The sequence below is a fragment of the Furipterus horrens genome, unplaced genomic scaffold (genome assembly GCF_987537825.1).
Source record: "Furipterus horrens unplaced genomic scaffold, mFurHor1.1.pri manual_scaffold_8, whole genome shotgun sequence".
Lineage (NCBI taxonomy): Eukaryota > Metazoa > Chordata > Mammalia > Chiroptera > Furipteridae > Furipterus > Furipterus horrens.
In genome coordinates, this window is record NW_028327178.1 from 13,858,161 (window position 1) to 13,919,108 (window position 60,948).

At 37.1% G+C, this 60,948-nt stretch overlaps 2 protein-coding genes across 2 annotated transcripts; both read right to left on the bottom strand.

Moving 5' to 3' along the window:
• Positions 1-4,334: 4,334 nt before the first annotated feature.
• On the bottom strand, positions 4,335-24,235 carry CUNH18orf54 (chromosome unknown C18orf54 homolog). The gene is made up of 7 exons (XM_090285085.1): positions 23,935-24,235; positions 20,641-21,408; positions 20,223-20,373; positions 16,946-17,048; positions 12,088-12,219; positions 9,833-9,903; positions 4,335-6,850 (listed from the first exon to the last, which is right to left on the bottom strand). Exons 1-7 carry the CDS (start codon positions 24,215-24,217, stop codon positions 6,778-6,780), a joined length of 1,581 nt encoding a protein of 526 aa, XP_090141211.1. The 5' UTR covers positions 24,218-24,235; the 3' UTR covers positions 4,335-6,777.
• Positions 24,236-40,872: 16,637 nt separating this feature from the next.
• Positions 40,873-60,599, bottom strand: POLI (DNA polymerase iota). The gene is made up of 10 exons (XM_090285087.1): positions 60,491-60,599; positions 59,122-59,244; positions 58,329-58,493; positions 55,590-55,742; positions 53,606-53,842; positions 51,916-52,094; positions 50,878-50,969; positions 48,284-48,414; positions 43,587-43,792; positions 40,873-41,974 (listed from the first exon to the last, which is right to left on the bottom strand). The coding sequence occupies exons 1-10, from the start codon at positions 60,597-60,599 to the stop codon at positions 41,135-41,137; spliced, it is 2,235 nt and encodes a 744-aa protein (XP_090141213.1). The 3' UTR covers positions 40,873-41,134.
• Positions 60,600-60,948: the final 349 nt, after the last annotated feature.

The window sequence follows — 60,948 nt, forward strand, 5'->3', positions numbered from 1 at the left end:
GGTCAGCAAATGCTGAACAAGACGGCTTACTGAGTCTGCGACATGGCAGGCTGGGGTCAGGACAGACTCCAGCAGCGACGGGCAGGGCGGAGTGCACCTTTAAGGAGCTCTGACACTTGGAAGACGTAAGCAGCACAGGATGGGCTGGTTGCCCCCTTGCACAGCCAGCAGGTTGGCAGTTGGACAGTTGCCTTCTCCTGATGGTCATATGAGTCTAGGGCAGCTAGGGGCAGCAGATTTATAGGGAGTGAGGCAGTCCCAGACACCAGCAGTTACTGTGGGGGCTTGCTAAAACCAGGCCTGGATTCCCAGAATCAGGGAATTTACTGAGATGCGAAGCCACTGGAGACTTTGAGATGTAACGTCATGAGACGGGTTTTGAGAGGATATTCTTGCTATCGTGTGGAGATCTGAATGGGGAGGCAAAAGGGAAGCAGCAGCCCTCTTATTGCTAGTGCCTCCCCCACCTATGTGTATTATCACATTAGTAGTTAGTATTTACTTAAGTTATATGTGCCACACTTAACATATCATTTAATCCTCAAAACAAAACTACAAAGTAGCTATTCCAAATGGGAAGGAAAAAAAAAAGACTCGGGCAAGCTCAAGCAGCTTGTTCACAATAGAGCTACCAAGTGGTGGAATCATAAAATCTGCCAGATGCTATAGAGTAGGTTTCTTCCACAACACACAGAACACCCTCGCAGGTCAGTATGTTCTGTATCAAACCGTTTCCTGCCACTCAGTCTTTGTTCATAGTATCCTCTGCCTAGAATAATCTCGTTGATGGCATACTTCATTTTTCTAGTTCAACTCAAATGTTTCCCAGAGTGAAATCGTCCCTGATTTTTTCCAGGCCACTTGGCTCCATTCTCTGTGCCTTTCAGCAGCTGCTCCATCTTCATTTCTCTGAAAAAACATACCTGGTTGCAGGGTAACTATCCATTCATGCATTTCCACCATTGAGTGCATGACAGTCATGTTTTCTTAGTCCTCCTCCCCTCCCCCACCCCGCACTCCCCTCTCCTCCAGCCACCTCCACGCACACCTAGCACAGTGCCAGGGGCCAACTCATTGCTGGCCAAAAAGAGTAATAAATTACTAAAGCAAACGTAGAAACTCAGTATATGCTATGCATCTTGGACATCTGGTGCCACATTTAAAAAAAACAACTCACAAAAAAGAAGATAAATGAGGTGATGGACATATTAATGGGAAAATATTTTCACAATGTGCATGTATATCAAATCATCACAATGTATACTTTAAATATCTTATAAGTTTGTATATTATATCCCAACAAAGCTGAGAAAATAGCTACAGGTAGCAATGTAAAAAAATAAAGTGGGTTGGTGTTAACTAGACTTATTTGACTGTTTCGCAACACATAAAAATATGAAATCATCATGTTGTACACCTGCATCTTCATTATATCTCAATTTTAAAACCAGAAAAGTGTATACTCCAGTTATGCTGTTAAGTAGGACTCTGGATTGTTGTAAAATATTGACATTTATGCAACAAAACACTGAAAGATACAGTGAGTCCAAAAAAGAAAAACAATGAAGAAACATAAAACTTTGTCCAAATAATTTAGAAGCTAGAAACATGTAACTTGAAGGATGGAAAGCACCTCCCTTTTGCTGGTTTTAATATTAGGAAGACTGAAATGTGCATGTAAGATTGTCTTTTTTTTTTTTTTTAATCGATTGATTTTAGAGAGCAAGAGGAAGGGCGGGGAGAAAGAAACACCAACTTGTCGTCCCATTTCCTTATGCACTCATTGGTTGATTCTTGTATGTGCCCTGATTGGGGATCGAAACCACAGCCTTGGCGTATCAGGACAACACTCTAACCAGCTGAGCTACTGGCCTCTTCAAAGGCAAAATTAAGAGCACTATGTGGAAGACTAGAAAAACAAACTTGGCTTAATCGAAGCAATAATTAACCATACAAGCAAAGCATTCCAATTACAGGGAACGTTCCTATAAAAGCAAATGGCCACCTTGATGAAAAGTACTGGAAACAATTGCACTCTATTTCTGATATTTTGATTATCAGTCATATAATTCCAGAACACTTATAATAATAGTCCCAGGTTCCTCGTTCAGAACTATTTTTTGCAAAGTTATCCAATTCCTTAGATTGTGAAACCAGTGCCTGAAGGTTTCTCACTTTGGCTGTTTTTAAGATTTAGATTTTTTTAGAGTGGACAAGAAGGGGAATATCAACATATGAAAGAAACATGCATTGCTTGCCTCTCACACACCCTCAGCCAGGGACCTGGCCCACAACTCAGGCGTGTGTCCTGACCGGGACTCGAACCAGTGAACTTCAGGTTTGCAGGAGGACACCCAACTTACTGAGCCGCACCAGTCAGGGCTGTGCCTGTTTTCTAAATGACCTGACATTTTGCTATCTTACCTTTATGTCCACTTCGTGGTTGGACAGGCTATGTAATATGCTGCAAAACAGACAGGGTAGAGGTAGACAGGTATGGCATTTTGTATTTCCCTTCTGATGTCCTCTCCCACCAAAACCTTTCTAGAACCTGATCGGTTTCTCTGCCAGTTGTCCTTTCCGTCTCTCAGCACCATCAGTAACAAGGCGGGCCTGAAGACATCCAGCACAGGATCAAGTCAGAATCCCAGAATGTATGATTCTCCTTGGCGACTGCCCAGACCTGGCCCAGACCGGCGACCCCTTTCCTTCCACCCTTCCAAGACTAATACCTCTTGGTGCAGGTGTCCTGCCAGCACTGGGACTGCCAGCCTCCTCTGCACACCCAGACGCAGTCACCAGCTCCGGCTTCTCTGAACCTTGGACGTGGCTTTCTGCCTGCTGACTGAAGACAAACCCGGGCCTGGCAGAGCAGTACACTTCCCTGCCACCCAGTCCAACCAGGCCCGAACCCACACCTTGGGACCTCTTGCAAGTGTGTCCTCCTTTCCGTGCTCTCCCTCAGCTCTGGGTATCACACCACGTTCTCCTGTATCTCTTCCATCTTTTCCATCAGTCTGAAACTTTTTAATACATTTCTTTGCTGAAAATTACTGTGTGGTTTCGGTGTCAGACTGAGCCCAGAGCGATGGTTTCCCATCAAACCAGGCTCAAAGAAGCAACACAATGAAAACCATCCACTGAGAGTTTTCCTAGACTTAGTTCCAGGTCTGCAAAACAGTTTATACCTGATGGAATGCAAAACATACACAAATTCAAAACCTTAAAGTTCTGAGGGCTCAAAGGGGTTAGAAAGCTTACAGCTAAGCCATCCAAAATACCGAAAGGTCGATCTTATTTGATAAACAGCAGCAGCGACATAAAAAAAAATAACTCTTCCAATCATAGGTATGGGGATCATTCAAGGGTTATCAGCTGGGAGGGGGAAGGGGGAGAAATGGGGAAATGGTGCAGGGACTAAGAAGCATAATCGGTTGGTACAAAATAGACAGGGGGAAGTTAAGAATAATATGGGAAAGGGTGAAGCCAAAGAACGTATATGCACGACCCATGGACATGAACTAAGAGGGGTGGGATTGCTGGGGGAAGCAGGTACTGGGCAGAGGGGAGCAAAGGGGAAAAACTGGGACTATTGTAACAACATAATTAATAAAATATACTTAAAAAATTTCCAAAATAAAACAAGAACTGTAATAGCTAAATAAGTGAGGGGGGAAGGAAAAAAAGCCAACCTACCAGTTTGGAAGGTGAGAATATTTGAAACAGGAAATACAAGACTTGGTCAGAGCTTTAAAGAAATAGCAGAGGAAGCTTTAGATAATCTAAATGAAAGAAAACTGAGTGTTTCAAGTATAGGAAATAATACGCACAAAGGTGAGAATATGACGTGAGAAGCTGAGCCCAGCACTTCGCTGCAGCAAACCTGCTGGAACAAACCATACGGTTACAGCGCTGGTCTGCAGTGTAAGAGGTGCAAGTGAGAGGAGGAAAGCTCAAGGTTGCCATGGGCGCACAAGCGTTACATTGTGGTAAAAGTTGTTGTGAGAAAAGGTGTCAACACAGACAAGTCCGGTCTCAGGTAAGGACAGTGAAGAATAAACTGGGAGCGTAAAAAGCTAAGACGTTTTTGGTTCAAAAAAAGAAAAAAGCTCTTAGCCACAGACTATAAAGAAGGAAAGAAAGGAAGCAGAGAAGCAGGAAAGGAGTAACTTCAAATATCACAGGGAAAATACCTAACAAGTAAAACGTTCCGGTGTGGGCCTAGGCTTGTCCCAATCACTGTGACAGGCCCTGCAGCCCAAACCACCTGGAAGCATGCATGAGGCGTCCGAGTGACAGATGCAACAGAACGACAGTCTCACATTTGAAGAGAATTCAGTTTTTCAGAAATTATAAATTTTATTGGCCTATTACTTCTTCTGTCTCCTTTCATACCACTTGCCTTTTGGCAAATAAACTTCTTCGCAATAGCACTTCCACCAAATAGCTTCTGAGACACAACGAAAAGTGTGACTGCAAGATGAAACAGAAACCCAAACCTAGGAGTGATTGCGTGTACATCCAAAACGCAGGTGGGAAAGGCATTTCCTCATGACTTCTCTTCAGGCGACGTTTGGGTATAAGGATATGTAACTTCAAGATATTATCATAAACATTGAATACAGAATACCAAAATATCCACATTTATAAGTTTCAACAAGAAATAACATAAAAAGACATATAACTCAAGCAAACCCAAGACAGAGTTCCTCAATTTGGTCAGAAATCTCCATGAAGCTGAAATGAATTATCACAGAAAAGGCTAAAAATAGAGTTGCTATTGATAATAAGGAAAATACAGCTGAGTTTTGTCTTCATATATGCATCACACTTTTATCCCTTGACCTCAAATAACTTTTGGAATTAGGTTAAATAGTTTTCCTACTCAATTGAAAAATTTAATATCTTATTTAATATTTTTCAGTATACCTAAAAGGGAGAAAAAGATTGCTATAATGTTATATTTGGATTGCAATTTAAAAATCTAATTGTCCTCATTATCTGCTTTAAACTGCTACCTTGACAGTCTTAATACTGTAGCCCTCCCCCTTGTTTTCCCAGGAAATCTCAAAATAAAAAATACTGAAATATTTAACATGTAATAAATGAATTCTTTAATTTCTTGAACACTTATCATTTAGATTTTTTCTTAGTTGACTCTCCCACGTAGTTTTTAAAAGATTGTAATTAATCATTTCAATAACTTTGTTCTTTTTAGGTAAAAAACTAAACTTCCATATTTAACAAGAGGAAAATAATTTTTTGCTAAATATAATCAAGTTTCTTAAAACATTAGCTGTAACTTAAAATTTTAGAACGGGCTTATCTTATTGAGTATTGGAGATACGTTCTTGCAAACGGAAGCACTAACCAAACCAGTGCTATTCAGTCATTACAGCATGAACCCTTCATTGATGCTTGCTAAACATACTATAGATTCTGTCTGATCATCATATACTAAGTTTATTACATGATAGCTTTATCTTCTCTGCCTTCCTCAGAATTGGTCTAATGGTGGATTTCACTAAGCCTAGAGCATAAGCACCCCAGATCCACCTGATGCTGCTTAAATTCTGCAACAGCTAAGCCACGTTTTTAATCATCAAAGTAATGCCTTGTTTGATCGGAAGCAAACTACTACTAGCTGTGAAGCAGAAGACCATGATCAGAAAGCAGAATGTCACCAGCAGGAACTCCCGAAATGGGCAGAAAGGGCAGCATGGTGACTCTGGCTAACTGGCCAAGAACAGACAGACAGGGTTCACTCTGCATTTTTGACATTTACGTAAATTCTAAAATAAAAGTTTTATATAGTGCATTAAATTTGAAGAAAATAAAAAGCAAATTATCTGACCTAATGTACTTAGAATTTCCTATTTGACAATAAAAAGACTTAACAAAAATGCTGCCATTTGGGTCAAGTGTTAAGAGTACTGCTTTATAATTTCCCGTATTTGTTTTAAGTTTAGTTATAAAATTTCATAAAGCAATTGGTCACTAATCTCACATTTTTTACTAATTTGAGGTAATCCTAAAACTAAAATCTAAAAAATAATATAATATCAAAATATTAAATTCTCACCCCCCCCAATAATGTTTTGTAAACTCTCAGGTATTATCAAGATTATCTTACAGAGAATCAAAATCAAAGCATTAATTAAAAATAAAGCTCTCTTGGATTTCACAACATAAAACAATATTCCTTTTAGCACTGAACCACCTCATTATGAATGTTATTTGTAAATACAACATTTCTTAAATATTTGATTTACAAAACTTAAAAGTAACATACTTCCATATGGATAAGATACACAATTTTGATATTCTTCTAAGCTCATTAGAAGCAGATACTAATTGTATCAAAAAGTCTATTCCACTTAAGAGAGTTTAACTAGAAACCAGGAAGAGTTTCTTAATAATCCGGAAACAAATGATAAAATGATGAGGATGCTGAAGAAGGTTAAGTCCATGTGAGCTTCAAGAACGGAAATCATCCATCTTTGAATATCAGACATTTGCTGGCCTGAAGACCAAAGTCAGGCTATAGCACATAGCGTGGGTCCTTCCAGTTCACATTCTGGTATTTTGGCACAAAGTGAGGATAGGTCACAAAACCTATAGACAGACATATTCAACTTCGTTTGTTTTTTAAATACTGTATGTCATAATTGAACCAATCTGAAGAGTCTATAATTACTTTGCCAGTTTAAGCAATAAGAAAAAAGAACATTTTTGTTTTGTGGCGACTATTTATTTGTTAGACTTTTATTTTCCTCTTCACGTTTTCGGTGAATGTTTCCCATCGGTATCATCAACCAGGTCTCTCAGGCGAGATAAATGGTGCAAAGCCCTTCATCAGAAAGTATAAAACACATTATAAACCAATATTAAAGACTGAACAGGAATGCAGACAGCAAGAAATGGGGACTGGATTGTTTATTAACTTCAAAATTAGTATGAGGAATGAATTTATAGGATAACAAATATCAAACTTTGATAAAGTTTCCTTATAAAACTTTGATATCTGAATAATTAAGGGTTAAAACAATTCATCTAAAATTATATAACAACACTTACTTTTTAAAAATTTTATTTTTGATGTTCAAGGTATTTTTTTCTTCCAGTTTGCCGATTAAGTTTAGTATGAAACAACAAAGGGTATCATTTGTCATCACACTTAAAACATTTTTCTTCATGTAATTTTCACAACAGGTCTGTGAAATAATAACTTTTCTTTTGGTATACTGTGTATATGATTTCAGAAACAATTCATTTATTTTTAATGTACACTCAAGATAACTAAAATTAAAAAAAAAAAACACTAAAGGATCAGTTACAGTTCTGAGAAAAACTCATTTTTATTCAGTATGGAGGAAACAAGTGACAATTATGTTCAATAAACTTGGAAGACAGAGGCCCTTAACTTTCCAATCTTCCTCTAAAAGTGCTGTTCCAGTTTTTCCACCCCTATCCTTCAGACCCAAGGGCCACTCAGAAAATGTCAACCATACTAATCAATCATATTTCAGATCTCTGATAAATAAGAGACCAAGAAAAACAGAAGTAACATAGGTGTGCAGTAATCCCTAGTGGTTAACTACTAACGTGAGCTAAAGGTGGTAATTATAACACCCTATTTTACAGTCTCTACACAGGTTCAATAAATGTATATTAAATAAAATACATATACTTTACTCAAGATAAAGAGGTAGAGGAAACTAGCAGTGTTAATTACTATATTTATGTATTTCCCATTTCTCTTTCTTGGACATGTACTCAAATATAACTAATTAAAGAGAAGAATCTGGATTCTGCTACCCTTTCAGCAACTTCAGTTAATTTTCAAGATTCTCATCTTCTTTAATTAAATGACAATAACACACCCAAAGTTACTAAGCAATTAGGTGAAGTTAACTAGACCCTATCATTTCTATATCTTATAGTAATACCTCTCTAAAGAATTATTTTCTTCATAGAGACGTACAGTTATGAGAAAAAAGATAATTTGTAAATATACTTGAGACTTATCTTCCTTTCTCTTTTCAGGCTTGTTATGTAACTACCTGTGATTCAAGTGAAAGAAAGATGCAAATGACTAGTCTTGTCTTTCTTACTGTTTACAACCCCAATGGCCACAGATCCCTTGGGTTTAAAGGGTCTATGAAACAGGATTGGGAAAAAAATCCTCATCTTTATTTTCACTAAATACTATCTGTAAATTAGAATCTTTCCATTATGCACGTAAGCAACAGACCAAAACCTATCACCTCATATGCCACAGAAATCAGAGATATTTTCATATTACATTATAGTCATTGCAGGAACCACAGAATTTTTGCAACTTATCACTAGTTCAACATTATAATAGTTCTATGATAGTTACAAAACTACAGTAGGTATCAAAGCCACTGCCAGAACACGTTATCCAAGTCTTTGTTTACAGTTCAGAAGTTTATATGACATAATTGGCCCAACTATTAGACAGCTTTAAGCCTAGTTGTTGATCCACTGAATAGTAAGGTCTCACTGGTAATCCAGAAATTAATGCTTTCCAAAATTCCCTTTCTCTAATTGTTCGCTGATCAACACGTGAAAGGTAGGTAAAAAGCACACCACGATCTAATGCTTTTATTCAAGCTATGCAAAACGTCTTCAAATTATGTTTTTACAAAATGAATTTTAACTCGCCTATATTTTTAAATGTAGTTTTATTTTAAATCCATTAATTAATAATCACATATCACTAAATGGATAATTAATATTTCCATAACTATAATTCAATCTCATTAGTTTCCTTTCTAATCCTATGTAGTTTATTTTATGCCTTTAAAATAATGTCAGGGAGAAAGGAAGAGAGGGGAGTAGAGAGGAGGGGTGTGTTGTGATGGGAAGGAATAATAAAAGCTAAGTAGAAATGGAATCTTCAGTTTCCCTAGCTCAGTTATACAATCAGCTGGCAGCTTCTTTCATTTAACTTGTATCTGCCCTGCTGAGAACAAACAATCTACTTAGAGAAGAGGCTATCAAGTGTGCTATTCCAAGGTATGTGTAGGGAGAAGTGGGGGATAAAATTGTAGAATATTACTCTTGATTTTTTCTAAAAAAGTGAAAATACACACTCATAGGGAAAACATCAATTTAAGGGTTATGCTACAACACTGAGTAGAGCTGAGTGAAATGATGTTACGGAAGTAAAAAATTTTAATCTTAACATTTCCTAAACTCAGTACACCACCTTCTGAGGACACTTCATATTCACAATCAAAGCCATAAATAAATACTTTTCCCTTCTGCCCATAAAAAGACTTGTGTTCTTCTCCACTTTTAAATTTAAAGTAATGTAACTAAGAAAATAGGTGCATTAACAACAGCAGGGCATTTCAACCTTTTTATCCAGGACATTGTATCTACTTTAGGTTTCTGTGGATATAGGTCAAATAATAATACAGTTATTATTACATATTTATTCTAGTGAGAACATACGAAAATGCATGCCATGAACAAGTTGTTCCTCCAGGATATCCACACCAATACTAATCTCAAATTGTTACTATTATTCAGAAATGAAAGAGTATCAATTTAAGCCATTCACATTCCTTATATTTTAGGTGTCTAAGGTTATCTCATTAGGTTCTAAGAACATTTTAAATAGGAAATAGCACAGGATTAAGAGAAAACTTCAGTATGAAACACTATGTCCCGAGAAGCTTAACTATACCTACTATATCCTTAGAACTACTTAATTCCATTCTGTAACCTGATTTCAATCCAAGAGATGGCTAAAATGGATCTGTATCCATAACATATTCATAAATTAGTAGAGAATACTTACTTTTGAAGTGACCTGGTAACAGGAAACATATTTTCCTTCCATTGTAATTTAGAGAAATCATCTTCTGAAACCTATTATTAAAAACATCAAATGTGACAAAATAATGAGAATATTATGTAATTATAACCTTCAATGTTATTTAATGTGATTAAAAAGAACAGTAAAAAATATTGTCATTTACAAAGAAATAATTCTAGCAAATAATTTTCAATAAAGCATTAAATATTTTTATTTTCTCTTTATTCTAAAAATACAACTGCTACTTAAGAGTCATCTTTCAATTGTCCTAAAGTATGTTTCTAAATGTGTGCCCAATAAAAATCAAATCTCGGCTTGAAATTATGACTTCTATGAACTGGGCTCTGTCTAAATAATGTTTAAAAGGGGAGGGGAAGGACAGATTAAAAATCTCACTAGAGGACATTTTTTAATTGCTTTTAGAGACAGGGAGGGAGGAGAAAAATTGATGGGAGAAACATTGATCAGCTGCCTCCCATATGCATCCAGTCCCGCGATCACCTGTTCCCAGAGAGGGGATCATAAGCACCCAGAGTGTGGATTGTACACCCTTGGACCAGGGACCAAACCCACAACCTAGGTATGTGCCCTCACCAGGATTGAACCCACAACCATTCAGTTACGGAACAGTGCTCTGACCGAGCTACATAGGCCAGGGCATTCTTTAAGTTTTTAATCTTTTATTATTAGGGTATTTTATTAGTAAGGTATTTATTAAGTCCTTAATGTGGTGTCAAGCACTATAATGAATACTATATATAATCTGTCTTAATTTCTCAACAACTTTATTTTACAAAAGAAAAAACTAAAACTAAAGAGGTACAAATACTGCAGTTGCTAGTAAGTGGCAGAATTAGAATTTACACTCAGACTTGGGATTATGTAAACATTTTCCCAAGTTATAAATAACAATATATTCACAAACTCTATACTACTATGAAGAAAATTCAACTCCTACAGAATACTAGCCTAAAGCAGAAACAGATTTCCGAATTCCTAGGAAATACATAAACATTCAACGGTTTTAACATAAAACTTTAGCCCAGGCCGGTGTGGCTCACTTGGTGAGAGCGTCATCCTGTAAACCGAAAGGTCACGAGTTTGATTCCCAGTCAGGGGACATCCCTGAATTGTGAGTTCAGTCAAGGTCAGGGCATGTACAAGAGGCAACTGATCAATGTTTCTCTCTCACATTGATGTTTCTCTTCCTCCCTTGCTTCCCCTCTCTCAAAAATCGAAAAGCATGTGTTTTTGGTAAGGCTAGAAAAATAAAACTTTACATAACTTAACTCAGAAGTCAATAAATACATGGCACCAACATTAAATTTCAGGTAACAAAGGTATGTGGAGAAGTCCAATGTTGAAAGGGTTTTCTAGACCTCCCCAATTTATAAATATATGTCAGATATACAGAATAATTTTTAGAGCATTAAAAAACAACTCTTACAATCCTTTCATACTATAGTTGTGACACCATCATATATAAATAAGGTATTGTATTTATAACCATAAACTAAATAAAACAATCCATTCAGGAATACAGTAGTCCCTCTCTATATCACGGTTCACTTATCATGACCTCACTGTATCGCGGGATTTTTAAAAATATTATATTTAATTATCGTAGATTTTTCGCTATATCGCAGGATTTTGCGGTACTGTATACGTATGTTGTTAAAGTTACGTAGGTTTAAGAGTGTAGAATAAATGTAAGGTTCCTACTTCGCGGGGGCCTGGGGGGTGTCTAGAACGTAATACCCATGACAAGTGAGAGAATACTGTTTTCAACTGCAGAAATTTAACAATATTCAATTCGAGTAAGTCACTTTCATATATATATATAATTTTTATTGGTTATGTTATTACAGTTGTCCCACTTTTTCCCCCTTCCCCCACTCCACAAAGCCTGCCCCACTTCCATAATCATTCCCCTAACCATTGTCCATGTCCATGAGTCCTTCATGTATGTTTTCTGACTAATCCCTTCACCTTCTTTCAATCAGTCCCCGCCTCCCCAGTCCCCTCTTACAGCTGTCAGTCTAGTCCGGGATTCCACGCCTCTGGTTTTATTTTGCTCATTAGTTAGTCACTTTCTGAAAAAAAGAATAATGCAACTCTACAACATATGTTATGTGGCGTGCTTATTAACATAAAACTAGAGGTCAAACTAAAAAAAGATCTAGAAAGATATCTTATCTCTTTATGGATCCCAATTCATAAATCAAGTTTGTGCTTACTTGCTTAACTTCTCCTTTCCACTCTGTAGTTTTATTGTGGTTAAAACTTTCTTGTACAGCCTGAAGGTTAAATAACATTTGTTTCAGGGCTTCAACAGGACCATGATGTTTCCCTCCAGAAAGGGTACAGCTCTAGAAGTTAAAACAGATAAACAATTAACTATCCAAATTCAGGGGCAAAAAGTTGTATTTTGTATTATTCTTCCCCAATACAAAATTAATGCAGAAACCCAAACAATACACATCAATAAAGTTTTGAAATTTGTACGTAACTTATCACCTCTCCTTACCCAGTTCCCAGATGAAGTTACTTAGTGACAATCATCATTAATAGTTTGGCATATCCTTTCTAGTCTTTGCTCTTTTAAAATGAATACGACTTGTTTACATTTGCAATGCATTCATTTACTACATTTAAAATCATAGATTTTTAGAACTAAAAGTTCCCCAGAGAGCAGGTAAGCCAACCTGCTCTTTTCAGGTATGTAAATAGAGCTGGTTATCAGCTGATCAAGGACTAGAATTTTAAATACAGTATTCTCCACACACAGAATACTGGTTTTCACCTCTTTATGGGCCACATATTCCTTGCTACCCAAAAAACACTCATAAATCAATTAACATTGGTCTTACCTGCATCTGAAGAAGGCAATAGCACTTAGCCACATAAGGGGTCAGGATTCTTTTAAGAGAATCTGTAAGGGATATTTTTGAACTTCTTTTTAAAACTCTTTACATTATTCACATGAGTTGCTGTGTCCTGAAAACTACCCACAAAGTGCCAAACTGGCTTCTTAAGATGCCTGTAATTTTACATCATTTCAACATAGATAGTATATGTACAATAACTTCATGTCTAAAGGAAATTGTTGACTAGCTTAAGAATATTAGAAGTCGGCTCTCACCAATGAAGAGATTCAAAGTTAAGCATAATAGCTAAAAATATTTTAAAGACCTCTCCACAGTTATGCGAACAGGATTTAAGAAACCACTATGTTGTACATCTGAAACTATTAATACAGAATAATACTGAATGTGAACTGTAACTGAAAAAATTAAAAAATAAAACATGATGTGAGAAGGTAAAATGATGAAGCTGCGTGTAAAATGGTATAGCAATTCCTCAAAAAAATCAGCATAGAATTACATACGATCTGCACTTCCACTTCTGGTTATATACTCAAAGAAGTGAAAGCAGAGATTTAAACAGATACTTGTACATCCATGTCGTAGGAGTGTTATTCACTTAAGAAAAAGCTGAAACCACATAACATGAAAGGGGGCAGGGGAAAAATATTAACCAAAGTGACTTTGGAAACCAGTATTTGACTGGATATTGTAAGGCTAAAGACGGGGGGAAAAAACAGACCTATACACAAATAATGTTATCTAATTAGTAAATTTGTTTCCTACAGAGTTATGGGTTAGCAATTCTGAAACTATCTGCATACTAAGACTGAACAAATAAGTAAAGCTATTATAGGTCATTAAGAGTCAGGATTCTCACCAGCGGAGAAAGAAGTTACAAATAAGGAACAAGAAAGACTAAAACAAACACTGTGGTATTGGACTACAATCAAAGGTATAAGTAGAAACTCACAACTTTATACATACATATAAATATAGAATGATAGAAGTGTATGTGTGGGTTAGTAAACATACATATTTTCTAGGCCTGTTGAGAAAGTTTAGAATGAATAACAACCCAGTAGCAATAAGCACACCTAATACCTAGGTCTTATCATTTCTAAACACCATTTTCTAATCAAAAGAACCATGGGTCCTCAAAGAAGTGCTCAAAAAAGGAATAGGGACATGTCAAAAAGACACAAAAGCCAACCTGAAGGAACTCCTTATGGCCTAAACTAGAACAATGTGAGCAACAAAATAAATAATATTGCACTGTAAACCTAGAATAAAATAAGTATCTATGAGCCCCTGCTGATATAATTTAATAAACAAATAAATGGAGGAGAAGGAACAGTTCTTCATTATACAAGAATTTCAATTAATAATGTAGAAGAAAAGACAAGTCCATCAACGGATACTAAAATTAGTGGATCAAAGTTTGTGACTATTTGCATAGTCTCAAAGTATCTCCTCTAAGATACTCAGTCATTACAAAGGCAAATTGTAATTTTACTAAAGAGGAAGCCAGTAGACACCAAATTTTCAAAACATACTTCTATAATTACATATATATATAATATTATTGTATTAACACATTGCTATAAACTGAATGTTTGTTCCCCTAGAATTTGTATGTTAAAGCCTAACCCCAATGCGATAGCATTTGGAGAAGTGTGTGTGGAGCCCTCAGGAATGGAATTTGTGTCCTTATAAGAGACACAAGGGAAGCTTCCTCTCTGCTTTCTGCCATGTAAATACACGGAGAAGATGGCCACCTGCAAACTAAGAAACAGAACCTCACCAGACACCCTGACCTTAGACCAGAACTGTGAGAAATAACTGTTGGCTACTGAAGCCACCCGGGCTATGGCTTATTTCAGCGGCGCAAACCAGGACGCAGATATCTGTATCAACGGAGTCGACCGTATCATTAACTCTGATACGATGCACTTAGAAGGGCACAAAGCACAACTGTTTGCATTCTTGCCGAAAATGCATGAGCACATTCTAATCATGAGAAAACGGGAGACTAACCCTAAATGAGGAACGACCTACAAAACTGCCAACTGACCCATACTCTTCAAGTGCCAAGGTCATGACAGACAAGGAAAAATCGAGGAACTGTAACAGACTGGAGCAGATTAAGGAGACACGGCAACTAAATGCAACACTGAATCCTGGTCTGGGTCCTGAAACAAGACTTTGGTAGAAAAAGTGGTGAAACTGCAGTAAGGTCTGCAGTGAGGTAACAGCACTGTGCCCATGTTAATTCCCCGTTTGTGATCACTGTACTACGGTGCAATACAAACATGAGGGACGCTGGGAGAAGGATGACAGGAACTATCTATATTATTTTTGCAACTTTCTGCACGCATAAAATTATTAAAAACAAACAAACAAAACCACCTTGGTAGTGAGGTTATTCGCGTATGGTCAGGAGGAAAGGAATTAGTTGGATAGTATTTAACACTCATCCATCTCAAACTTACAAATACTTCTGCAAATGAGTTCCTCTACCAGTGCTCCTTACCTAAGTAAACGGCACAGTCCAATCCTTTACTTGCTTGGCTCAAACTCCTTGGATTCATTCTTTAGATTCTCTCTATTTCCATCCTACCAGGTCTACCTTCAAAATACACCCCAAGTCTAACCATTTCCAACCACCTCCCATGTACCCAGTCTATCCAAGCCTCTACAATCCCTATCCTTAATAGCTGCAAAAGCCTCCTACCTCTTCTGCTCCTTCTCCAGCTCCTCTTAAGCCTATGCTCATACAGCCCCCACTTTATATTTTTAAATGTAAATCTATTTCGTTCCTCCACCCAAAACTCTCCAGTGACTTCTCCTCAGGTAAAATGTAAAATCTTCATTCCATAGCTCAAGAGTCCATACAAGGTCTGGCTCCTCATTACTTCTTCGTCTTACCTCTTAGCGATCCTTCCCTTGTTCCTGCTGATTGAGCGACACTGACTGGACTCTGATTGCCATTCCTAGAATGTGCCAAACCCATTTTTGCCTTGGGGTCTCAGCACTTATAACCTCTACACGCAAAAAGTCATTTCCCCATGGGCATTTGGGTTATTCACTATTAGGCTTTTGTTCATTAGAGGTCATCCCTGACTACCCTACTTAAAACTGTAGTCTCATTTCTCTTTCCCAATTAATTTTTCTTCATAACAGTTACAGTACTCATATATTACATATTAAATTTTTGTTTCGTTTGTCTCTTCAACTAGAATTAAAAATATAAGAGGCAAGGATTTCCTCTCTTATTCATTACTAGGAATATGTTCCCCAAAAAGTGCTTGGTACTCAAATATTTGTCAAATAAATACTTGATAATTAAGCTTCACTTACCCAGCTCTCTATTTTATAGAGAGCACTAAGGTCAGACATATTCTGACAACCTCTACTTTCTGTAGTAAATATCACTGGAGGAAAAAAGACATTTTATTAAAATTTTTAGCTAATTTTTATTTTGAGTGTTCAACTTCTCAAATCTTCTAGATGTTAAGAAACCAAAAATATTATTTTAATATTTAACACCATGTCTTACATTTCTAAATCAAATTGTACATTATTACTTATGTGCGCATATGCACATTTATACTTTATTTTGGGGTTACCTGCAAGATGAACATATGCTGATTTACTAAATTAGATAATAATTTTCCTATTTTAAAAATTATAGAGATTTAGCCCTGGCTGGTGTGGCTCAGTGGATTAAGTGCTGACCTGCAAACCAAAGGGTTGCCAGTTCAATTCTCAGTCAGGGCACATGCCTGGGTTGTGGGCCAGGTCCCCAGTTGGGGGCATACAAAAAGCAACCACACATTGATGTTTCTCTTCCTCCCTTTCTCTCTCCTTTCCCCCCTCTCTAAAAATAAATACAATTCTTTTTTTAATTATAGAGATTTGCAATGTTACCTTAGAAACACAAACCTCAATCATCAGCTACCCTATGGGAAAATATAATGGTCTGTTTTATATGTTTTCCAGAAAACAAAATTGTGATGACAATTTAGGCTCTCTGGAAGAGTTCAATCTCATGTCCCTTTACTTTAGAATATTTAAATTATCAATAATTCTAGGAGTGATGGTTTCATGGATATGTGTCCGGGAAGAGGAGATATGGGTCATTTTTGTTTTACAACATCTAAATAACTTAGAAATTAATATCTACATATTAGTAAGCTTTTAATAGTTAAAAAGATTTATCTTCACCCACCTGATTATCATTATTTAAAAAGTCTTCGAGGAACCCTTTATCACACTTTGTCCTGGAAGCCTGTCGAGGACTATCATCAGAGTTAACAGGAACAGGAGATTTGCTAAATAGAATTTAAAATACAAGATAGCAATTAAGTTCCCAATTTATAAAAATTAGTATATAATTGAATGGTTATCATTTACATATTTGCCCTGGCTGGTTTAGCTCAGTGGATTGAGCGTCGGCCTGCGAGCTAAGTGTCGCTGGTTCGATCTTCCAGTCAGGGCACATCAGAGAAGGAAAACTCTGACTCCAAAAAACCTCCGCTGCCTTGCGGCAGACCTCTTCAGGGGAAAGGCTAAGGGAGTAAACCCCGACAGAAAATCCGGAGCCGGAGTCCCTAAGGCGGTTCGACGTTGTAGTCAACACCGGCAACTCCTGCGGCGCACCTGAAGCCAAGCTGTATTGACTCCGTCTTTCCCTTGGACCCTTCAGCTGCGAAGAGAGGGGGCGTCTGCTGCATGGGCAACAGCAGACCCTCCATATCACCCTGCCCAGGCTCTGTAGCTTCAGCTTCACTGGAGAGGACACTCCAGCGTCATCGCAAGATGTCGATTCAACACGGGAGGAAACAGATACCGTGTCACTCCCGAGTCGGACTGCACAGCCATTCTCGGCGGTGCAGATAGACTCTTAAGAAGCTACACCATCGTCTCTCGAGACAGACGGCTGCCGACTATATCATTTACATATAAATGGTCACCAAGAAATAACCATTATAGATATGATTCATATTGATTTTGGTTGGTAATTCTCTCATCTATTTCCTTAACTGATACCAGAATCTAACCTTCCCTATCTCCTTGCTTCTCCTTTAAAGCTAAAAGAAAAAACTACAAAAAAAAACCAAAAAACTGAAGATGTTAGTTTTCAACTAAACAAATAAGCCTTCCATTATAGGCTATGCTCTAAAAGCTCACTTATTTGAAATAAGCAATAAGTTTTTCCAGTAAAACATTGTTAGTTACCCAATGATAGATAATACACAAAACTACCCAAAATTTACAGGATTTTCTATGGGGATGGCAGTTACATGCTCTAACACATCAAAGCAATAGGACGGACGTCCCCCTCCAGAAATGGCATGAACACGGAAAACATAATAGAAGAGGAAGAGGCTCAATTTTGAAGTTATAATTCCTGAGTTCAAATTCCAATCCCACTCAATATATGACCTTACATAATTTATCTGAACTTCGATCTCTACATTTATAGTCCTATTTATCTCACAGAAATACTGCGTAGATTAACTCTATGTAACCAGCACATTAATCTAAGAGATAGAAGAAAAAAGGGCATCCCCAGCCAAAAGCAAACTCTATTAGTCACAGAGAATAAGCTCATTCTTTCTTTTATTTAAATAGCAGTATGAGATATGCTTCTAACTCAAGTACTCAGGTATCTAAGTCTTTTTATAACATGTAAATGTCACAACTCTAGTTTTTCTTAATAAGCAGCATTCTATTATTGATTCATTTGATTTGTAATTCTCTCTGAGCTTTTTATTGCACTCAAGTAGTCTTTCTCCCATTCTTTATCAAAAGAATTTGTACATCCATCCACCATTATCAAAAGCATTTACCTGATTACTGAAGATGGGTGCTAGGTTGCTAGGTACATAAGGATGAATTATACTATTCTTCCACTTTTGTATTTGTTTGAAATTTTCCATTGTAAAAACTTAAACAAAAAAAGCAATTATCTGGTTGTAGGTGTAGTCAATTTTTTACATATTACTTTGAGTACATAGTCAATTTTGTTTTTATGATAGACTAGTAACAATTTGTCAATGTCAATTGAGGTCAGGTCTATCCTTTCTTCTCACAATCCATCAGTAATGTTATATACAAACATACCCATCACTATAAGGATTCAATCTTCTCAACATCAACTACTGTATGCAAAATACTGGGCTAAACCACTGATGATGATAATTATACTAGTCAGAAGTTATATTATCTAATTACAAAATACATTAATAATTTTTACTCTTAAATATCTGGGGTATTATCTGCTCACCTATTTTGGTTCCAAATGAAAGCAAAGTATTGCAGCTATAGTACTTTTTAAATTCAGAAGAAAATAACTGATAATAAGAAGTTAAGAAATAAAAAAGATAAACTTAAAAATTAAATGGTACAATTATTAACCCATTTTAAAAAAGATATTATTGAACCAACAATTGAGAAACAAAACTAAGTAAAAAATATTTTGAATAATAACTACCACAATTATAATTTAGAGGTAATCATGATATCCTAACTTAAGTATCTTTATTTATTTTTTAATCAATTGGATCCTCACAAAAACACCAAAGTAAAATAACTTGTACAAGATCTTGTACAAAGTCAAGTTGTACAAAATAAACATAATTTGTACAATGTCTCTGTGAGGAAGTGACAGAACTGGAATTCCAAACCAGTATCATAATCAATATCCACATTAAAAAAAAAAAAAAAAAAAAGACATTCAACTGAAAAGTAATTTTTTAAAAACCCAGGAACCAATAAACTCCATCTATGACAAAGTAAAAGCTTAGATAACAAATATAATAAATATCAGAACCTAAGGCAGGATATAGGCTTACCAAGAATGCATTTCTGTTAAGTCTAGATACAATATCATCACTAGAAAAAGCTTTCCTACCTAACCTCCCAATCCTTATTTCAAGCTCACATTCACGGTTACCTAGTTGAACACTTTTTATTCTGAAAAACTATGTCACTGAAAGGTTAAACACACTAATGAAAACAATCTCAGGAATTATAAAAATTTATACAATAGACAATATAAAAAATGGACTATCATTTAAGGGAGATAACGACTGAAAGAGAAAGTAAAATGTAAATGAAAAGAAATGGATAACTAATATACAGAAATATATAAAGGGAGAAAAAGTAAAATTAAAAGTAAAATTAAAGTAACAAGAATTTCATAGCCCTCCCACTTCTGCAAAATAGTTGCTTTTGGTTATAATTTCCCATATTAAAAATATATCAATGTTTTATAGTGCAACAAAAGGAACATGTAACAAAGGCAAAAGTTATATAATGTATCCAAGTTATGAAACATTGCACCATCTTGTGGTAACAAATGAAAAATGCAATATAAAGCAAAGCATCTCTGAACACATTGCTAATTATCATTATTTTAAAATAAACAGATGTTCGTTCACATATTTTTCATTTGGAAAAACTAATGACCTTATATGACTTTTCCATTATAACATACTTACAAAGTAACAGGAATATTTTCCCATGATCTTTCTGCTTCAAGTTTATCTAATGAACAAGGACTGTCATCCTGGTTCATAGACTTCGGTAATTCTTCAGTACAATGTTCTAGATTTCTCTTGGCTTTCAGGATAAGCAATTCAATTTTGTCACCTATTTAAAAAACTACATTAATTCTTTTATAAAATGCAAAGCACAGCAAAAATCTCACAAAAGCATCAAGAATTCAGATAGCTTGGAATATATACATATCTATAACAGCAAATTATGTCAAAATGTGACATTTTAAACAAAAGAGAGAAAAGAGATTTTCTAGTTACTAATTGTTACATAAATGAAAACCGTAAAAACTTTTAAAAGATAATCATTTTCTTTGGTTCTTAAAAACAAACAAACAAACAAACAACAAAAAACAATTACCACTGAATGGCTTTTTGGATTCTTCTGGAAATGGATTTTCACATTGACATTGGCTATGTTCAGAATCACATTTATATTTATTAACTAATCCTTTATCACCACTCAAGAAACCTGAAATGTTTGAGGGTTCAAAAGAATATTCAAAGCCATCTGATTTATTCATAAGTCGAGAAGTTCTTTGTGCCTGATAACTATGCCTTGGGGAACATTGCTCTTCTTTAAATATTTCATAACTCCTTTGGTTATTTGTGTCAGGTAACAAGTCTTGATTGTGGAGCCAGACAGGGTATTTGAAGTCAGGTATACTAGTTATCCCTGAAACATTGAGGTCAGATTTCTGGCCAGTGAGCCATCTTGGGTAGTTCTTTTCAAGACTGTGTTCTGAACGGTCCTGGAAAGATGATTTCTTGGAAAAAGATAAAGATGGTTCAGAAATGCATTTATTAGTCTTATTGACATGCTTAAAAGTTTTTAACCTATGAGACTGCTTTCCATTTATATTTGTGTATGTTAAGTTATCCTTGTTCATGACAGTGGAGGGTTCTTGAAAATTTTTAGTCTTTTCAGTGTCTGATGAACTCACTCTTCCCGTGCCTTTCTTGGTTTTCTTGCTAATTCTGTGACCTTGCCCAACACAAGTAAAAGAAAATGATCCATCTGCTGGAAGTTTTAATAGATCATCAGTTGTTAGGCTAATGGAGTCTATGTCATTAATAGTCCGTCTTCCAGAAGATAAGGAACTTTTTTTGTGATCGGAATTTTCAAAAGCTAAAAAACAAAGCATAGTTCTGTTTATCTTCCCATATCACATATAAAAATACTTCAAAATATTCAAAAGTAAGTGAGAATTAAGAATTTAAGAACCATTTTTGCCACTTTCCTTTTACCTTCATTAAAGCTTTGACTAAAAGTATAAAAGATATAGGTTGATTAAATAGGACATGTTTTCCTTCACATATCAATTTGTTTTGACTAATTTCTACCCTTTTCTCCCCAACCTCCTGAATTTTCCTATGTTCTTTAATTTATTGTTTCTTCAACTTTTTTCATCTAGACATACCCAACACACTAATGTTTTCACATTAATACTGGTCACTCAATACTGGCTGCAACACAGGAAAATAATATGCGATTAGGTGGAAAAAAAAATTTGCCTTCTTGCCTACTAACTCTGTAATAGCATGAACACACAGTAAACAGCTGTTCCAATTCTTCTCTTTTAAGAGTTGAATGCAAACTTTTTCCATACTAGGGCTATTTCATAAGCGCTCAGTAATTCGGTTATCGACAGATGCATTTTCCAAACTTGTCTTCGTAAAAGCCTTACCAAGTAAAAACTCAACCTATTACGAATATTATTATCCCATAGAATACAGATCATGAAGACTAATACAACACTATGCCATCCATTGGAATTGATCAAGTATAAACTAAGAAAGGCTGAGATTCATTTAAAATCATCAGGTAGTAAATGAAAGCTATAACCACCAAGTCAATGCTCTTTCCATTATGCTATCAGGTTGGTGCAAAAGTAATGTCTAACTTTTTTAAAAGAAAGTTTTAGATAGTATTTATTAAATGTGTGCCTCTTCTTATAATTTTTTGATGTCACAGTACTAATGTATGCCTTATTTTTTCAGATTATCAAAGTATTGTTCATAATCGTCCACAATACTTGCACCCATGTTTGTCCCATCTAAAGACCACATTAGAAATGTTTTACTCTATGAGTTTCATAAAGGTGCCAATGCAAGTACAGCAGCAAAGTCTACTCAGAGCGCTTATGGGGACGATGCAGTGACTGAAAGAAGTTGCAGGAGGTGGTTTTCCCATTTCCAAAGCAGGGATTTCAGTTTGAAAAACGAGCCAAAAGAGGGTTGTCCAAAAAAACTTGATTCCAAAGTGTTGGAAGCTGTTGTCACAGAAAACCCCACCATTGCCTCTAGAGAACGTGCAGAACAATTTAACGTAGCCCATACAGCCGTGCTACACCAACTGAAAAGGATCAGAAAGGTTTTAGTGGTTGGAAAATGGGTCGCTCATGAACTGTCTCCAGAGAATCTGCAACAGGGTGTTGCTTGTTGTGAATCATTGCTTTCGAGACACCTTCAGGCACCATTTTTAGGTAGGGTCGTTAAAGGTGCTGAGAAGTGGATCCTTTACCCTAACATTAAACGCCACTGATCGTGGATCAGTCAAGGAGGAAAATGAGTTCAACAACCAAGAGGAGGACTTCATCCAAAGAAGATCACGTTGAGTATATTGTGGAATATGGAAGGAATTGTCCATTACGAACTGTTAGAGAACAACCAAACAACCACTGCTAATCTTTACTGTGAACAACTTCATCATTTGAAAGCAGCTTTAAATCAAAAGCGACCCTGGCTGGTGTGGCTCAATGGACTGAGCATCGGCCTGCAAACCAAGTGTCACTGGTTCAATTCCCAGTCAGGGCACATAACTAGGTTGCACGCCAGGTCCCCAGTTGGGGGCGCGACTGAGAGGCAACCACACAGTGATGTTTCTCTCCCTCTCTTTCTCCTTTCCCCTCTCTCTAAAAATAAATAAATGAACAAATAATTTTTTAAAAAAAACAAAAATGACCCTCCTTAGTCAACAGAAAGGGTGTCATCTTCCATCACAATAATGCTTGTCCTCACACAGCTCGATTCACCAAAAATTTCTTGAAAGAGCTTGGTTGGGAAATATTGCTTCATCCTCCATATTCTCCTGACCATTCATGCTCCTTCTGATTATCATGTTTCGGGGACTACAGAACCATTTTGACGGTCTTAGGTTGACATCAAGAGAAGAGGTTGAAAACAAGTTGGATTCATATTTTGCTTCAAAACCTAAAGAATTTTACAAGCGTGGCATTTATAAGCTAGTTGACAAATGGAATGAGGTTCTAGAAAGCAAAGGAGGTTAACAAATGAATAGTTTCATAATCATGAGTTTTTTCATTTTTAAAATAGACCTCAAAATCAGACATTATTTTTGCACCAATCTTATATAATAAAAGAGTTTAAAGATTTAGGATCAGCCACCTGCTGTAATTCATTAGCTTCCCCTCTAAGGTCACAAGGAGATCTTCGCTGAAAATTCTTGAAAACAAAACAATTACAGAATCTTTTAAGAAAAATATCCAGATCTCAACATTATAAATGTCATTTTTACACCAAAAGAACAAAAAAAGAAGCATCTAGTTTTCAAAGACTACAACACATCTCTCAAATGCTTTAAATCGGTAGACGAAGACAAAAAAGAAGAGGAGGAGGAGGAGGAGCAGCATACCGTTGTTTGGTTCATAAATATAGTTGGAGGATTCTGGCATATTAATAGGACATTTGTTAATGTTAATCTTTCCAGTGGTTATACCAGGATACATCCGGCTTAGATCAAAATCATCAATATAGGCCTGTAGAGCCTGAGATGCAGAACTGTACAGTTTATCCTTGTACTGAAAAGACCTATCATAGTTGGAAGAATTACGATCACTGAGGCTGCAGCTTGCTAACAGAGAAGATACTGAAGATTCCCGAGAACAAACTCTGTGTTTTGTATTGGATTTTGCCATGCCTTCTTCAAAATCGGTTATATCTGTTCACTTCTCTTAGAAATAACTGTAACACAAAAACAAAAGGTTAAAAGTAAAAGGAATAACAGCCATATGCAGAGAAATTACTAAATATGTAAAAATTGTATGATTTTCTTTTAAGAATAAAATGCATTATATACAATCCTTTATAGGTAATATACATTATAGATTTCCTATTATTTTAACTGTTGTGAATGCCTTCATCATTTATTTGAAAACATCTATTGAGTACCTACTATACGCCTGGAATTATGTATACTAAAATTATCTGAGAACATGCATGGAAAGTACCAAGAAAAGAGTACTCACTTTTTTTTTTCCTAAAGATTACTGAGGTACATACAGTCTTTTCTTATGTTGATATATTTTATGACATCACAATACCTAACATTCCCCTATACATAATATTTTCAATTCATAAGTCTACCGCCATGCACTACAGATAGTAGGTGCTCAATAGTTCTTTAAGTTTTTTTTTATTGATTTTAGAGAGAGAAAGAGGGAGAGAAAAGGAAGAGAGAAAGAGAAGGGGGGAGAAACACTGATTTGTTGTTCCACTTATTTACACATTTATTGGTTAATTCTTATGAGATTCTTGTACATTCCCTGGCTGGGGATAGTAGCTGCAATCTTGGTGTATCAGGACGACACTCCCATCAACCTACCTACCCAGCCAGGGCTTGCTCAATAATATTTTAAAGGCATCAAATGAGGTATTAGAAACAAGAAAAAATGGGGGAGAAGAATGTTATAAATACCAATATGTAACTTTATCAAACCCCTTCACCTAAAAAGAGTTGAGAGAACAAAACATAAAGAAATAAACTACAAGTCATATCATAAGATGAACACCCAAAATGATTTTTCCTAAAACAATATTAATACTAATTTCCTGACCTTCATTTTTCATACTACCCTCATTATTTTTTTATTATTACATTAAACATATTCAGCCCACCTCTCTTTAATAGGAAACTTAAATAATTAGAAAACTGACAATGTACTCACCTTACTGTTTTTTCACTATTAAAAGTGAGGGAATTCCTTTCTATCCTAGTATAGCAATAATAGGATCTATATTTGAAAACTTAATAACAGATTGAACAGGCACTACTTCAGTACCTGATACGGCATTCTTTTAAAGTTAAACCAATGGACTTTCTGTACTAAAAATAAGATTAATGCCTAGGACTTAACACATGCTATGATGTTATAAAGTGAATATGTTTACCTTTTCACTGTGTTTTGGAATATTTAAGTTATAACACCTTTTAGTGTACTCTTAACTGTCAAAACTGACTTTAAAATACTGCGGTTTTCCATTTAGGAAAGAAAAGACAGAGTAAAACGTCATCCTGCCTCTCAGCCTTACCACATGCCACTGCCTTCGCAAGGGAGCTGACAGTGGACGGAAGCAGCACCAGAACATCAACGGTTCTCTGCTCTGACCTCCCTGAGTGCTGGGAGAGTGGGAGGCCAGGAGAGAATGGCTAGACTATCATTCACAGTGGCCAAGGCAGGGAAACAACCAAAGCATCTGTCAGTGGGTGTCACGATACAGGTGTGGTACATGGATGCAATGGAACACTGCTCAGCCATTCGAGAGATGGAATGTGGCCGTCTGTAATAACATGGATGGCTCTCAAGAGTATCATGCCAAGTGGAATAAGTCAGACAGAAAAGGATTCCACTCACATGTGGACTATAAAACAGAAAGCAACACAAACAAAACAAACTCACAGACACAGAAAACAGTATGGGGCCAAATACATGACGATGGAAGGAGACTAGACTTCAGGGGGAGATCACAGAACGCAGTATACAGATCATGTATCACAGAACTGTACGCCTGAAACTTACATGTCATTAACCATTACCCCAATAAATTCAATAATCTATATATTTTTAAAATGGCTAACTAAGCCAGTTTTGCTCTTTCTTTACCCTACTCACTGATAGTAAATTTTCTCGATTGAATACTGATCGGATATTAAGCTTAATCAAACGTTCTCTCCCTTATTTGAACACAGCACAAGTTACTGGTTTTAACTTTACAAACCTCAAAAACAAAAACAAAACCCTAAAAAGGCAAAGCTTATGGGTTCTAGTTCTCACTAAGTGGGTAGTAAATTTATTTTAATTCACAGGAGGCAAAACAAACAAAAGAATCCACAACTGAACTTTCATTGTGCAGTCTCCAAAAGTATACAAAATTTTTTAAAAATTAATAAACCCCTATGCAGCTATCACCCTTCTTCAAACAATTACCCACACACCCAAACTTTTTACAGTATCTACCCACTTCTCCCACAGGAATTGAACGCAAACCCCAAATATCTTACTTACCATTTCTTCCATAAACACTCATTCGTATCTGCATCAGGAAATCCATCATTCCGAACAGAACGTTACGCGAAGGACAACAAATTTCAACTACCTTTGATTCAAAAGCAGAATGTCCTGTGTTAAATAACCAATGGGAACAGCTCACAAGAATTAACAGTTCTTAGAAGTAACAGCGCTGTGATTTATGTGATGAAACTGAACACGTGTTCATAGTCTACAGCAAAAAGCAGCAAGAAACCGGCAAAGCCAGGCCTGCGAGCGCCCCCGCACCCGAGCGTCCGGTCCCCGCCCGGCCCTGGGTTCAAACCCGCCCCCCGCATCTAGGACACGCGCTCCCTGCGGGATTCTAGCCATCGCAGACACAGGCCCCTCAGAAACCATCAGGGGTCTGCGACAGTGAGCGCCAGGGGTGCGGGCTGCGCTTCTCGAGGCGACGGCCCCAAACGCCCCAACCCCCAACCAAGCTTCAATCGACGCTTCCAGTCCCCGAAGGCGCACGTAAGGTCCCCTCGGTCCAATTCCGCGACCCTCCCCCGCCCGGGGGCCCTGCCCCTAAAGTTGTCCCCTTCCCAGGGACTCTCAACAGACTCCCTCCCGCAGGAGAAGTCGTCCCCTTCCCTCCCCGCCACTGTCTTTGAGCCTTTCCCATGGGTTGTCAAAGGATGGGACGCCCCTAGAAAACGCACCCTCTTTTCGGGCCGAACTCGCAGAATAAGTTCCAAAAAGAAATAAAAACGCACGCTTCCACGACTCCCAGCCGAAAGCGCAGGCCTGTAATCGGAGGGGAGACGCCACAAAGCCTCTCCGACACAGATAGAGACGCGCCTCGGGAACCGCTAGCTCGCAGCATCCTCCGCCGTCACAGCTGAGCGCTACGCCCGCGCAGGCTTTCAAACTGATCCAACATGGCGCCGGCTGGCCATGCGCATGCGTAGTGCTCGGGAGCCGGAGCGGGAGGGGTGGGGGCTGCGAGCAAGCCGAGGGGCGGGGGTCTGAGGGCAGGGGACGCTGCGGGGCTTTAGGCCGCACTGCCTTCTGGGAAGTGTAGTTTCTCCCTCCTCACCTCGCGGGGGCGGGAGTTCTGGACTACGTCTGTCCACGATTCACGGTCACACTGCCCAGCTGACAGGCCGAGACTCCTTCGCCGGGCTCCCGGAGCTAAGTGAGGGGACTCGGCAGGGGACACTTGGGCACTTGCGGCTGTTTCAGTCTCCGAGAATCAGCTCCACTTCCCTAGTCCGTCCAAATGAGCTTGGTTCCCCGCTTTCAGAGCACCCCTTTACAAGATAAGACCCTCACGTCTGCAGTGGTCAGCTCCCGAGACCACTGTCTTCCCTCCCTCCTCAGTGCCTTCCCCATTTTATTTATCTCTCAGCGCTGCCCTCCTGGGCTTCCAGCCAACCCCTGGCACTCAAAGCAGATGCGGGACAGGAGGAGGGTGTTTGGCCAGGAATGGGATTTAACGGACTCCTTGGGGCACCTCGGACTGGGGACCCCGCCAGGTAGTCCATTATACAAACAGATGTGAAGACCCACTCGACAGCTTGTGTGCACTTGTCTGCAAAGCTGGCTCTGCATGTGAGGTGCGAAGAGTCCAGTTTCAACCAAGTGGTGTATCGAGAAAGGATGCCCTCTCAATATTGGTTGATGTTCATTTCCCACTGACCCTGTGGGCGAAGGTATCCTTGATTAATTCACCTGAATATGTTGCAGCTCATCCGATGGTACATCACCCGGTAATACAACGGGGGTCTTCATGGTTTGCTCTTTCTTGTTTTCACTCTCCAGCCCACTGAACTTAATCTTCCCTTTTTTCTTAGCAAATGAAAAAAAAAAAAAATCCGGAAGCTATAAAATTCAGTTGAGTGGGTCAAATAAATATGTTTATCGTGGCAGTAAGTGCTAGGTGATTTGACAATGAATAAGACAGAGTTCCTGCACGAGTTTACGCTCTATTGGTGTGTTCCAATACTCTGTGCAATTCCTGTATCAGTCAATATCAGGTATGTTGCTGATAGGAAATAAAGAACTGTGATACATATCCCAGGTCAGAGACCAGCCAAGGATTGCTAATGGCATGAGCTTAAAGAGTTAGATGTTTAAAATCCACACTCCACCAAAATGTCTTTTTGTCCTTCTTTAAAATAATTTCTTCACGGTTCTTTTCATAGACAGTATCTTTAACATTTCTCTTATTACCTTTTTCCTCCATCTTGGGGCATATGCAATGTGCAAGTGTTTTCTGATGAGGACATAAAATGTAAGTCACACAGAAAATATAAAGGCACTTATTAAATAAATTGATGTAATTCGTGGATCAAAATAATTCTACTTACGCTTTGCTCCTCCCCATGTTAAGAGATATGGAGGGCTCCAGGAGGATTTGGAGAAGAGTTTTAATCGTTATTAAAATTCTGGACTAGGTCATTTAGGAAAGGTAAAGAAACCAAGAATGTTGTAGGAAAGGAGTTTACAGAAACTTTTCAAATAGAGATGTCAACTAAGTGTCATGCCTTGCTGGAGAACTAAACAAGTGGAAATAGATTCACTCATTTTCCAACCTAAAGAGCTTTAGGGGAGAGCTAAGGAAGATACGTTCTGATAATTAAACTTTATGAAGGTTTACTGAGGCAGCTCTTTGGAGGGTTTTTTTTTTTTTTTTTCAGCTAGCTTTAGACCTGTCCATTTTAAGAACAGAAGCTAATGTTTTTGGTCACCAAAAAGGGGCCCTACATTGTTTCAATCACTTTTAGATATTATTAACTCAATCCTTATGATGATTTCATGAGACAGGCATTATTCCTAACTTATAGATATGGAAAAGGACATAAATATGAAAACTAAGGTTCAAAAGTTAAGCAGTTTATCCAGAATAATGTAGCTGGTGCGAGTGGCAAAGGCGGATTTGAATCCAACTCTGTGTTGTCACGCTTTCCACCGTACCAGCCAGTTTCTCCCACAGAAAAGTAGATGATGGGCCAAAGGACCAATGAGACACCAGCTCCTGAACTCATTCACTGCAGAAGCAAAATTTGCCACACCTACCACGGTACCTAACTCCTACTGAATTGATTTGAACTTGATATTCTGTCTGAAGAGGTGACATTTAAACAAAGACACCAATGAAGAGGAGTCAGTCATTCGTATTGGGCAAGAATGTTACAAGCAGAGGGAGGAGCAAGTACAAAGAGGCAGGAAGATGCTTGGTTTTATCTGAGGAACAGCCAGGAGGTCCATGTGATTGCAGCAAAGTGGGAGAGCTGAAAACAGGAGTTGCCTTTGGAGAGGAAGCCAGGGGTCAGATCACCGAGTACCACTGCCACCCACTTTAAAAAGGTTAATTCCCAGGGACACCTGATGAGCAGATTATGATGCTTTACCAGAGAAAGCATGGTTAAGCTGTTAGAAATAATAATGATTTATCGAATAACTATTATGTGCCAGGCAATGGGGTAGGGCACTTAAGTGCATTATCTCATTTAATCCTCACATTCATTCTACAGGGTTAGGTATTATCTCAGTTCTAAAACTTGAGTAAATGGGGAAACAGAAATATTAAATAACATGGTTCACAGTTAGTCAAAGGCAAAGACAGGAATTGACCAAGGGTCTCTGAATCCAAAGCCTATTCTGTATACTACACCACATTTTCTCATTGTGAATAGGGAGAAAGGGATTCATACACACAAGCACTCAACAAGTAATTACCCTTCCTGTGTGATCACATTCTTACCAATCATTTGTTTTTATAACTTTGCAGGTAGATGGACCATAAGGCACTTGCCCAACAAACTGCTCAAGATATTTTATGTTACAGTCAAGATGCATCAGGCTGGAAAATGGTTAAAACCTCACTAAGAAAACAAACTAAATATGTTCAAGACTTTGTTTCTTAATGAGAAGCAACTGACTGTAAATACATTTTTTTAAAAATTTTACAAACAAAAATATATGTTTACTTTTGCTTTATTTCATCTTTTGCTTTTCATTTTTTTCTGTACTTGACATCTAACCTATTTGTGGATTTTGACTTCCCTTTGAGAAAAAAATAACTGTGACTAGCAAAGTTTCTAAAAAATTCCACAGGAATCTGTAAGTACAACATCTTATCTACAATAATTGTTTTGAATACAGTGGCATTAATGTATCTAGAATTTAATGGTGCTTCATTAATGGTAACATTATTTTGATAATAATGAGTAAATAGAAATTAATAAAGGGACTAGGTTGTAGTGTGATATTAATAAAATGCAGCAATTGTGTACCATCTAATCATTTTCAAACCTGAAGACAATCAGAAAAACAAATTCTTTCTAGTGGGTAATTTCCTGAGCTAGGAAATTTGCACCTCAAGAAGTAATAACTATAAAAGCAGGTTGATATTTTCTTTCCTCTGCTTGTGGTCTTTTAAACACTTCACCTATCCATTAAATGAACCACTAAAAATAGTTTATTTCCTCAATTTATTTCTTTGTCTGATACATGCAATTTTTTCGGTAAGATGTTTTAAGGGTATTTTTGAGGATCCAGTTATTTCAAATACAGGTATACTAAAGGAAATTGTGCTGACATTTTTAACCTTATTTTTAAGAGTTGTTCATTTATTTACTGCTCATGATAGCACATTAATGCCGTAAAATCATCATGTTATTGAGAAATTCAAATTTCATTCATTTTTTCACAATCCATCTCTTTCAACTACTTCATTTTGTGCTTCTTGCTCTTTTTAAAAATGTACCCCTTTGTTTCAATCAAATTTTTACTATAGGGCAAAGCTGGTATGCTTTCTCCTATTCATTTTAATAATTTTCAGGAAGATCATCCCTACCTTTGTTTTCTAAATAATTAATGGTTCTAATAGTGGCACTAATTATATATGATAGTTCCATTAGTACATCAGGCCTTTCTGCTGTTGCTGCAACTCAGCTGTAATAATGGAACGAATTCTAGACTTGGCGTCAAGAAACTTGAAAATAGAGTCAGAGAACCTGGATGACTTACTCAATGTCAGCACAGCCAGTACATAGTAGAACCAGGATTTATACCTGATCTCCTGACTCCAAATTTCAGGCCCTTCCCAGTATACCACAGTATCTCTGAATAGCATTACCCTGTAAGAAGGATTACTTTGCCTTCCTATGAGATGAACAGTGGTTTATTAATACTTAATCACAACCCAGGGGAAGACTATTACCAATGGTTAAGATTTAAGTGGAGCATAGGGTGCTGGATGGTGAGCCATGTTTCAACAAAAGACCACAAGAGAAATTGAAATAGAGAAGTTCATTACTCACAGGTCCTGGAGAAGGTACACAGCAAGCCTCAAGAGGCCCCCCGGGGAGGTTAAGGCAGCATACAGGCTGAGACAGAAGCAAGACCCGAGGCACGTGTCTTTATTAGGCTCTGTGGGTGGAGTGCGTTATTGGGGTTCCCAGGCTAGGGCCTGATTGCTCAATTCAAACCAAAAAGAGCAGGCTTTGGGTAAGCTCCACAGGGGGTTTTATCTAAAGGACTCAAGGGGAAGGCCCTGGAAGGCTGGGGAGTCTATTGGGACAGTCCTATCAGGAACTTGGGTTCACTTGTGAATATGGGCTGTGTCCCTAGCGCATGCACTTGCATGAGGGGGCGGGTGTCAGGTTAAGGCCCCTGCGGGCTTCTTGGCCAAACAAAGTGGATGCTGAGGCAATACCATGGAGTAGCTTGGCTCAGCTCTCAAGGACACATCGCGCCACGCAGTGGGACGTGGGAGTTGTACTCAGGAACAGAGTGAATAACCAGGAGGCAGGCTTTGTAGTAGCAGGAGGTTGAGGTGACTCCTGATTCCTGCGGGAGGATGTGATTGGTTGTTGGAATAATTCTGCAGGCCAGCAGGGAACTGAAGCCCACCACTCAGGGATAAGAAGGAACTGTGCCTGATCCTGTTAAAGGGAGGGTCCTTACCTGTGGGAACAGTCAGGAGAGGAGTTTGCAGTCAGGCCATTCAAGACCCTATTTTCACCAGAGGTTTTGTCAGCACATAACATTGGTCATTTAATTTTAGGCCTTACCCCACAGGCGCTAAGTCAATATATTTTTCATGATGTATTACCAAGCCAAGGTGGAGTAGGAGAAATAGCACCGTACTGGAAATCAGGAACTCTGGGCTCTAGTTCTGCACTTACCTCTAGTTGAACATGTGACTTAATCTGTTAGGCTTTAAAATTTGAAAGAGTAGATGAAGATTACTTTGTGAATCTTATGCATTAATAATTATATTAATAGATATATGAGTTACAAATATTTTCTTCCATCCTGTTCGCTGCCTTTTCATTTTGTTGATGGTTTCCTTTGCTGCACAGAAGCTTTTTAGTTTGTAGTCTCACTTGTTTGTTTTCGCTTTTGTTGCCTTGCACTTATAATAATACCTAATAATGTTCCTTTAACACAGAAAACGCAAGCTGATTTGGTGGTTAGTTCTTAAACTTCAAAGCTCTGCTTTTTCCAAACAGAAGCCAATCTTATGCAGTGACACTCTTCTGGGAACAATACAAAGAACAGATCTTAAATAATGGTTGCAATCTTTGTGGTTTGATTTGTTTCAGGACACGTTCCTATGTCATACATGCCATTACATGACGTTTTGCCATGGGACCCATTTCCCCCAAGGCTTTATCGATGGAGTGTGCTTCAAGCGCTGCTAAGGGAAGGTGAATGTTATCAGTTACAAGTTGAAATATTTTGCCCACATTTTAGAATTACTAAGTTATTAATATTTTTCCCTTTAACTCATGTTTTGGAAGAGATATATTTTTCAATTCTTTATTTTTCATTTACTTGGTGACAGTAATAAATACATATCTACTGTAGATAAGCCTGATGTTTGTTTTTACCCAACTCTGGAGCTGACATTTACATCCTAGTCAATGATTATGGCGTCCCCTGGCCTTTTTGCAGCTTATAACATGCAGCACTGAGTACAGGTAGATACCTCTAGGCTGAAACTTCACAGCATACATTTTAATACTAAGAAACAAAATTAATTTTTAGATAGTTGAGTTGTGTAGAATTGGCATCTTCAGAAACACTAGCATGAAAATGTTTGAAAGGACGGTAGTGCTCATACTGGTGTTCCCTCAGTTTTGGCCTGTGTACACATTCACATGTAAAAACATACATGCACATGTATAAAACTAATACCAGTGCCGATAATAACTAAGTTAAATTAAACACTGTATTATATTTTTAAAAATATGCTACTTATAACAAAGGAACAGGGCAACCACAACAAACAGTCCCACTGGAAGGGGGAAGAATGGGAAGCATATGGTTACTGGTTCATAACAAGTCTGCTATCCCACAGGGCCTCCCATTCTGGCAATGGGGAAATAAATGGTCCCAAATTAGACCTGATCCTGGAGTCACCCCCTGACTCACGGTTCTCCACAGCATCTCATGACCCTATTGGAGATGTCCTCCTTTCCCATCCCCTTCCTCTGTTCTTTCTGAAGAAATTGTCCTTGTTTATAGCTGATGAGCTTTTCCAGGCTGCTCTCTACCCCCAAGCAGTCAACAGCCAAGAGGCATTTTCATAGCTTCATCCATCTTTAGACAGGCAGTTGGTGTTCTTGCTAACACTCTGAGCTGTCTGTGTCTGGTTATGGTCCATTAAGAAGTGGTATCAACATATGCTTTTCTACATTCCCTTACTGCCCCCTTGGGACCAGGCTTCTGTGAGAGCTCACCCTTAGGCTTTCGTCCTCATGAAGAGATCTGCTCAACACCACCTTAACTCTCTCAGAAGTCTTGTCAAAATGTCCGATAGTCACAGCCTTGATTTGATGTTGGACATGTGTTCATGTCTTACTTTGAGACTTTGCTATCTGGGTGGCTAGAGGTAAGACACCGGTTTTAGTTTCCAGTTCAGTAGCTCTGGCTCTCTATAAAATCTTTAACTTCTGCTTGCAACCTAACCAGGTTGTTTGTGTTTGTTTGCTTTTGTTTTTCTTTTAAAGCTCAATTCTTTCTTGTAGTACTTCAACCTATGCAGCTACAAACCACCAGGTGGCACTTTCTCCATTTACCTGGAGACAATACTAGCCAAAAACCAAATTCATTAGGTATATTTTCTGTTTCCCAAGGTACACAGGCAACTGTTTTATCAAATGTTTCACAACAGCTTCTTAATAAAGCAGTTTCCTCACCATGATTCCATCCTCTGCTAACAATTTTCAAAACTCCCTACTGCTCAAAAGCCAAGACCATATATTGTAGGTTTTTGTTGTATAGCTCTCCACTTTCAGGTACCAACTTTTGTAGGAGCTATCTATCACCAAAATAATGCCACAAAAGAAATAAAACATTTATGACTCAAAAAGAATATATAATCATCATAAAGTTACCAAGTATTTACTCTCAATATTCATATCAACTGTCAATCTCTCCCTACTCAATAATTAGTTAATAATTGTTCATAATTGTTTTCTACATAAAATAGCATTCATAATCATTGATTAATGAACATTTTACTTTGAAATAATAATTTAAATTTATACTTTGATGGAATTATTAGAAAAATTTCATGAGATTTTATATGGTTGAATCTGAAGTGCTTATGTCTATTTGAAAGTGAATACCCAGATGCTAATAATAAATCTAAATTAATGACTTATTTTTATGACTGGATTCATTAACACTGATTAGATATGATGGTAACCTACATAATCACATGATAATTTCACATACGCAATTTTAGTAATGACACAAATGATCCTGAACTAGCTGATTATTCAGCCACTCAGTGGGCAAATAACTGAATTTGGCTCAATATCAAGGCTAAAGCTAAACTTCGGCGTATCCATAGTTAAAATATTTTGATATTATGAATGTGTATCTCCCAATTCTTTTTACTATTAGGGTGTTACATCAAAAAAGTTTACAATGAAATAGAATATGACCGTCTGGTTAAATCTAAAGATAGAATATTCTAATATTAATATCTCCAATTTTTCTACTTCAATATATCTGTATCCACATTAGTTTACATAAGTCAACTGCAGGCTGAATTTTAACAGTACAAGTTTGTAATATGGGACAAAAAGAAATTGCCACTATGACACAAATACACTAATCACTTCTTAAATTTTTTAAATATTTATTTTATATATATGTGCATATGCAAACAGACACACATCCACAGAGTTCACATATTCTGTGTATTGGCCTGCTAATCTCCATTCTACCTTGCTTCTAGTTTGAGAGGATGGAAAACAGAAAAACATGCCTCCCACGGGGTGATTGCACTTAGTCTTCTGGTGGGAAAGTAGGTTACACCCATTGGCTGAACTCTTGTGCGTATTGTGAGGCAGGGACCATTCTTTCGCCGTCGTTCGTTCTGCTGGCTACCAAGGACAAGGAAAGGTGAAGCATTTTTTCCTGTTCCAGTGTCCACCTGCCAGATTCTTGTGTGCCAAGAGGTGGGTGCATCAAAGACAGAGGGAGCAGCACCTTCCTGTTTCCTGATTACCTGGTTCCAGGTGATGGCTGTGGCTGTTCTCCAGGCTTCTAAATGTCAGGCAGTGGCAGTGGCAGTGGTGAGAGCGTATTGATTCCAGCTTCTTGAACTCATAGTTCCACTGATGGTTTCAAAAGAGACAGCTTATGTAGCTGGTGGGCTGCTTCTGTCTAGTTCTCAGATTTGGCTCTGGAGTCCAAGCCTAGAACCCACACCTTCAGCTCCCCCATGATTCTGTAAGCCTTTCAGTTACTATATTAAATTTTTCATGCTTCAAATATCTATAAGTTCCATTTTCCTGAGCAAAACAGCATTTGAAAGTTTAGGTTTCTGAAAGGATTTTAAAAATACCTATTTTAATCTTTGGTATATCTAATATATAATAAACACAATTTAGGAAAGGAAGGATACCCCAAGTATCACCAAATTATGAGAGCCTCACCTCTATATATCAAACACAGGACTCTGTAACCTAAAAGTGAGACATCACTGTTAACATGAATCAAAGAGGACACGGTTATATAACGGATGGAGATTACAGAAAAAATCTGTGCTGGTAACACTGTGAGGTGACGGGATGTGAGTGAATTCTGCACAACTGAATAACTTATTTACAGGTGTTAACAGTATGCAAAAGAGAGGAACATGATAAGAAAACGAAATAATTAAATCTAGGTTTGTTGATGGAAGACAAAACCTGGGACTCACACGAGGTAACTGGGATGAGACTGACCAAGAACCTCACAGGACTACTCTCTCTGTAAAATGGTGAACTATATAGAAAAAAATAATCCAACCAGAAAATAAAAGACAAAATTAATGGGGTAGGAGAATAGGAACATCCCCCTGGGAATTTCATGCCCACAGTCTGCCCAAATCTAGGGTTTAATTTTCAAAATGAAAATTACAACGGTCCAAGCCTGTGGTTCCCCAAAGTGCTGGCAGAAGCAAGTGCAAATATTTTGTGGAGGGACACACGGTATCCAGACCTTACAGGAGTCCCACAAATAAAGCCTAGCAAATGTGAGCTCACATTCTAAAATCACAGGACACATGAGGAAAAAGGCCAGCAGGAATAAGTTGCCCACAGAAACAATCAGATTTTTAGTCCTACATTCTTAAATAAAAGCAAATTCAAGTACAAGAAAATCTTTGGACGTTTTATCACTACATCTTTACAGAGATGAGGATATTGTATCCAATAAACAAGAACAGTACGTTATAGAAAGGAGCATTTAAAGGAGAAATCATTCTTTAGAAGTCTGTGAGTGAGGCCCTAAAATTGCCCTAGCTCACTCATCTGAAGGTTCCAGGGTGCGGTGCTGGAAGAGGAGAGCCAGAGAGAACCTCACAGGCTGTGAATTGAGCAGAGCTGGGAGTCTGGAGACAGCGAAGAGGCCGAGTGCACAGCCCAGAGCACTGGTGAAGAGAGGGGCTGCCCAAAGGGCTGCAGAGAACCCTCAAGTCCTCAGTGGAGTACCGGTTAGTACAAGAAATTACACAACCATGGGGAGGAACCACCTAAAAGGTGCAAAGGGAAAAATCTCCTGGGCCCACACACAACCAGAAATATTTCATGTTATGACCAGTCAGAGTAAAAAAACCACACAAGTCACAGGACACATAATATGCCGTCAGAAGGATTTTGCCTTAGTCATAGGGTAATATTGTTCCTAGAATCAATACTTCTTTGGTCACAAGCAGTAAAGTAACTTTTTAAAGCTACCAAGAACAACTCATAGATACTTATGAAAAAACAAAACCACCATTATCCAACAAGGTAAAATGCACAATGTCTACAATACAATTTAAAGAATTACAAAGCATGCATAGGGCAGGAAAATATCCATAATAAAGAGAAAAACAAATCAATAGAAATACATGCAGAAATGAGCTACACAGACTTTAAAACAATTTCTATGATTAATTTTCCATATGTGCAAGAAGATAGAGAAAAATTGAACATATTAAGTAGAAACACAGAAGATACAAAAATAACCCAGTTCAGCTATCCAGAGAAATAAGATGTCTGGTATGAAAAGTACACTGAATAGAAATAACAGGCAAAATACTATGGAAGAATAATTAGTGGACCTGAAGACAAAGCAATAAAAACTATCCAAAGGGAAACAAAGAGAAGAATGAAAAAAAGTGAAGAGCATCAGTAAACTATGTTTAAAACATGATAAAAATAAATCTGTAGCTAGACACAGAATAAAAACTACGGGTCTCCAAAAAGAAAAGTATCTTAAAACAGCCCAAGAGAAATAAATTCTAAATCCACAGTGCTAAAGATATAATTTCAGAAAGTAAAAACAATCCTACTTTGAAGGAATGTCTGAGATGCAAGAAAAAAAGTGAGACAAAAAAATAAATAAGGTGGGCAAACCTAGAGACTATGTAAAATACTAGTAATATCCAATTTGGAGGTTAAATGAAGAACTAGAGGAATTTGACTAGAATCAATATATTTTAACATCCTTGTGTTTGCAAAGAGGGTACAGGTATTTAACATTTTTAGAGGGTAAGCGTGTTAAATTTTTAAAGGGAAATCAAAAGTACAATACTTAGAATGTTTAAATTTCAAATCTGTAGAGAGAAAACATAATAAATAGAAAACTCAGCCAATCCAAAAAGACAGGAAAGGGATAAGGATGGGAAAAGTGCATAGCACAGCAAGGGAAAAATAAGTAGTAAAAAATAAGATGGAAAAAACAAATCCAAACAGACTTGTACTTCCGCACTATGGTGGGGCAGATACGGTCAAGAGTTCCCCCAATACAAAACAAGCTTTGAAATTCATTGCTTGGTTGTACTATATAAGAGAAATTTCTAGGCCCCAACCTTCTACCCTCCTCAAACAGGGGGTAGAAACAAAAGCAGGAAAAGGAGCAGGAAGCATCCGGCAAAAAGATTGGAAGGTAGAGTTTACCCTAAACGCACATGGCCTGCAACTGACCTCTGGAGAGAAAACCCTAGGACAGTAGCAACGTCAGGCAGCGCAAACTAAGGCGACTACATCCAGAAGGGACTGAAGCGGTGCCGGTGGATTGGCACGGCCTCCCTGGAAGCCAATGCAAATCATATTGAAGGGGAGCATCCACAACTTGGGTCCTTTGTTTTCCGGCAGATTAAGGTGAGCCACACACTCAAATAAGCAAGTTAAAACGGTACACATGATTATCAGGAAACTTAAGACTCATACGAACTTTAGTACTGAAATCATCAGACATAAAATATAAAATATTTGAGTTTTTACAAGGAATATTAGAAAAACAATCAAATGAAAAACTTATTAAAATGATAACTATTGTTAATGTTTTAAAATAGTAGCTCAGACACTGATGAAAAACAAATCAGTGAACAAGCGACAGGGCTGATGAAATCAGCCAAAATACAGCAGATAAACAAGATAATGAAATGTAGCAGAGATTAAGGGACATGAAAAATAGAGTAAGGAAGTCCCACCTTTTCTGCAATCAGGAGCCCTAGAAATCAAGAGTCCTAGAACGGTGAAACAATATTTGAAGGGCTAGTGGCTAAGAATTTTAGAGAATTAACATAAATTGAAAGATACAGAATACCATTATATCAAGAATAAAAATAAATCCACACTTTCAAGCATTATAAATTTGTATTAACACCATAGGGAAAATAATTATTTTATTAAAAGACAAGATAAAAGATAACTTACATAGTCAGATGCTGATTTCTGGCTGAAATAATTACAAGGATTATTAATATTTTTTAATGAATCATCTAAAAAAGTGATATACTCTTTTCTCAGTTTAACTACCTTGTGAGAATATTACATGTAGAAACTTCTATAGTCCTTGATACATAGCACTAAATATTTGCATGGTGAGTAACTTCTGATGTTCTTCCTACAAGATATTGTTTTTGATAGCCTCAAACTTCCTGTTTAAAACCCTTGGTGGTTAGGGAACTTTCAAATTTTAAAAACTCTGAAATGAAGTCTGAACTTACCTAGGAGAAAGTATTTTTAAGCTATTCTTTATTCACATTTGTGTACTTTTTTGACTTTTAAATCATATCTGCAAAGGTTATAAATAGGACTCCTCCAAACAGTGTTGAGGAATACTTGGGTGTGTTCAAGAAACATCCTCTATGTGTTAGAAATTATACGATGTCCACAATCCTATGTCCAATTTTTAATCTGGCAGGCCAAAGGTGAAGGCAATAATGAGAGAAAGAGGATATCCATCAATTTAATAACTGTATATTTGTTGTGTGACGTTCTGAATCTCATCTCTAAAATTTGGGAAGATGCAAAAACATGTAATCCATGGCTTTTAGATCCTATAGACTGGCCAGAAGTAAAGGGACTTCCTCCACTATCTAGAAATCTTAGAGCCACCACCCTGCACTTCTGGTATCCATCCTTGCCTTAATCTACCTGCATGGAAGGTTCCTTCTAGTTCTCTACATGTACATACACTCCCCTGCCCGGTTCCCACCTGGCCCCTGCCATACAATTCATTTATTCAGTAGTTACTGACTGCCCTGTGTGTGCCAGGCATTGTGGTAGGTTCTAGGTGTAATAAGAGGCATTAATTGAATATGCATCACTTGGGTATTTTGTTTAATTAACTTAATAAATGGTACATAGTACTTCAAAGATATCTACATTTTTAATCAGTAAGTTGGCAGTAGAATTTTTTGGCTGTTTCTTAACAGGCTGAATTTTCACAGAAAAAGAGAAAATTCTTTGCTATAGCATAACAATGATTTGGCCAGTCTATTTTTTATATGCAGGTATATATACCTTTCCCCTCAATTTATGGAAAATGTAATAATGCTTGCCAAAATATTCTTTATTGGAAAGCAATATAAAAGTTTTAGAAATAAAAGATAATGTTACATATTACTTTTTGTTATAAAATGTTTATACTTTATACCAGAATTTACTTTCCATAGTTATTCTTGCTTTATTTGAAACATTTTATATTGGATTGAAACGTTATTGAATATCTATTAGTGTTTAATTTAGATGAGCTTAATAAACTGCTAATCTGAGAACAGTGTCTTTCCCTTGCTTTTTAGACCTTTTTCCCTGAGCATGCTTGTTTATGTATATTGTGGAACTCTGATCCTGTTCGCTTCCAATCAGCCAACAGTTCTTTCTGTACTTCTTCTGGTAGTTCATAGAAAACTTCAGGATCAACATCAGAAGGAAAAGTCATTTTCTCAGTGGAAGAATCTCGCTCTCTTTTTCCTCCAAGTCCTTCGTGATGAGACACTATTGCTGTCGGTTGCTTACGGCTATCTGCAGTGAGGTTTTTGGAGACAAGCTGCTCGCTCTGTAAATTTGGAACTGAATGGAAAATAGATGCAGCGGGTTTTTTTGGCACACGGAATCCTTGAGATGCTTTAGGTCCTGCACTCATTCGTTCATCTTTTAATCCGCTGTCTACGTGACGTGAATAACCCTTTTGGCTGGACAGGTAGGAGAACCTACTGCTGTTTAAGCCTGAGGTTCCTGGTTCACAGGGAGATACAGAGGGCGTCTGTTCGCTACTGGATAGATGATCTCTAGGATTTAAGGGACTATTTTGCATTTGTTTTGTAGAAAAGAAAGATAATATTCCTCTAGAGGCGTGTAATGGACGACTCAAACTTCCCTTCCCTTGAACTTTTTCCCTAGATTTCCCAGAAAGGATTTCTTCTTGAATATCCCCTGGAAGCTGCTTAAAGACCTCTTGGTCAATACCCTCAGGAAGTGAAGAGAGTGGGAATTCATGACTGTCTTCTTTGGAAAAATTTATAGTATCTAGTGGAGACTCCCCAGTTCTTATACTTTCAAGTCTTCTAGTTGGTGGAGAATTCCAATTTGTTTCTTTGTCTTTGGAAAAATCCTCCATAGGAGTCTCTCTCATTTTCTAGAACACAGGATAACAGAATAATTTAGATATTGAATATCTTTAAGTATTCATACTGCTAAAGTATGACTGTACCTATTATCTGACCAACGTGTTTCTATCCTACTCAATAACTTGAATCCTGTCAGCCAGTTCCAAATAACTAGAGATGATTAACTCACCACAATTAGTCACACTATTGTGTGGATCCTTACTATTCCGGGAAGAGATTTCCTTCCCAAACAGCACTGAGCCAGAAGGTAGGTATGCATTTAGAGACATGGAAAAGGTCTTAACAATCATGTATTCAAACTTCCAATTCTGTGAGTGAAAGAATGATAGCCTAGAAAAGTAATTGATTCGCCTAGGGGTATCTAAGTATTTAAATATGTATGTATATATTTACTTTTGCGTATGCATGGACTAGTTTTCTAAAAATCCCTATTCTAAACTGTTATCATTTAACAAGAAGAAAGAAATACTTCTATGTCAAAAATCCAACATCATTATTAAGGTATACCACTTTAAAAAGATTAAATTTATTGGGGTGAAACTGGTTAATAAAATTATATAGGTTTCAAGTGTACAATTCTATGATATATCATCTCTATACAGCACTGTGTCCACCACCCAAAGTCAGATCTCCTTCCCTCACCATGTATCTATCCCCTTTGATCCTTTTCTACCTCTTTTATACATACCTAAAATAAAAATTTAAAACCACCTTCAATTCTAACTTGCATAATTTTTATGTAAACTTCTTCACTTCAATTTCCATCTAATTTTACGCACCATAAAAATGTATACACAGTCAAATATAACTCAGGAAACATCAACACAATAATTTCAAAAAAGTAAAAGGAGAAGAGATCTGGCCCATTGTATTTATTGAGTATCAGACACACACAAGGTACTTTCACTTATAGTTACCTTTCTCAGACTTTAATTCTCATTCTACATATTAAAAAGTAAAACCTCAACACCTTTTAAAATTTCAGTTAATAAATCGAATAAAATTGGTCTGAAGAAAAAAAGTAATTTGAAGAGGGCACTAATTCATTACTTCTATAACACTATTCTGTTTTCATTTTAAAGTTAAATGTAAATAAAATGCTACTAAAATAATACCAACCAATTAAACAATAAAAAATAAAGCAAATAATGAAAGCACTTTAAGAGTCAATTGTAGGCATGGACAATTTAGTAAAAGATGATTATTTTTTAAAGCATCCCACAGTTTGTAAATAGAGGTTCGCCAAATGGCCACACATAGGGTTTTGTTTCAGTCATCTGAAAATAAGACAATTCTAAAACAGTAGACATTTTAAATCAATATTGCTATTAGAATTCAATTTAATTTCAAAACCAAGAAAATTTAAATACTTTAACAAAACACCAAGGGCTTCCTAAACAGAAAATCTCCTTAACAGTTCTCTTTTTTAACCAATGATGCTTATGTTTTCTTCTTGATCGCAGTACAATATACGCAAGGCTACCAACTGTAGTACAACAGGTATGAGAGACATGTAAGTCATTCAAAAAATATAATCCAAGAGAAACTCTAACCTATATCAATCAAACACAAACTAACATTTGTGACTTAACGACGCAAATCCAGTCATAGTGTACTTACGAAACTGCGCTTTCCAGACTGTGAAGTTGCTGGTGATGCTGGTGTTAAATAATAATCAATAGTCCCTTTCTTAGCAGTATGTAGTGCTTTAAGGTTGCAGAAGCAGACACTTAAGAGGGTTAGATGAAATGGCATCTTCACATTCACCATGTTTCGGAAAAGTTTCATAAGTATATCAACCATTGGGGTCATCACATCATAACTTCCTAAATAAAATGTTTAAGATGATAGTATTGATATCTAAACACATATAATAATTAATATAAAAAGCTTAACCTAAATTAAAATACTAAATAGATATCATTGGGACATCTTGACAGTATACACAAAACTGGGGCATCTCAACATTAATACTAAATGTCAAATGAGTAAAAGTTTTCAGAAGATTTGAAATACAGGATATCTGCTTATGGTAGAGTAATGATGTCAGCAAATCTCTCCATTAAACTATAAAAAAGTGAGCAAGATTGTCAAAAGCAACCACTTTGAGCTTTGAGCCTCTAGAAATGAACTGAAGGCAAATCAAGTGAGAAGCACTGATTTATGAAAAGCTGCTAGTACCTAGGTAAGCAAGGAGACAGCAGCAGATTCTGGAGTTGTTCCCATCACCCTTTACACAGCTCAGCTGGTACAGCAGTTCACCAGGGTGAGGCTGGCTGTGAGAGGCAGCAGCAGAGGAGCCAGAAAGAACAGGTCTGATCTGAAGCAGAGGGCAAAAGCTCACACCTGGCAGTGTTACCAGTGAAATGCATGAAGTTGGTAGGAAACAAATGGGGAAATGACACAGCTCTCTAGCCTGATGTCACACTGCGGTTAGGGTGGGGGACAGATCAGTGGATCAGCCATAAACTTAACCAGGTGATATGGAAATGAAAGAAGCCATAGAAGGACTAGGCAAATGGCCCTCACAACCCCAGCTGACCAGGAGGCAGCACGCACAGGGAGGGGAGGGCAGAGAGGACCCCAGCTCTCCACATATGTCCCTGACGAGAACGGAGACGCAAGAGGGCCCAGCAGAAAACAGCTGAGGCAGACCTGAAATGGCCTGAATTTTTAAAGTGCTCTCCAGCCCGTGCACCTATCGGCTCATAAAAAGAAGAAGCCTTCCAGGCTCTGCCATCTGAGCTATCAGTGGCTAAGCACTAATCTAGGCTGACGCAAGTATAACCTCCTAGGAAGCTTAAATTAAAAATTTATATTTAAAAAGATGAACAGAGAAATCAGGGCAATACATCATAAGAAAGGGTGTATTCTGCAGCCTGAGTACAGACAAATTACAAAAAAATAAAAATAATAAGAATTAAAAAGCCTACCTGAAAAAAATCCAGAATTGCTGCAGTACATTATCTAAAATATCCAGTTTTCATTAAATATTACAGTGTATGCAAAAAAAGAGAGTGTGATTGATTCAGGGAGAAAAAGCAGTCAACAGAAATTAACTTTGAGTTGGGTTTAGCGAAGACTTCAAAGTTGCTATTACACAGAGTTTCAAAAAATTAAAGAAAAGCATTTTAAAGAATTAAAATATAATAACTGCCAAAAAGAGGGAATCTCAATAAAAAAAGAATCACACAAACAAAGGAAATTCTAGAGTTAAAACATACCGTAATCAAAACAAACAAAATCACTAGTCAGGCAACAGCAGTTTTGAGATGACAGATTAATCAGAGAACTTGACAGAGCAATAGCAATTATCTGATCTAAAAAGGAAAGAAGAGGAAAAAAAGACGCAAGAAATTTGAACAGAACTCACATACCTGTAGGGCATTTTCAAGCATACCAACAGTAAGTATGAGAGTCCCAGAAGGAGAGAAGAAAGAATAAAGAAACGAGTCAAAAACTCCAAAAATTTCATTAAAATATTATTCTACAGAATCAAGAAGTTCAATAAATCCCAAGTAGGAAAAACACAGAGATTCCACACTCAGACATACAGTCGACATGCTGAAACAGAGACGAATGAGTCACCGCCTAGGGGAGAATGAGAACACAGCTGTCTCTCAGCTCCAAATTCACCCTTCAGTACGTGCTCTGTGATAATGGGTTGGACTCTAAATTTTTTACACTGAACATGTTCAGCTTTGCCAGCAGAGATCACTCGAGGACCATTAAAGGAGAAAAGGGACTTCTCTTCCTGGTTCCAGTGTACGGTTATTTACTTTTTCTTGCTCCCATTACACTGTTTGCAGTACGTATGTGTGGTACACTCAGTCCCTTAGCAACCGCAAGCCTAGTGACCAAGTCAAACACTGCGCACACCAGGCCAGTGCTGTCGACAGTGGCCCCGCTCCTCTGCACACCCACCCGACGGCCTCGACTTGCCCACACTCCAAAGGGTGTTTCCTCCAGCTCTTCCTATGCAGGAACCATACCCTCCAACTTTGCGCTAGCAGATTTCCTTCCGCACAGCCACCCACCAGCCTCACCTTGCCTGCTTCCTGGGGGCTTGTTAACAGAAGCACTCCCCACATAAACACTGCGTACCCCAGCTCATGCACTGCCTGACAGTGAGCAAACTCCCCACATCCAGCTCCTCATGTGTGCCCACCTACTAGCCTCAGCTCGTCCGTGGGTCAGTGGGTGGTTTTCTCTTCACCCAATAACCATGGATCAACTCTCGGCCAGGTAACTCAAAAGATTTTTCCACCACCCTCTGTTCTGCAGCCATACCTTCTCTTGGAGAGGTAGGGAACTCCCCTTGCCAAGTCTGTCCTTCCTTGGGTACTTCTCCTCGGCCCTTAATACATCATTTTAGAGCTCTTTTTATACCTTTATAGTCAATTCCCTATCTCAGTTTAATAATTCTATGAAACTTTCCCATGCCAGTTTCTGTGTGGTTATTCTCTCCAGGTTGGTAGAAAACTGATATAACCATTAACAGCTGACTTCTTGTCATAAATTTTAGTACCAGGCAATAAAATTTGGCTCAGTAAGTTTGCAGGACTGAAATTACTTGAAGTATATTCTCTGATAAATATGGAATTAAATTAGAAATCAATTAACAGAAAAAAATATGAGAAATCATCAAATATTTGGAAATTAAGCAACAAATTTCTACATAAATTTAGGGGTCAAAAAAGAAATCAGAAGGGATATTAAAAACTATTTTGACTTTAATGAAAAAGAAACATAACAAAATTATGGAATACAGCTAAAGCACTGCTTAAAAGGAAATGTATGACTTTAAACTTGAATTATTAGAAAAGAAGTTAAGCATAAAATAATGTAAGCTTCCGCCTTAAGAAACAAGAGGAAAATGACAAATCAAACCTGAAGCAAGAAGAAAAAAAAAAAAAAAAACTATCAGAGCAGAAATAAAATAGAAAGTATAAAAACACTAGAGAAAACAATGACAAGAGTTGGGTCTTAAAAGAGATCAAAACAAATGGACAAATCTTTGCTAGAATGACAAAGGGAAAAAAATATACACAAATTACCCAAAGCAGGAATGAAAGAGGAACATTACTAGAGACCTTACAAACTTTAGAAGAATTATAAAGGGATATCAACAACTCCATGACAACAAAGTAGACAATTTGGATGAGATGCATATATTTCTAAAAGATACAAATTACTAAAACAGAATCAAAATAAATAAAAAATCTGGAGAAACTTTTAACAAATAGAGAAATCAAATTCCTACTTTTAAAACTTTCTACAAATAAAAGCCCAGTACCATAAACAGCCAAAACAATTTTGAAAAAAAATTAAAGCTGGAGAACTTATACAACCTAAGTTCAAAACTTAAAACAAGGCATCAAGACAGGGAAGAACTGATATGAGGATAAACATATAGAGCAATGGAATAAGAATGTCATGAAATAAACTTCTACATTTATGGCCATTAGCTTTCGACAATGGTGCAATGACAATTCCTGGGGAAAGAATAGTCTTTTCAATAAATTCTGCTAGAACAAATGGATGCCCCATGCAGAAGAAAGAACTAAGAATAACCCTAACCTTGTACCACATATAAAAATTACTCGAAGTGGATCTAAGTTTAAAGCTTAAAACTTTAAAATTTCTAAAAAGAAAAAAAAAAGGAAGAAAGAAAAAACCATAAAAAGAAATATCTGTGACCTTTGAATTAGGCAAGAATTCTTAGATATAACACCAAAAGCACTATCCAGAAAAGAAAATACAAAGACAATGAAATACCACTGCACAGCCACAAGAATGACTATCATACAAGAAACTGTCAATATTAAATGTCAGTGAGGACATGAAAAAACTGGAATGCTCATACATTGTTGGTGAGAATGCAAATTGCTATACCCACTTTGGAAAAATTTGGCAGCGTCCTGAAAGTTCAACTTACCATACAACCCACCAGTTCCACTTCTTGTAACCAACCCAAGATAAACAAAGTATATCTGCCTGATCACTTTCAGAATCACTTTTCACAAGAGTCAAAAAGGAAAGAAAAGAAACAATCTAAAAGCTCATTAAAAAGTTACCTCATGACATCTAACGATCATAGTTGTTTTCTCTGAACTTGGGAAACATTCTTAACTGAGTCTTTACTTTTATAATCTACTAAAAAGCAAAGTTTTCTAGTAAAAGTTTCTGACAGAATAAAGGGAATTAATAGCTCACTAAATCCCTATGAAGACTCTTCATTTATGGATCATATTTCTAACTCAAAGTTTGCTTTTTTGAGAGTCCAACCTGCTAATTCAGTTATCAAAAGCCCATACCCGTCCCGAGCTTCTGAACGATGTGGGCTGGAACCGGGCACTGCCGACTCTCACGGCCGCAGGGCCTCTCAGATGAGTGCCGACGGATTATTAACCTTACTGTGTGCGGCTTCCTTCCATCCTGGCACACTCTAAAACAGAAAGGGGAAATAAGCAATTGGAAAAAATATTACCTAAAGATTTTTTTAAATTGTCTAATATACTTACATTATCTAAAGATGCCAGAGTTGGTAACTATAACAATTATAAGTACAGTTGATAACTAGACAGTAAGCAATAAAGGTCCCTGAAGAGACCAAACAGATTTTGCAAAGTCTGTGCACTAAAGATCGTAAATTTTAAGTGTAAAGCTCTCAGGTTCCACTCAGAATTGAGTGCTAATCAGAAAAAGAACAGAAGTAAGACATAATTACAAGAAGTCATTTTATAGTCTAAGTCCAAAATGTAACTAAAAGCAAAATATTAAAATCAGCAAGAAATTAAAGAAACCGAACCATTCACTGACAGAAGCAAGTATATAAAAAGCAACAGATTTTTTTACATATTTTTAAAACATGTAAGATTACAGGGGAAATGAGATTACTTCTGTCAAAGAGCCCTCCCCAAATAGAGCCAAGAGAGCCAGTAATTATATCACCACTATGTGAGAGCAATAACTTTAAAGATCAATTATATACTATATTTAGGAAGATAAGTATATATACATGCATCTTATAAGGTGCTCCATCCAAATGGTCTTGGTTTGGGGGTTGAAAACAAGTTTTAATGATACAGAAAATTCAGTTTAAGAGTAGAAAATCCAGTAAGAGAAAGTACATGTCATTATATGTATGGCAATGCATTAAAATCACAAATACAAAATACAAATATTGTACATTGTTAAGCATCCTCAAATTGAAGATTCTGAATTGGAAATTTTAGATTTTGTAGTAAATTATTTCTTCTATTTCTTTATCACAAAATCTCTTGATTGCTGCTTTACTAAAATAATAAGTATCTTAAACAGTTCCTGGAACTCTGTTACTGGTTTAAATATCTTCCGGTTAAACTTGTTCTATTAAGTCATTATGCAATTCAAAGACAATGATTTGGTTCCCAGAACTAATTAAGACATACTAGAAAAAGGTTATGTTCTAAGCCATCTTAAACTATTGCCTATAAATTGGATTAAAAATTAGGTGAGTTGCGCTGACTGGTGTGGCTCAGTGGGTTGGGTGTCATCTTGTAAACCAAAAGGTCGCAGGTTTAATTCCCAGTCAGAGCGCAGGCCTGGGTTGTGGACCAGGTCTCCAGGTGGGGGTGTGCGAGAGGCAACCAATTGATGTTTCTCACCCTTTCTCCCTTCCCTTCCCCCCTCTCTGAAATTAAATAAATAAAACCTTTTTTAAAAATTAGATGAGTTTATACTTCTTACATACCTACAGTGTCATCATATACTCTAGAAGGAAAACTCATTCACACATGATTATTTTTTTTGCCTGTCAGTTAAACAGTATTATACTTCAATCACTGAAATAAGAGGATACGGTATAAAAGAAGAAATGGCAAGCCGAGTTAGAAATAAATGGTTAATAGTTGGTGTTTCACAGGTTTTGAGCACCTAGTCTCATTTCTGGGTTGATTCTTCAAAGAAGAGAACCTATACAATTAATAATTCTTATGTTTTTTCCATGTGCAGGACTATTTCCAGTGCCCAGGCTTTTCACAGTAGTCTTATATTTAGTTGAAGCAAAGCAGATAACCCAGTTTCACACGCATACCATGGGCCCAGCCTGAGTCATACTACTGGAGCTGGGTTGCGGTTAGTCCCAGATGCATGCAGCAAAATGAACTAGCTGCGTGGCTTTGCTCAGACGTGAGAACACACCACATGTAACAGCAAAGTGGCAGGAACTTCACCTCATCAGTTTTCTCATACTTAGTCACCCAAAACCCTTTTTCTCTACTCAGTCAGTCATCCAGACATCACTGCAGAAACACACCTACCCCATTCTGAGAAGCCAAAGAAATACTGCAAGAGGAAAAGAGAGAGCACGTACCTGTCTTATTCCGCTTATGCTAGACTGTCTGCATACGATGCCTAATCCCAACTAATACTCTTCATGTACTTACAAACCGAGAGCCCTGCACACAGCCACAGCCACTCTCACTGCTCACACACAGCCCCACGGAGCTGCTCTTCGGTCCGACTCTACTTTCTTTCACGTAGTCTCAGGCAAAGGAGATATAATGGTTCTTCTGCCTTCTCCCTCATTGCTCTCATTAACTACCTATCCTCCACTATTACAGATTTATAGGTGTTGGGGTTCTAGAGATATCCATAAAACCCCGTTAGGTAACTATCAACAGCTTAAGATCCAAGAATATAACCACAATTTTACTAAAAATCCACTGAACTAGATGGATTCAATTTAGTTACGTGCATCAATTACTACCTTTGCAATAGTTTATAATGTAGAGAAAGTCAGTGACAAATGATGTATCTTGACATCGTTTAGTCTCCAGTTAATCTGTAAATTTCACGACAGCACATCAAGTATTCTTTCCATACACTATATACAGAAAATATAGGACATGGCAAAATAGGAAATCACCTGTTCAAAAGGCTAGCAAGTAATTCTTCGATCTTATTTTTGGCTTCAACTTCTGATGAACATTTTTTAAATGAATCTTCTTCACTAAAGGACTACCAAAGAAGCACAAATAAGGATAATTGTGAAACCAATTAAGCATATCCAATTATCAGTGTATATGTCAAATAAATCAACACGTTCTTTACTAACTTACCTCTTGTGCTTAGTTTGAGCCATGTGGTTCACGTTTGTATTACCCCTTTTTTATCTGCAAGTTATTGTACTCCACTAGAAAGTGCACTAGAAGTCAAGAGAATGACAAAACTCTAGCACTCCGAGCTTTACTGTATGATTACCACAAGGCTCTTAATCTCCTAAAACGTGACTTTAACCTTGGGCAAGTTACTTAATCTTTCTGAAGTATGGTATCCTCATCTTAAAAGAACAGGAGCAAGAGAAAGAGAGGGGAAAGGGTACGAACAAACAGTAGAACTACCTACCTCAAAGGTTTGTGAAAAATTAGATGGGATGATGTATACAAAGTACTTAGTAAAGTACCTCCCACATAGAAAAAGAATCAGTCAATGTGAACTGGATGATGATACCTTTCTCAATTTCCTAAATCATTATACTACTCTAAAAACAAGAAAGACTTATTAAAACATTAAAATATTTTGCCTCATATATGTAATATAGGCTATTTAATCAAAGTGGCTAACCTTAGATTTAAATACCAATTCTTAAATTCAATTTAAGAATATTTACTAATCTATTACACACTGGCTGGGTAGCTCAGTTGGTTAGAGTGTCATCCTGATTCTCCAAGGTTGAGGGTTCAATCTCTGATCACAGCACATAACAAGAATCAATCAATGACTGAATAAATGAGTAGAACAACAAATCAATGTCTCCCCCCACCACCAAATCAATCAATACAAAAATCTATTATAATAAATTAGCCTCTTCATAGGAAAGGGATCATGTACTAACTTAATAAGCAAACTAGAATAGTAAAAACATAGCAATAAATTAGAAATCTTTATCTCAAATAATGTGCACCTGAGGTGGTCCTGATGGTGTTACAGGAGAGTTATCCTCTCCAAAACTGAGCTTCTGGATACGCTGAGCAACTGAAATTCCCAATTCCTTTTCCAATATTTTGGATGAAAAGGTTTGAAGATCATGCACACTACTGATACCCAGTGCTTCAAGGCGTTTGGCAGTTTTATAGCCAATGCCTAAAAAAAAAGAAAGAAATGCATAGGGTGTTACAAAAGCTTTTGTCCTTAAACTAAAGCTAATGAAAAACTGTTGATCGGCGGAGGGCCTGTGAGCTATAGGAACCACTTGAAAACCTGACAGCCCTAATATACCTAATACAATATAATGAACATAGAGACAACCAATAAATTCTATCTTAATAAAATGAAATTCTTACCACCTGAAAATATTCAAGAATCATGGTGATTATTCATGCACAAAAAGACTGTCACAAGAACAATTAAAATTAATTAGCATGTGCTTAGTAGTTAACCTGATTTTTATACACAACACCACACATTTATCTACAAGTTATCGCTGGCAATATTTACCACCTGAATACAACTAAGAACCAGAACACAAACCAACAAAAAAAATTTCTCATTAGCAAAACTCATATCATAAAGTTTTTTGCAGGAAAACTCAGTGATATTTCATCACAGTAAAAATGCTCAGGCAATGCAGTGCCCCTTTACTCTTCTCATTTTTAAAAAATCAGTTCTACAGTTATCTGGTTTCCTTGAACAGTAAAAGAAATAAATCAAAGGCAATGAGTGTGTAGGGGAAATTATTAAAGTGGAGTGACAGATATTTTCACAGCTGAAATGAAAGAGGGCTGGCAAGTTGCCAATAAGGAAGAGCCAGCCTGTTAAAAAAAAAAAAAAAACGAGAATTAAAAAAGTAAAGCCAAGTAATAGTTTTATGTGTCAGTATACAGTCCTCAATGTATTACAACCTGACATAATAATTGTTCTTCAGAGCACAGACTCGGGTTCATCCAAAAAGTTACGTCTGCACTACCTTAAGGAAGGCAACAGAGTGAGTAACACATTTTGGAATCACATGAACATGGGTTAAAAATGTGAAGTTATGACATCCACAGGTCGTTTCAGGTGTCCTAAAACTTCACTTCCACAGAATTCTAGTATAACATCTTTATCCCCAGCAATGTCACAGAAATGAAGTTTAACATATCCATTACTGATGTCTACAAAAATGTATTTGATCTTCAATGATACAAATTTGACCTGAAGAGATCACTGAACCCTCCAAAAAAAAAAAAAAAAAAAATCAGCTACCTCATCTTTAAAATAAAAACTTTGCCTAAAAGCTTTGGAAGGTCCCTTGTAGCCCTAATTTTATATAGAACCCCAAAATAGAGTTAGTAACAGACCAACTCTCCTCTTTAGAAGCAATGTACAGTAGAAGAGTATAAACCAGGGATTGGAAATAAAGGGCTATACTAGTATGTTTCCAGGTTATAACTTTTATGATGATATTCAAACTCTACACAAGTAGGTGAGACTAGAAAAGTACTTTACATATTTCTTAATACAGATTCCTTCCAGAAACCAGGTTTTTTTTTGTTTTGTTTTGTTTTGTTTGGGTTTTCTCCAAGAGCCAAGTACATAGGCTGTAAGAATTAATACATGCATAATCTTTTAAATTAAAGAAATACAATAATACTTTTCAAATATATTTGTCTTACCAGGCATTTCCTTTACGTGTTTCAGACTATGAATGAGATCTTGAGAACTTTCAGGTAACAAGACTGTTTGTTGATTTGGTTTAAACACGCCAGAAACTAATTTTGCCAGTAATTTATTGGAAGCCACTCCAGCACAGCCAGTGAGACCCAGCTGGTTGTACATGGCTTCCCGCATCTCCGCCGCAATCTGAGATCCCACAAGTAGTCTCATGTGCAAGACATCATGCAGGTTTATAGCTACAAAAACAGCCAATGTTATCAAAAGCCACCACAAAAATTTTTAATTGTCTCTTTTACAAATGATTTTTAAAAGGGCACAGGATTTATTTAACCTATCTGCAACTCCCCCCCACACACACACCACCATACTGTCACCCACTTAACTAATCTGCTTAGTTCTTCACAGGAATTCGGTAAAGCAAATAACTACAGGGAGTAAACTCCAAGGGCCTGTGATACAGAATGCACAGGAGTGCTTAATGATGAACAGATAGTGAAAATTGATTGCTCATAAAAAATTCCTACTGATATTAGTAAAACTTTTATTCATGTTTTCCTATAAGTAAGCATAAAGTATTATGTTAATAAGAAAGCCAACATTAGAGCTTTAAAGATCTGAATCTAAACTTGATGCACTAGATTTATAAAACCAATTTTAGATCTGTACATATTTAAGAGCTGTTTTATGAGAAGTGTAGGAAAACTATCTAGAAACAAATTTTATTAGGCAATCCTTGTCCTCAGGAGTATTTACAAATCAAATGTCGTATCTGCAATTTACTTTCAAATGGCTCACCAATCAGTTAATCAATCAATAAAGAGCAAGACAAAGCAAACATGGAAAAATGGTAACAGGTATATCTACAAGGAGGGTATAACGAGTGTTCTTATTGTATAATATTATTCTGTCAATATTTTTGTAGGTTTAAAAAAATTTAACAAAATATTGTGGGGAGGTGGAAGAGTGCACCAAAAATTATACATTCTCTTTTGAGGATATAAAACCTAGCTCTGTACTATGTTCTAAGCAATAAAGTCAGAGTTTGCTTTAAGAATTACATAGAAACATATTTGGAACATTCTTGCTACTTAGTCTTTGTAAATGACAAGAGACTACAGGTACAGGAGATGGAAAAGCTTCGTGTCTTCTGGAAGAGCACTCTAGCTCTCCCTCTTTGCTTTAACATCAGGGAAGCGGAGAACTGAAGGGGAGGTTGATCAGCTCTCAAAAAAGGGTGATAAGAAGAAGCACATGCAGAGGCCTGGAAGCAAGGTGGTCAGGGGAAGCCTTACACAAAAGCAGAATAGCTTGTCTTATCTGTGGTATAATGTGGAAGTCACCAGCAGAGTCACAAGATGTTTCAAAGCCTAATTAGTCACTGGAGCTCCCTGGAGCTTATTTTCAAATGCAAATATCCCCCTGGAAATACCAGTAGCCACTGATACTTTAATATGCGAAGGAGATGAACCATTCTGCTTTCCTGCTAAGAGCTGGCAAAGACCATCTAAACTAATTAAATAGGAGCTTCTAAAACATGGCAGGTAGGCCAGGACAAGCTTCCAAAAGGGTTAGCTCGGGAAGTCAGGGGCAACACGAGGGTCTTGGTGCCTTGAGGGGAACAAAAGCAATAGGCAATAAAGGCAAATTTCACCTACCTCAAAATTTTGCTTACAGATAGTTTTCTTAGAGAGTCAAACGTTATTCTAAAAAGTACATCAAGCCAACTTCTGTAACTTAAGGATGACCTAAAGAGGTACGACACTTAAAAACAGTCCCGCACAGACTGTGCTGGAGAAGTGCAAAGTGCACCGAGCACTGAGCTACAGAGTCCACATGCATGTTAGTCACCTAGACAGAAGACGGAAATATGGCTATACCTCCAACAAAAGCCGTAACATTTTCGGAAAGTCAATTTTTTGAACTCACTGAACATTAAGAAGTGTATGTACATTAAAATCACTAAATAGAGTAAGAACCACTTACACTGATGATTGTACACGTGACCCGACACAGTCAGAGCTGAAAGTTCATCGCTTTGAAGCTGCTGTAGTCTCTTCTCAGCCATTTCTGTTATATCCACAAAATTTTCATCAAATCCAAGTCTCTCAACAACTGGACTAAATTCCTCCAACAACTCTAAATTTATATAATATTGGAACACAGATGTAACTGAAGTTACAACTAGAATAAATTGAACTGTTTTATGTTTACATCAATATGTTATTAAAGGTTTTACATATAGTCACAGTACCACAATATATTTAATAAAGTCCTCGGTTAACTGGGATTTCTTTTTTTCCTGAACCACATTTTGAGTAAAGGCAAATTTTTCCAACAAAATAAGTCAGAATGATATTCCTGGGCTGATACTCATATCGATACATTTGGCTCAATCCTCTATACTTATAATTTCTATATCTGTAATACATTAAATATCAATGCTTATAGTTAATTATGATCTTGAAGCAGTGGGTCAAAGAATAAATTATAGTCTGCCTAGAAAAGGTAAAAAAAGTAATAATATATTCTAGCTGTATTTTCCACAGTTTTTAAAAGCAAAACCAAAATTTGTAATTTCCAATTATTACCAAGCCAAAAAGAAAACTGAGTTTTCAAAATACACCACAATTCAGTATTTTAATTAGCCATTCCCCAGCTTATTCCTTAAGGGCAGAGATGGACCATGATTTACATGTATCTGAAGGTCCAGCACCTAGCCCAATACCAAGTCCTTAAGCCAAATGTTTACTAAACTGAACTAAGATTTCATATAAATTCAAATGGACGATCAATTCTCACTTGAAATCACTGAGGAGACATTTCATTTCTCTCTGGAGCACCTACTGAAACCAGCTGGATGGCAGAAAAGTCACTATTTTTTTCACCTACAAGGTAAAATCTTTACAATTTGAGAATGTCTAACACTCCCATACATACTAGCAATATGTTGGGACAAACTCAAGTGCAACATATAGCAGTATTCAAAGTTTTAAATGCAAATTACCTTTCATCTAGTATAGCAAGTAACCTTTAGGGACTTAACTTACAAATATCCTCATAGAAGTATGTATGCCAAAATTTCCATATGAAATGTCTACAGAATATGTTTCTAAGAGCAGAAAGTTGGTAACAGCCTAATAATCCATCACTATCAGGGAAACCACAAAATTTACCATAAAATTTATCATTCAAACAAGACATTTTTTAAATAAAAGGAGCTACTACTAGTAATTATGCAGGGACACAAGGCATAAGGTGGGACATCCTGTCTCCCTACCACTAGAGGACTTCGTAGATAAGGACAGCACAAAACGCAGTGTGATGCTGCAGGTATTCAAAAGAGGAGGAGGAGCTATATGAATGTCATGAAAGATCACCAAAGGCAAGATGCACAACTCAGTGTATCATATAACCTCTTGTGTGCACAATGAAAATTAACTTCTTAATATTCAGACACACAATTTTGCATAGAGGCACAAGTACTATTTGGGGAGTCTAGCCTTGTCTTTTCTGCATGGCTCTCCTTTCTCCCATTTCAGCACTGCCTCTTCCCCTCCCGAAGGTAACCAGTGTTAACAAATTAATATGTATCCACTCGTGTTTCTCTTCCTGTCCATATATACACATATACGTGTATGTAGGAGAAGGGTTTGAGCTATTGTTTTATACATATGGAAAAATGTAATACTTTCGTGCACCTTAACTTATGCTCACTCAGCAAGGTATATATTTGAGTCAAACATACAGCACCGACGCATTCTTTTTAATGGTTATTTAATATTCCATCGCAGTCTTAGTTTATTTAGCCATTCCCATCTTCATGAGCATTTGTTTTATTCCATGTTTACTAATCATGGACTGTGCTGCAATACAAATTTTTGTACCTATGTCCTTATGTTTTTATTTCTTAGATAAACTCCTAGAGGTTATATCACTAGGTTAAAGAACATAATATGTATCTTTAACTTCAAAAAAAGTTTCTAGGTTGGCTTTTCAAAAAGGCTGTAATACTTTGTTTCTACTTTTTTTCACATTATTTTTTTGTGCAAGTATGATGGATATAAAATAATATCTTACTAATTCAAATTTTCTTAGATAATAATGAATGTAAGCATTCTTTTTTCCAGATAATTGTAAGACACTGTGCTTTTTTTGTCAATTACCTATTCATATTCTTTGTCCATTTTTCTTGAGTTTTTTTCCTTGTTGATTTGTTAGTGCTTTTGGATATCGTACATATTTAACCCTTTCATCTGAACACTGCCACAAATAATAAAAGAACAAACAGTAACAGTAGCAAAAAAGATAAATATAAAGCTAGCTTTTAACAAATTGTTTTTCAATTATGTTAAACATTACAGACGCCTCTCTCAACTAACATTAATGGATTAGAGTATAGCATATTTCTTCATAATTAATTTAAATTTCAGATTTAAAATAGTTGGCTTTCTTTAGTATATCATTTCATTTTCTCACTTTTAAATTTTATTGTACTTTTCTCATATTTACATGACACCAGTTATGACTCCAACTTTACATTTTTATGAATATTATTTACATAAAGTCATCCTCATATAAGTTTTTAAAAAGTGGGAAAGGCCCAAAATAAAGTTATTAGCAAAAAAGAAACTGTGGCATTTTTAATATATTAAAAGATTTATGTAATGGATAGTCATCCTATATGAAAATTAATGCTAAAAGAATACTGCTTATAATCTGTACCTGTAACCTTATATGACGTCTCTCTGTAACGAGTCAAGTCTTCTCCATTAACTAACACCAGCTGTGGACACTTTTCTTTTGCATCTCTAACACTCATAAGTTTCTTTACTCCAAGTTCCCTAGCTTCATAGTTGCAGGTAACCACCAAAAATTTCTGCTGAACCCCTATAAAAAATAAATATTTTGAGAAAAGTGAGAACTTAAATATCTTAAAATGTAATTTACTAATCTTATCATTGTAAATTGTAATGCAATGTTCTGATAAAAATAAAAGGCTCTATCACATTTTAAAAATATAGCCTTTCTTCATCAAAGTTCTGTAAAGTAGAACTTAACAAATTATCATGAATCAATAGATTCTATGGAGTCTTCGGCAAAAAACAAAAATCATTCTAGAATGTTTTTTCAGACAATACAAAACCAGATTAATTTATATTGAATTAACTCTACACAGCTCTATATATAACTCTAGCCCATATATTACCAAAAAATTAAAGCAGATGAAAATAATTGAGTACAATTAATTACTTGAATATCATCTTCTGAGTAACTAATGAATATAAACCAATATTCTGTTAGAAGTAGCAACCTACAGTAATTATCAGGGATCTCCTCCAATAAATGTTCTAATTATTGAACAATTCTTCCTAGTCATCTTCAGAAAAGATTAGTGAGGCGGCATTCTGAGCCCCCAAATCTTTCTTAATATGGATAATAAATCAGAATACAGTGGACACAATAAATGAGTGCTGATCCTATTTTATAACAAAATACTATCAATGTCCATAATTACCTAAAGGTTTGCCCTTTAGTTCCGGATTTGAGATCATTTCTACTTGGGCATAAAAGCAATCCAGATCCACGTGTACTATGACTCTGGATGAAGAGCCTCCTGTTGGCACCACTTGATCATGAACTGATGCACAATATGCAAAGAAATACAGAAATATATTCAGGCTGCTTATTGTCTCTGAGGAATTGGCAGTTCCTTAAAACATAGTAACTGAGAAAAAAATAATGGAAAGTGATTTTAAAAGTTTTTTCCTGGATTTATTATATCTGCCAAAGCATCTAAAAATTACAGACATGAGAGCAACTCCATCGACAGTAGGGTCTTCAGTCCTGTTTACATAGAATTTCTTTATTCACTATATTTTTCTCAAGAAGTAATAAATTTGAGGGGAAAAAAGTCTTGATCAATAATTGATGATGAAAGAGACAATCTTCTTCAGTGGATTATATGTAGCTCTCATGAAAGTAGGATTATCTGGTTCAGTGCTGAATCCCCAGACTACCAATAAATGCTCACTAAATTGAAAGAATGAGTAAATATTTCCTGGATTTAAAAAAAGTAACTTATGTTATGGGGAATGGAGGTGGGGGGAGACGCGGGAAAGATGAAACTCCGGCTGTTAACACCAGTTTAAAAACAAGGCAGGTTAAAGGCAATGTACTATTCTGGTTTGGATCCTGGAACAGAAAATGTTATACTGGGAAAAGAACAAGTAAAATGTGAATAAACCTTGTATTTTAGTTAATAGTATTATGGCAATGTTAATTTCTTAGTTTTAACACATGTACAATAGTGATGTAAGATACTAACATGAGGCGAAGTTCTTCTCCAACTTCAGTAATTTTAAATTATTCCAAAATTTAAAAGTTAAATTCCTTAAAAAAAAAAAAAAAAAAGTCAGGGAAGGAGAGCTCAAGGCTCGGGCCTCGGGGTTGGACGCTGCACGATAGCGCGGAGGCTGGAAATGCGTCGCCGGAGAGACCACCCCCGCACACGTGCTTTGCTCTGGGTTCCAAGCCCAGACATTCCCTCCAGCAGGACTAAGCCCCGGCGCCACCCCCGGAAAACTGCGCAACAAGGTTCTCCACTTCTGCAACTTTAAACCGCCTGGGAACCTCTTTTGCTTTCACTGGGCTCTTTGAGGGGCCACTACACATACACTCTTGACTAACTAGATGATGCCATCCCTCTCGGGGTCTTAACCACAAAACTTCCGGCAACCAAGGGCAGCCCTCTTGGCAGAGCCAGGAAGACGAATTGCACCAAACGTCGCGGGGACGCACCCCAACGGCCGCCGCCACCACCCGGGGCATCCGCCCGCCCCGCCCTTCTCATTTGCACCCAGGGAGGTTTCCAAGCCCCAGCGCACCCCACGAGCCAACGGACTCCCCCGCCTCCGCGCGTTCCATGGTCCGAACCACGTCCTCCTCCTCGTTGCAGCCGCCTTCCTCTTTGGGCTCCACCCCCAGCTCCTCCATCCCTGGCGGCCAACCACAGCGCAGCTTCCGGCAGCTTCCCTCGGTATCCAGGGAAACCATCTACCGCCCTCCCCCAGCCTCTTTGGCCTTCGCGCGTGCGTGGTGCGGACGGCTAACCACTAGCCCGGATGGGAGCGGGGGGCTGGGAATCGTCTGGGCGCACGTGCGGAGGTTTCCTCCCACTCCATCGAGGCGGGAAGTGAGGGCTTGCATTCCCAAACAGCTCGTTGTTTTCTTGAGGTCGTCAGCGTTATTCCTTTTTGTCTTGGTCTAGAGGCCAACCTGCTCTCCCAATCAATTGTTAGCAAAATTGCTAACGGTTAGACACTGAACGATTTATAGTTACGGG

Excerpts from the sequence above, each read along its gene's own strand:
- CUNH18orf54 (XM_090285085.1), bottom strand. The coding sequence starts at position 24,217 with ATGGCAAAATCCAATACAAAACACAGAGTTTGTTCTCGGGAATCTTCA. Across the intron at positions 20,374-20,640 it reads ATCCAAAAAGCCATTCAGTG|GTGACAAAATTGAATTGCTT; the intron begins GTAATTGTTTTT and ends TTTTTTAAATAG. Across the intron at positions 6,851-9,832 it reads GTTACCAGGTCACTTCAAAA|GGCTTTGCACCATTTATCTC; the intron begins GTAAGTATTCTC and ends TTTCTGATGAAG.
- POLI (XM_090285087.1), bottom strand. The coding sequence starts at position 60,599 with ATGGAGGAGCTGGGGGTGGAGCCCAAAGAGGAAGGCGGCTGCAACGAG. Across the intron at positions 58,494-59,121 it reads ACTAAAGGGCAAACCTTTAG|GGGTTCAGCAGAAATTTTTG; the intron begins GTAATTATGGAC and ends TATTTTTTATAG. Across the intron at positions 43,793-48,283 it reads CGTTCAGAAGCTCGGGACGG|GAAGTTATGATGTGATGACC; the intron begins GTATGGGCTTTT and ends CATTTTATTTAG.